Source organism: Mytilus trossulus, chromosome 2, assembly GCF_036588685.1.
Source record: "Mytilus trossulus isolate FHL-02 chromosome 2, PNRI_Mtr1.1.1.hap1, whole genome shotgun sequence".
Classification (NCBI taxonomy): domain Eukaryota; kingdom Metazoa; phylum Mollusca; class Bivalvia; order Mytilida; family Mytilidae; genus Mytilus; species Mytilus trossulus.
In genome coordinates, this window is record NC_086374.1 from 36,299,371 (window position 1) to 36,371,459 (window position 72,089).

The 72,089-nt window shown below is 32.6% G+C and overlaps 5 protein-coding genes across 5 annotated transcripts; 1 reads left to right on the forward strand and 4 right to left on the reverse strand.

The window, feature by feature from the left end:
* Nucleotides 1-498: 498 nt before the first annotated feature.
* On the reverse strand, nucleotides 499-10,525 carry LOC134705085 (tripartite motif-containing protein 42-like). Its single transcript, XM_063563852.1, has 2 exons — nucleotides 10,377-10,525; nucleotides 499-2,752 (listed from the first exon to the last, which is right to left on the reverse strand). Exon 2 carries the CDS (start codon nucleotides 2,733-2,735, stop codon nucleotides 720-722), a length of 2,016 nt encoding a protein of 671 aa, XP_063419922.1. The 5' UTR covers nucleotides 2,736-2,752; nucleotides 10,377-10,525; the 3' UTR covers nucleotides 499-719.
* A 4,872-nt stretch (nucleotides 10,526-15,397) lies between these two features.
* On the forward strand, nucleotides 15,398-27,784 carry LOC134707108 (sporozoite surface protein 2-like). Its single transcript, XM_063566628.1, has 5 exons — nucleotides 15,398-16,008; nucleotides 20,869-21,097; nucleotides 23,337-23,407; nucleotides 25,542-26,702; nucleotides 27,683-27,784. Exons 1-5 carry the CDS (start codon nucleotides 15,762-15,764, stop codon nucleotides 27,760-27,762), a joined length of 1,788 nt encoding a protein of 595 aa, XP_063422698.1. The 5' UTR covers nucleotides 15,398-15,761; the 3' UTR covers nucleotides 27,763-27,784.
* A 1,104-nt stretch (nucleotides 27,785-28,888) lies between these two features.
* On the reverse strand, nucleotides 28,889-38,948 carry LOC134705086 (uncharacterized). The gene is made up of 5 exons (XM_063563854.1): nucleotides 38,837-38,948; nucleotides 34,959-35,462; nucleotides 31,592-31,771; nucleotides 30,352-30,638; nucleotides 28,889-29,413 (listed from the first exon to the last, which is right to left on the reverse strand). Exons 1-5 carry the CDS (start codon nucleotides 38,882-38,884, stop codon nucleotides 28,897-28,899), a joined length of 1,536 nt encoding a protein of 511 aa, XP_063419924.1. The 5' UTR covers nucleotides 38,885-38,948; the 3' UTR covers nucleotides 28,889-28,896.
* A 7,653-nt stretch (nucleotides 38,949-46,601) lies between these two features.
* LOC134705087 (uncharacterized) lies at nucleotides 46,602-48,172 on the reverse strand. The gene is made up of 2 exons (XM_063563855.1): nucleotides 47,909-48,172; nucleotides 46,602-47,252 (listed from the first exon to the last, which is right to left on the reverse strand). The coding sequence occupies exons 1-2, from the start codon at nucleotides 48,094-48,096 to the stop codon at nucleotides 46,673-46,675; spliced, it is 768 nt and encodes a 255-aa protein (XP_063419925.1). The 5' UTR covers nucleotides 48,097-48,172; the 3' UTR covers nucleotides 46,602-46,672.
* Nucleotides 48,173-60,752: 12,580 nt separating this feature from the next.
* LOC134705746 (uncharacterized) lies at nucleotides 60,753-66,345 on the reverse strand. The gene is made up of 4 exons (XM_063564465.1): nucleotides 65,887-66,345; nucleotides 63,202-63,381; nucleotides 62,197-62,474; nucleotides 60,753-61,479 (listed from the first exon to the last, which is right to left on the reverse strand). Exons 1-4 carry the CDS (start codon nucleotides 66,343-66,345, stop codon nucleotides 60,753-60,755), a joined length of 1,644 nt encoding a protein of 547 aa, XP_063420535.1.
* Between the last annotated feature and the right edge of the window lie 5,744 nt (nucleotides 66,346-72,089).

A 72,089-nucleotide genomic window follows, 5' to 3' on the forward strand; every position in this document is an offset into this window, starting at 1 on the left:
ACATACTTGATTTGGCATCATGTGTCGACTTAAATCTTTAAAATGAATTGATAAAAAATGTGTCATGATAGCTTAATAAAGGCAACACTGTTACAGTGGTATATCGTTGTTCAATAGTCATAAATAGAAAGCAAATCAGTGTTACAAACTATACCAGAAGGGATGCATGGCATTAATTTCACTCTTCCCAGGGAAACGCATTTGAATTCTGAATTCATATGCACTTTTAAATGCATTTCTTGAACTTAAATCAGATAAAGCTCGCCCATTGACTGCATTCATTGGCGTTTGTTTACTCTATAATAACATACTGGTACGCGTTAATATAGTTTCCCACATATTTTCCATATTTCCATATGAATTGATTAAAGCCTGTTTTCTTTCAATGAAAATAATAGTTGTTTTTTTTAAACTGCAATACTGTTCAATAATTTATTTTGATATCTATGAAACATATGATGAAATGCATTCCCATTTATAATATCTCTTCCATTTACCAACTTTACTGTTTAATCCCGATTGATTATGCTAAATGAAAAGGACGATGCGCTTTATGTATCGATTTTCGTAATACATTTTCTTCACTTGCTTCTGGATTTAAATAAATATTTATATATATTAATGTAGAAGATAATGCTGTCCTCTAAGTTTATTCTAGTCAATTTTTTCTTACATACAGGGTATTTGTTTATCCATATCCATGGTTTTTCTTCTTCTGTTTAAAACCCTTCCTCAGGAAGTTCGAAGACCAAAAGTGTATTACTGTTACAGCTAGTTGGGTCTAAAGACACTATCAAACTATCTTCATTTGAGGTCAAACATACGGTTTGGGGACTAAACGAGCCATTCCATCGATTTACAACCTCCCTTATAAAACGTCCGTTGTGGTCTATGAAATGAATGTTGTCCGATCCCCAGCCAACTACAAAAAAATCGTCATTTCTTCTCATAACTAAACCTCTTGGTGCGTTCAACCGATCGTGAGAATAGACAAATCGGCGAAGTGTAGTGCCGACACAACAGTAAATCTGGGCACGATGACAGTCCGACACATACAAATGTGATCCACTATTATCAAACTTTACATACCACGGTCTCAAAAACAGTGATTGGAAGTTTACCTCTGGACATATTGTCATTATTGCTTCACCACTGTCAGTTATCATTTTTACACATGTGTCCTTCGCAAACGGACATGTGTACGCGAATCGTTTGTTTGAATAGGCTATACCATAACAGCTATCTTTAGTGGTAATTGTGTCCTTTAGTTGTATTGAAGAACCTATCTTGAATATTGAAATTACGGACTGTGATGGTATTGTAGCAGCTACTTTGTTTTTACCTACAATAGTAACATCAAAGGGAGAAAACTCTAGTTCATGTTCATTTTGCATTTGGAATTCTGCATCAAATGCTTTCAGTTTTGAGTTATTTTTGTCTGCACAAACCAGAATATTGTTCGGTAGCATTACCATTCCAGTAATAAAGCTTGCATGTTCATCAGTTTTGGTTTCCACCGAAAATTGTTGTAATGGCAGTTGATATGACAACATCGACACATTATCTTGATGTTCATTCTTGTTTTCTGGTATCAACTCTTGATCTTTTCCTAATCCTGATATTAGATTTACATTTTCTTTTTTTATACTCAAGTCGCCCAAATTTCGGAGAGACTTTGTTATTTTTGCAAGATCATCATTTACAGTAAAAGTTACCCGTGAACTGGTCAGCGGTTCATGAATATCAAAAATCATGTCGTTTAACATTTGTGCTTCTTTCTCAATCTTGTTTTGCCATTGTATGAAATGGACATCATTTGCATGTTTAGAAGCTGCTTTCAAAACACTGTGCATGTTGTGTGACGTGTTATAAATTCCCTGGACACCCTGTTCATCAGTATCAAGAACTTGTTTCTCCTTTGAACATATATCATCCAGTTCTTTTAAAGATTGGTTTTCATATTTTGTTAGAATATCATTAATTTGACGCCTAACAGACATTATCTGTTCTTTTAATTTTGATTTTGAAACTTCAAGCATTTCTTTTTCGCTTTCCCGATTTTCTAAGAGTATTTTGGCGTTTCTTTCGTGTTGTCCCAGCGAGTGTGATAACGTTTTACTGTCATTACGGATTCGTTCTGCATGAACTGATGCCGGGAAAACTGACTTGCAAGAACGATGAGTGGAAGCTTTACAAGAATTGCAAACAAATTCCTTGTGATCATAACAATAATGATCTAAGTCTTCTTGGTGTTCCTCGCAAGGAGGAGGAATAAGGAGTTCTTTTAACGGTTGATTTTTCAATTTTGATAGATCGGTTATCTCGTGACCCATGGTTGTTTTGAAAGAACTGTGTGATTCAACGCACGTATCGCAAAGTGGTTCTTTACATTTGATACACCACTGAGTTGCGGGTGCTGACTTCTGCTTCCGGTTACAAGGTTTACAGTTGACCTTTCCCGTCTTAAGCTTGTAGCCATCAATTACATTTAATGCTAGTTTATTTTTAGGTAAATGTTCACCCCAATGTTTCATCGTTACGTCATTTGGGAACTTTGTCACCCTGGAACATATTGGACAATAGTACGTACGACTTGTTTCAGATTTGTTTCGCTTCTTTATATCATCATCAATACATGAGCGACAAAAAGTATGCAGACACGGAAGATTTCTTGGATCTTTTAAAGTTGTTTTGCATAATCCACAGTGGATTAAAGGCTTCAGTTCAGTATCCATTTTATTCAGTTTCAGATCTAAAAAAATATAATGAAGATTATTATTGAATGTGGTTACAAGGCTTAATGTACCAACAGGAATTTGTACTTAGAGGACGACCATTTGATATTCGAAGGGGGAGGGGGGCAGGAGGATTTGTTTTTGATCGGTTATTTATATTCGTAAACTAAGAGGACAGATTATTAATTTTCTGCACTATTGAAGCAAAATTTTTCATTTTCATTAATGCAAGGGACTGATTATTCATTTTCACTACTACTAGAACACACCCGCGAAATCGCGGGCATTCAGAGCGTAGTTTAAAGTATGTAAAGTGTTGTTAGAAGAATTTTGTAAAATATTGAATGACCGGAGAATTTCAGCAAAAGTATCATAAGTCATAGGTTATTGGGGACAGGAAAATGCTTTTTTTTTTTATCCCTCCTCCTTTATTTCCAATATTCCCATTTTTTGGTTTTCTATCAACTTAATATGAACATTCAAGTAAGGAGCCTGTAATTCAGTGGTTGTTATTTGTTTATGTGTTACATATTTGTTTTTCGTTCATTTTTTTGTACATAAATAAGGCCAGTGGCGGATCCAGAAATTTTCATAAGTGGGGGCCCGTTGGCTGCCTAAGAGGGGGCACGCTCCGGTCATGCTTCAGTGATTTCCTATGTAAGCAACCAAATATTTCCCTGAAAAATGGGGGCCCTGGGCCTCCACCTAAATCCGCCTCTGAAGGCCGCTAGTTTTCTAATTTGAATTGTTTTTCATTGTCAGTACGGGGCCTTTTAAAGCTGAGTATGCGGTGTGGGCTTTGCTCGTTGTTGAAGGTCGTACAGTAACCTATAATTGTTAATATCTCTCTTGTGGAGAGTTGTGTTTCAACGTAGCAATCATACCACATCTTCTTTTTTTTTTTGTAATCAATGAATTTTGTAAAGTTTAATGACTGGAGAATTTCAGAAAAGTTATCAAAAGTTCACATGAATATTTTTAGCGCTTATCTGTATATTATGAACATTCATGAGGGGGGATAGTAGGGGTCCTGATCCCGAAATCCCCGGCTTAAAAACACGAAATCCCGAGGTCCCGAATTTAAATAAAGTAAATCCCGACGTCCCGAAATTCGAAAAAAAGAATTCCCGGATCCCGAAAGGGTAAATCCCGAAATCCCGAGCTTAAAAACACCCGATCCCGGAGTCCCGATAAAGGTCCTATCCCCCCTCATTCATTACTATATAAATATGGTGTATTTACTTTCAATTCTAAGTTTACTAATCGATCCTTAGTGGTCATTGATATAGTATACAGACCCTCTCTTTTTAATAAACTATGTGACTGCCGTGGATAGTAAACTTGAAAATAATAGCAGATAGGAATTCTGAAAATACACTTTATTCTTTGCATATGATGTTCAAGGTATACAGAAAAACGCAAACCGGAAGTATAATCTGACTTAGAATTTCGTCCAATGACGGGACAATATCCGGATGACTTTTTTCTCGTTTTTCTCCAAAAATAAGTCAATCTGAATAATCATATGCACTGTACCTATAGGACACAGAGGCGTGCTGATCAATTAATTGTGGAAAGAAGAGAAGCGACACCCAAAATGAGGTCTTCTCGTTTAATAGTATAGATGACACATGAACAATTTTAGCGCTTATCTGTATATTATAAACATTCATTAAAAGGGGGGTCGGGGCAGAGGCGGATTTAGCCCCCCCCCCTTTTTCTCGAAAATAATTGGTTGCTTATATGGGGAATCACTGAAGTATGACCGGAGCGGGCCCCTCTTAGACTATGCAGTATCGGCTTTTGCTTATTGTTGAAGGCCGTAAGGTGACCTTTAAATGTTAATTTCGGTGTCATTTTGGTCTCTTGTGGAGAGCTGTCTTATTGGCATTCATACCACATCTTCTTTTTTTTGTAAAAATTTCAGAAAAGGTATACATGAAATCCCGAGGTTCTAAATTTATTATACAAATTAAGTATCTCGACATCCCGAAATTCGAAAAAAGAAACCCTGCATGGATCCCGAAATGGTCAATCCTGAAATTTCGATCTTAAAAACACTCGTTCCAGACGTCCCGAAAGTGCATTTTCTTTTTATAGTCAATTCTCAGTTTAAGAATTGATCCATAGCAGTCATTGATATATTATTCAGACCCTCTCTATTAACATGATTAAATAAACCCTGTGACTGCCGTGGATAGTAAACTTGAAATGATATCAGACAGAAAATACACTTTATTCGTAGTATTATATATGTATTTGTTTCAAAGTAAAAAGAAAAACGCAAACCGGAGGTCTAATCTGACTTAAATTTCGTACAATGACGGATATAAGACAGAAAATACACTGTATTCGTAGTATTAATGTATGTTCAAAGTATACAGAAAAACGCAAACCGGAAGTCTAATCTGACTTAAAATTTCGCCCAATGACGGAAACATATCCGGACGTCTTTTTTCCCGTTTTTCACCCAAAATAACTCAATCTGAATAATCATATGAATGGATGACAAATGCGATTATGCACTGTATCCATAGGACACATCTAGGCATGATGATTAATTTATTGTGGAAAGAAGAGAAGCGACACCCAAAATGAGGTCTTCTCGTTTTATAGTATAGATATTTATGATATTCGAAAACATACAATTTTTAAATGATTTGTTTATTTGAATAATACATGTATAGTCAGATCATTACGTACTATTTAATCAGAATTGATCATCATCCTCTGCAGAAATGAATCTTTTATATTCCCAACTGCATATACATAGTATTCAAGTTTGATTGTAAGTGGACTCTTTCAAAAGTATAGGCAAACATATTTCGCCGAGCGGAGCGAGGCATAATTTTTTTTGAAGGGTTTTAGAGCCACTGAAGGCAAAAAAACAAATGATGCAAAATCATGCTTTCTGGGTGTTCCGAAGACCCTTTTATAATCTGAAATTGCATTTTTTTTTAATTTTTACAATATTTTGGTCTCAAAGCAAAATGTATAAATTCAGTGTAAGACTTTTAAGTTTCTAGGGACAACATCAAAAGAGTTAGACCAATGTGCATAAAGCAAAAATGGAATTCACATAGTTACATGTAAGTTTGATCAAGTTAATAACAAAATTACTAGATTACAAAAGGAATGCAACACTAACAGAAGGGCAATCAATGAACAAATAAAGACAAATAAATAAGAAACATTGATCCCGAAAAATAAGGGCTACGTCTGAACAAAAAACGAACTTGCTTCTTACAAGGCACTCGCCGTGAACACAATTTGATATGGAGACAAGTGTTTTGTTTTGAAATTTCTTACATGAGGCATTTGCCTCAATGTAGTTACGGACCTGTAATAAAATAAAAGTGAGGAAAGGTTTCCTGAGACAATATACCTCAAGTTAATGAAACCAATTTTCAAACATTTCAAGTATAATATATAAATAATATATATACTTTTATTATTAAAAAAAATGAGGAAGAGTTTCCCGATTTTTTTTGTTGAAAGAAAGATGAATTTATGAAGAATCTCGTGCTCAATACTTTCTCAATACTTTCGATTATACCTGCTGAGTTATTCATTTTCAATACATTGCAAGTCAGGTAATTTATTTTCAAACGACCACAGCACAAACCATTTATTTTTGTGTATATCAAGGCCAAGTTATTTATTTTCAAAATCCTCCCCCCCCCCCCCAAGAATATCAAATAGTACGGTCCCCTTACTTGTTGGGATCCACCCCCACATTTCGTACGCGTATACAAATTATCGTTGATAGTTCAATACATACAATTTTGATTGTTAGTTTACTTTACATTATTAAGGAATTTGACCTTCGAATGCAAGAGAGTTTTAAAATATTTCAAAAAATTTACAAAATATTCATGATCACCTGCATGTAAATTCATTAAGATACGAGGTTGACAAATCATTTGCCAATGATAGTTATATTTTCGTGCTTTAATTTCTTGTTCAATCAGTTAAACTTTTCACAGTTTAAAAGAAATATACTAAAGTTTTATAATATTTTCTTCTATATGATATTCTAAAGCATATTCTTTCAGTGTATATAAAGTGCGAATCCAGCTAGTTCATTTTTACTGTTATATGCGGGTATGTCTATTGTAGAATAAAGAATCATGGGAAAACTGTATTTGTTTACGTTTTGAAAATATCAAGTTAAAGGATTTTAAGTTAAGTTTTAACATATTTTCATTGTGATATGTCTTTATAATATACAAACATAGCATTAAAGTTCAAATAAGTGTTATAAAGGCATCATAATATAGCATATCGATTATTGAAAGCGATCCATTTTAACTATAGATGCGATGAATTATCACTGTTAGTGCAGTCATTATTAATGTAGAATTTTCAAAGATGCGAGGAATTTTTATTGTAGAATTATGTGATAAATGCACTTGCAACAAATGAAAAAAACTTAGTTGATGACTTTAGGATTTATGATACATGTATTTTCAAATTGAAATACAAACTCCTCATTCATTCCTCATCAAATATATAGCTTTTCAAACTTGTAACAAAAGCGATTCTCAAAATGTCATATTGTATTCTTCAGATTACGTTTCTCCTTGATTTTAACTTATAAAATTAAGGGAATCACTGGAGCGTGACAGCAGCGGGCCCTCTTAGGCAGTCAGTGGGCCCCTACTTATGAAAAATTCTAGATCCGAGAATGGATACTACCGCAGATCAAGGATCACTATACAAATCCTTGCGCAGATGTAAAACCATGCACATTTGGGTTATTGTACACGAAATGCATGCTACAATTCATTTTTGTTGATTTTATACCCTTTGGAACTCTATGTGGGTTATTTCAGCAACTAGGCAAAAACTCCCCAAACTAGATACACGGTAAGATTCAGCATGTCAACGAATTCCAAATATCTATATTAAAGGACTTTTGTCTATAAATTTGGACCCCACAAAATTGAAAAAGGGACCAAAAATATAAAAAAATGCATGCATCGGATACATTTGTTATTGAAGGCATGACTGTAACAATAGGATGAATATACAAAAATATCTTATTCTGGGGTCTCATTGGGGGGTTCTGATCCCGGATCCCGCTTACTGCTTTGGCAGATTCCCGTATTCCGCTTATTGTTTTGTCAGATTCCCGTATCCCGCTTATTGTATGCAGTTCTAATACTTTGTAATTATCCGTGTCCCGCTAGACTTCATTTCCCGTTTTTCACTACACAATCATTTGACTTTCACCTGTCACGCTTGCAAAAAATCGGCAATCCGGCCTGACGCTTATACCCAAATGCGATCTAATATTTTACTCTATTTTGACTCATATTAAGCCCATTATAAATATATTAAAAAAGTAGCGTAGATTTTTTTCCCCTTTTTATCCCGTCTCGTTTCGTTTTTGAGCCATATATAGATGTCGTATGTGACAATGAGACAACTCTCCATCCGAGTCACAATTTATAAAAGTAGACCATTATACGTCAAAATACGGTCTTCAACATGGAGTCTAGGCTCACACCGAACAGCAAGTTATAAAGGGCTCCAGTGTAAAACCTTTTAAACGGAAAACAAAGGTGCAATCTAAATCAAGATGTACGTAATTAGTGGTGAAGTGTCATGGAAATGGATAAAAACAATAAGGATAAAGATCCCTATACGCTTTATAAGAAACTAAATGGAATACATTTGAAATAAATGTTATTTCTATTGAATTTATTAGAGTGTTTTAAAACCAAACTTTCCTCCGTAAGTTAAATTTTATCAAATCTTTCTCTTACTTTATCTATTGTTTGAGCAAATCGGCTAAATTAAGGCTTTACAGCTAATTTCCTGATGCATGTAAAGCAAAACTTTGGTTGGCTTGCTTGCTTTGTTTGTATAATTGTTTATACAAACTTTGTAAATAAGATTGACATTTTTAAACAATATGAATAGGCATAGTTTAATCTGTATTTTTAATATTTGAATTAAATTGGGTGTGTTATCATAATGATTATCCAATAAAAAAAGCAAGCAAATCAACTAAAGTCTTGCTCTACATGCTTAAAGAAATGAGCTGTAATAGATAAAAAAAAAAAAAATTATACAGTGATAATGCACCGCATATACAATAATAATGATTCGCTCCACAGTGAAAATGAAAGAATAGTATCATTATTCGACAGTAAACATGACTAGCATTACGAAATCATCATAGTGGAATTTAGTTAAATATGAAGAAACTGAATGAAAAAACATATTCTACGTTATACAACTTTAATAATTGTATTAAATTGAATATTTTTTACTGCAACAACATCTCACCTGTTAGTTATAAAGCACCTGTACGATCTGTTCGTGAAATGTCCTAAATATTCACCTATTTTGGTATATATTTCACAGCTGGATGGCTTTAGGCGCGATAAAACCCCGCTCGCATCTCTAACATTGTTTTATTAGTATTATGTATTTCTGAACATATACATTTAAACTAATTTTCTTCATTTTCTTCAGAAATTAAAAAAAGTTCGTCTGTTTATTTATCATTCTACATTAGACATTTATTGCATATATACAGTAAAAATGATATTTTAGGATCCGCACTTTACATACACTGTTCTTTTATTAATATAAAATCTCTACTTTTACCTAACATTTTATCTTTACATTCACGATGAATTAAATCAAAGTTGTGAATAGAATTGATGTCAACGATTAATGAAAAAATCATTTAAAAAATGTACAATGAAACCAAAAAATAATTAAAAAGATTAAAGAATATTTTTTAGATTACAACGATCGATGAACATTTCAAATATAAAGCCTACCAAATTATATTTGTTATTATTATAGTAAGAAATTCTGATTGTTTACTCATTCAAATTAAACATCCTTTGCCAAAGAAACATTTTGTTAAAACTCGATATTTAGAGCTGGTTTTGAGAGTAATTATTATCTTGGATTTTTGTTTTCACTGGAGAGCAAAACAATGAAATATAATAGATCTAAATGGAGCATGAAATTGATCTATTTTTTTTTTAACACAGATTAGAGTATTTTTCATTTCTCCTGTAAAAAACAATTTTAACTCTTGATTTCTTATTTTAACATTTATTTTTTTATATATAATATTTTACCAAAGTTTATCAACACTTTTGACTCCAGTGCATGATTCCAATCTGTTTTAATAGCGTTTGAAGGAAATGTGCCATTTTTATATATTTTTTTTGGTTACTCAATTCGAAATCCGATTTTACTTAAGAAATGGTTGCTTTATAAACCTCATTTTTTAAACGTTTTTTGGCAAGATCAAATTTTGTGTGAGAATTTATTTCAAAAATAATACTAAGCAACCGACTGATAATAATCTCCTGTTTCAGCCTACTTTAATAAAAATAAATGCTGCATATACGACAGTTATTACAAAAACCTACAAACACAATACTTATATTTGAAGAAAACATGCTGTTTTCAACTAAAGACAGCAAGGTAGAAGTGACTTCGATTGTTAAAATAATTGTATTTTTTTTTTAAATTGGGCGAGTAACATAAACTGATAGAAGGGTTTTCTAGAAAGCTGAACTAGTGAAGTAAACTGGTTACACTGTGCAATATATCGTTGAATAAAAAGAGAAAAAAGGAGGCTTTCTGTTTGTTAATGACACATACCTGAATATTATTCTCCCTGCGTTACCTGACATCCATAGTTTTAATTGGAGATAGTCATTGGACTTCACGTTGATCGTCTTACATCAGTTATATTGAATACACGTTTGTGGTTTAACGTTCTGTATACCACTCAATACTAGGTGCGATACTATTAAAGTCTATATCCAAAATAAAGTCATTCAAACCTTATAGCGTAATATAAGAAAGTCTTTAGAAAGGTTTACGTCAATGAATTTATACATTTTTGATTTCAATAGATATATAGAATATAGTATTTGTGATGGTTTATTTGATTTGTTCAAACATTTAAACAATTTTGAACTTGGCTTTGTTAATCTATTTGCCAATCATCTGTATTTTGTAGTCTACTAGACGTATATGAAACAGATACGGCTGAATATTCCATGGTATTTTCATCAGTTCATATATTTACGTTTGTATCTGTATATATGGCAACAACAAATGGCATTAACTTCAGAAAATCCAGAAATAAATATATCAAGGTTTCTGTCACCAAGACCTGTTGAGAATTATTTCCTTCATGCTCATTTTATTGAAACTTAATTTGCATATGCTTGCCTCTAGAGCGGACGGTCGTATCTATCCCATGGCGGGAGTAGCTATATTTGGTCTAATCCTACTTATCAGATAAAACATTTCTCCTCACTTTTGTATTTCATTGACATGATAAGATATTTGGTCTAATCCTACTTATCAGATAAAACATTTCTCCTCACTTTTGTATTTCAAGTTTCACAAAACTATATCAGGAGTAAGTATTAAAAAGGAATATATGGTATGATTGCCTATGAGACATGTATAAAGGCTCCAAGCACGATGTGCCAAAGAACAAGAGAAAAAACTGATGTCTCTAGGTCATGAATATTTACCCGGGTAGGACTGTATGTTTTATTAGACCTGTTATCTAGTGAGCAAACACGATTAAACCTTACTAATATGAGGCAGGCATAACCTGTGAATGGGGACGAAGTCTGTATGTATTATTTTTTTTTAATTCAATCATGTTGATAAAAAAAAACGAAATACCGTACGTAACGTTCCCGATTTTGGTTCTGTTGTTAGAGAATTAGCTGTGACGTTCTCTAAGTTATGACGTCATATTCGATGTAAACAAAAGAAACGCTTTCATCAGGTAACGTTTTTTTCATATCAAACAATTATCAAAATTGAATTTGTATTGAGATCCAATCTTATATTTTACTAGACTGATAACTATAAAAAAAAATTAAAAGTCTCATGCAAACAAGACAGATATCTGCGCAAATGCGGGGAAAACCGGAACAGGAAGTAGATCTGAAAAAAAAAGTTAACGATTTCGAGTTCATTAGTAGAATAAAAAATTCGGGAAATTTTCCCGATTTTTTTTTTTTTGATTTTTCTACCGTAATTGGGGACTTCGTCCCCATATGAACTAGCTGTCAGTAACTATGAGTACTCTCAGATCTGTATTTAGTGTCTTTTTGTTGTTGGGAGGCACGTTCACTTGTATTTGTAGTATTTGTATTTTTATCCATCTGATGAGTTTATTTAAGCCTTTTTCAACTGATTTTTATAGTTCGTTCTTATGTTGTACTGTTACACCACTGTCCCAGGTTAGGGATCCGCTAACATGTCTAACCCCGCCACATTCTCTATGTATATGCCTGTCCCAAGTCTGAAATTCAGTGGTTGTCATTAACTTTGTTTTTCATTCATGTTTTGTACATAACTTGGGCCGTTAATTTTTTCGTTTGATTTTTTTTACATTGTCATTTCGGGGCTTTTTATAGCTGACCATGAGGTATGGGCTTTGCTTATTGTTGATGGCCGTACGGTGACCTATAGTTGTTAGTATCTGTGTCATTTTGGTCTCTTGTGCAGAGTTGCCTCATTGGCAAACATACAGCATCTTCTTTTTTATATCATGTGTAAGTGTCAGTATTTACAGGCAGGGTTTTCATTTATATATTTATCGCATCAAAATGTTATCTCTCTTATAAAAATGATAGCCTAAACTCGTGTATTATTTCTGTATTGCAGTGAGAATGTCAGACAATATTATGAGAATATTAAACAGTTTTCGTTGCCATATAAAATTTACAACTTGTTGATACAAACCTCGCAGTTTTTTTTATCCAATACATATATTCTGACCAAACCGGAGCTATTGCAGCCGTCTTGAACTTGCAATTTTGTGAGGTGTTACTCTAAGTTAATGCCACAATGTGACTCTGCGAGATATAACAGCAATGGCAGCATGTTTATTTATTTGTTATTTCTGTCTACACGTTGTGTTTTTTTGGGTGAATTGTGCGGCATATATAGAATGTTGGAGGTTAAACTTGTGTGTAATTGCTTACCCCCTTCCCAACCCCCGATCTGGGACAGTGGTGTGTACGTGCATGTAACATAAAAAAAAAATAGACTGTAGAAATCCATTTGAAATGGTTTGACTCCTTTTACCTCTGGTGGCGTAAAAGAAATAGAATTATGGATTTACGGATTTATTGAAGGCAAGTATGACAACTTAACTTTTCGCTCGGATTAATTTTATGCTTTTTGATAGTCAAGATAATATACCAATTGTTACATGTATATCACGCATATTGTATACCTTTCTTCTGTTAAAGAAATCATAATATATTATTATAATTTGTTTGTCGCTCGGTTGCTGCCTCTTTATTTTTAACATTTCCTTTTAATCACGAAATATGTTTTTGAAACCGAACGTGGAAAAAAACCCAATATAAAACACAGAAAAATAATCATTGAAAACATTAAACAAACCAACAAACAAACAATGAAAAAAAGATAAAAGCAAAATAACGGCGCTTATCTTACTACAGAGAATGAAAGCACCAATCTAACGGCAAGTTCACGGCGGTGCATTGCACCAGTTTGAAATATGATTTATTTGCTAGTCCACTTTAATATGTTAGATTCAATTACAGTCTCATGTTATACAATGTTGATATGCTAAATATCTCACAAGCACGAAAATAAACTACAAATACCTATAGCCATGTACTGTAGTTGTAGTAAAGTTCACCAATTCGAATACATACATGGCAAAATTCATGTTTAACGTGCCGTCCCAAGTCAGGAGCCTGTAATTCAGTGGTTGTCGTTTGTTTATGTGTTACATATTTGTTTTTCGTTCATTTTTTTACATAAATAAGGCCGTTAGTTTTCTCGCTTGAATTGTTTTACATTGTCTTATCGGGGCCTTTTATAGCTGACTATATGCGATATGGGCTTTGTTGAAGGCCGTACGGTGACCTATAATTGTTAATGATTGTGTCATTTTTGTCTTTTGTGGATAGTTGTCTCATTGGCAATCATACCACATCTTCTTTTTTATATTGGCTATGAAAACTCAAAAATCATTAGAATTAAAACCAGGAATTGTATATTTGAATATTGAAATGATGTCTCTCATATGTGGTACGTTATTCATTTATATTCCGCTTCCATAAGAGTGTATGATAACGATGTTAGACATCAACGAATTTACAAGGCTTTAGCACGAAACTACTAAATTATCCTGACAATCACTAAAAACTCGATTCCAAGGATAGACGGGTATATGAATACGACTATCAGGATTTCGGGCAGTAAACCCAATCTCAATTGATGAGATTATTTGGTTATGTGGGGATTTATAAATACGCAGCCACGCAAACATCAATACAATGTTAAGTTTGAGAGTATCAGAACCTCGTTCATGTGCCTGTTGTAATTAAAAAAGACCAGTCCTATCCAATATGCCTGCTTTGTTCAGTGACAGTCTATGTTTCCCGCCTTCATCCCAGATGGCATTTGGTTCTTTGTAGAACTTACCCTTTAGATTTATATATATATATATACATGTAGTAGTTTGTACAGAATATGAATGAGATATAGTCACTGAGAGTTAAACAAACAACAAACAATCAATCAATTTCTCGTAAATAACATATTTTTGAACTAAAACGATGATTAACGTATTAACATCATCCAATACTGTGATGGTGACATACTATTAAAAGGTGAATGTACATAAGGAAACTATGTAGTAAATACTACAAGTTCACTATAATTAAGGTCAATCCAACGAACTGTAAAATGGGCGATGTCACACATTCTTCTGCACATAACATGGATGCCATGAACTTTAACCGGAAACCAATGGTACTGCAAGCAGAGCTAAAAAATTGATATCTCGACCATAACAATGTTCATGATTTAGTTAGAAAAAAAACACTGTAGTATACTGATAAAATAAAACACACTAGCATTTAAATAAACTGTTTTATGTGCAGGCATGATATTAAATCAAATTGATATAGTAAACGACACAAATCATTCAAAGGAAGAAATGAAATAAGAAGTGCAACTACACCATATATATATATAAAAGTTGCATTCTGCGAAATTCTGTTTCATACATCTGCCAAACGGTTCAGGATGGTTTTTTTTCATCAAATTGGGTATAAAAAATGATAACCCCCTTTTTAAAGTTAGACTGGTGTTCCCTTATCATATTTCATATTTTACTCAAACTTTGGGTATTTGAATAGGATATATATGTCAAATTATATATTCATATAACTAAAGGTAGAATGTACAGAATTGACATTTTCAGGTAAAATCATTTTTTAAGGCAATTTGGCTAAAAATAGTCAGTTACGTATAATGTTTTGGTCAAAATGCGTGTAACATGAGGGTACTAACTCGATCATCACATTCCCCTATTAAGGTGAACCTAAAATAAAGATTGATTCAAATACGCTATAGCTAACCTTCCTCTCGTTTTTCAAATTCCTTTCCAATTGCAATTAAAATTGCATTGACTTGGATATTTTAACTATTATATTTCAAAGTAACGTTTCTTTGTTTTGGATTTATAACTGATATCAAAAAAAGAATTCAAGTTGTAATTTTTAAATGTTTATATAATTCCAAATGACGATGTAAAGACATGTTAATGTGAAGACCGCGATTACAACACATATATACCTTCCTTTACTACACGTTTTATACCCGGAAGTCGGGATAACATATGTTAATCATACAGACATAGCACATTTGATAGAAACTTCAAAACATGTGCGAAAACAAAATTTATTAATGAAATCAATTTCATTAAAAACTAAAAGTCAATTACATTATTTTTGGACATAATTTTTCAAAGGACATGCTCAGGATTTGTAAACCAGTATCTGAGTTTTAATATGGATTTTTACATAATTATGAAACTAGTACACATATATTTGACAGGACATACCTACCTACCTGTCGAAATTTGATTGATTGCAAATGACCAATTAATAAAAAATTTGGTTCGATATTTATGTTGATTTTAACTAAAAGGATATTTTTTGGAAAGTTCAAATCTGTGGCAAAATGAATTTTCGTGTATTGCAATTGTGTTTTGTAAATTTGATTTTCGTTAATCTGATAATAGGATATCCGAATGGAGCACCAAGAACCGAAGATTCATGTCTTAACTTACAACCTATACATTCAGACCCCACAACAAATCAGCAGTTTCCAAACCAACAAGGGCCAGCACCCTTCAGAATAGAATTATCTACAGGAGTTTACCAGCCATGTGTGATGCCAATAGATTGTCGACGAGCTCCTATTACAGGTATAGTAAGATATTATGAAACAGTCTCATTAAACAAAAAAACCGATTAGCCAGCATTCTGACAGTACTAGAATTTAATTTGTCAAAAATCATCAGAAACTTAATTTATTTTATGACATGCTATCTGTTTTTTTTTTAAATGTATTGATATATAATAATCAACTGCATGGAATAAGCAAAAATCAAGTATCAAGCGGGACTTCTCTAACCACTATATCATGAACAGTTCCTTCTAAAAAAACCAGAGACATTAAAAATTAAGAACATAGTGGTTCTGATTTTATTCATCATTGAAATTATATTTACTAAATACGAATTAATCCATCACACATGGTAGACCCAAATACATAATTAATATGCGGTAACTGCGGAAACGGTAGTCTTTAATGTCGTTTTGTTGTGATAAAAGGATTTTAAGATAGACATTTTACATTTGTGATTCAAAGTATAATAAATTGTTGCATTCTTCCTTGTATTATACTTTTCAATTTTCTCATGAAAATTTGTATTATAAAAGTATTGCCTAGCATGGTACATGTAATATGCTAGTGGAAATCAGCGATAATGACAAAACGTCATGACATAAATTGCCTCTGGCATCGAACTTTGGACATGTTTTGATAAAGTTAGTATGATGTCGGTATTTATTTTCTCATATGTTCCTCAACCAAACATAAAGTATTTAATCTTAAAAACAAAACACTTAGGCTAATAGATAAACCAATAAACTACTATATATTGTATTATTAAACAGGAAAGAATATTCCCGTTACATTTGACATCTGTACTAGCCGCTGCAATGATGAAATATCTACAAAAAAACAAAACAATAGTATACAAATGACGCCTCCGGGTGCGGAAGTTTCTCGCTGCATTGAAGACCTTTTAGCGACCTTCTGCTGTTGCCTGTTCTATGATCTGGTTGTTGTCTCTTTGACACATTCTCCATTTCCATTCTCAATTTAATTATGCAATAAAAGTAATCATAAACCAAAATATTTTTGGTAACCAAAAATCTTTTTGACAATTTTCTTTTTCATAACTTTATCTGTCGTTTGCTTAATCGTTTTTCCGATTTTTTAAAAATAGGATCTTTCATACCAACGCTTGTCGCACCCGTAGCACCACACGACCCCAGAGAGTGAAAGCCAAATTAAAATTTGTTAATGCGGGGTTCACACATTGCCGATTATTGCTCCCGTTTGAGATCAGACAGCAATACGATCTGAAAAGTGAAAAAGTCGGATTGGTATCCTCAATTATCTGGAATGTCCTATCATTGTCTGAACGCATTCGTTTTAGTTCGTAACAGATTCCTACGGATCGGGAAGGGTCCGAATAGTTCGGCAAAGCATCCCGACAGTTAGGTGCGTCCCGTAACATTCGGGGCAACTCAGCCGATTTTGTCTAATCGGATTACAATCGTGGCTATGTCGTGACAGATTCTGCTGTATCGGATCGAATTCCGAACAATGTCTTGTGTATTCTGGACGGTGTCCTGTGGAACGGGAATGATCCGGAGTAATTTTTCATAGCTGTTTTTCTGCCGATTGAGTCCAGATTGCATCCAGATCTTGTCGATTGCGAACCGTTTTTTGCCGAAACCGTTCCGAAACAGTCCCGTTATTAATACGAAATTCGTCAACGATACCCCCGTCAAAGTCCCGACAACTACAGAATACAATACGACTGAGACCAGACAAAGCCGTTTGCAATGCGATAGAGCGGAACGTGATAGGATTACGTTCCGACAGTACCTGATCATCCCGAATATGCCGACAGTTTTCGAACAAATAACTTCCGTCAGCATCGGTTCACAGTCTGGTTACTGTCTGATCTCTGTCGGATTACATTCGGTATAGTCGGGACGCAGTCGTGACAGACTCGGTCGAATTTTACCTGGCGAAAAATACAAATCGGATTAGAAGCGGATTCAGAACGGGATTATCGGGACTTATTCGCTTAGAAACGGTTGAATATCGGTGCTTCCTGAACACTATCTGATTGTTTCCATCCACGATTCACAGGATCTTGATCAGACTTTTAATAAATTTTAATCGGGAATGGTCCTGTCAAGAACGGTAGTAAAAATCGTGAATGTGTGACCCCAGCTTAACGCTGAGCTTCATATAGTAGAAAGTAAAATTTCTCTAGCTCTTGCATCAGAGAGATATTTATCAATAGTAAGAATTAATGTTTTTTTTATACAAAAACTAACAGATAAAACAATAAATCACTTGTTTCTAGAGTAGCAGCTAATGTTAAATATCATAATAGCATGTAACATTACACGTATAATTATTTGTAGTAGAAATAACTACATCTTCTCTGTACACATCAGTTAAATATTTTATATAGACGTAAAACATCATAATTCGAATGAAAAATAATATTGTGGCGCTTAAGGTAAGCTTATTCCGAGAAACGTAAAAATCTGTAAAATACACAAATTGCAAGTCACATATACAGGCTGTATCTTTCAGATAAGAACTACTGTTACCAGACTTTCAAATACATACAGCCCGTAACAGAGAAGTGATCGAATTGATGTTTCTTTGCCGTCAAAATTAGCTACGTTGTCGCCACTTATTTCAGAAGTGATATAATTTAATTTTCTTCATCGACAAAATATTTCATGTCCAACATGCAAGTTTTCATTGTTTAAGTCAAAGTTTTTAACACAGTAAAACATATTTTATAAACAACCTCTGTCATTGGCATTTTCATTTTAACGGTAAAGTTAATGTAGCTCAATGTAGATATTATATACTGCTTGCACTGTGAATATTTATGGGATTCAACACTGTAATAGTTTTTCTTTCGTCTGATTCAGAATACCCCATATCTTTTCTTTTTCATACCTATGTTATGTCCCCGGGATTATGTCAATCATACATTGTTGCAATACCGACATGCTTGTACTTTGTCACAAAAAAACTGAAATAAATTTCCTTCAAATCGAAGTAAAAAATACAAATGTACCCTTTAACATTTGAAATGATGAAGACAAAAGTATTTTTTGTCTAACTGATGAGTTAAGCCTTTTTCAACTGATTTTTATAGTTCGTTTTTATGTTTTACTGTTATACCACTGTCCAAGGTTAGGGGGCGGGTTGGGATCCCGCTAACATGTTTAACCCCGCTACATTATTTATGTATGTGCCTGTCCCAAGTCAGGAGCCTGTAATTCAATGGTTGTCGTTTGTTCATGTGTTACATATTTGTTTTTTGTTCATTTTTTTACATTAATAAGGCCGTTAGTTTTCTCGTTTGAATTGTTTTACATTGTCTTATGGGGGCCTTTTGTAGCTGACTATGCGGTATGGGCTTTGCTCATTGTTGACGGCCGTACGGTGACCTATAGTTGTTAATATTTATGTCATTTTGGTCTTTTGTGGATAGTTGTCTCATTGGCAATCATACAACATCTATACTATATCTTAAAAGTTATTTACGAATATTTGAAATTTAACCCTCTATAAGATGTGACGTACGGCATTTCATTTTGTCATTGGTAATGATCCATATCTGACAAAGAAGACATATTCATAATTCTCAGAAAGTTTTCGTAAATATTGTTAGATACCACTAATCGTTCCAACAATCAAGACAACAGAGACAAACAGGGATAACAATATGAAAATGAAAAGATATGACTTAAGTGTTAGCATGTTCAGGGAGACGGCACTCAATTTACAAAAAAATAATTGATGTTTTAAGGAACTGTAGATGTCTCCACAGGTTTTCAACAGGGGTAGAAATCATAACCTTGAATATGAAAGCCTCGAATTCCATGATACTTTTTTCTGTGCGGTAGTTATATCTACAAAATCCAATCATGTACACGACATATAATACATGTATATTCATACATATTGGGAATTTATTTTTGCTTCCTAACAGAACTATAAGGTTATGTATAAGTTCCTCCGTTCACTGCACAATTGTAAATTGTCTTCCTAAAGACCAGCAAAAATAAATGTCACAAGTACACGTAGTCATAAAAAAAAGTCGTATAATTAACGTTATCGAACAAAAAATCAGAAATACGGAATATTATATGTGAATGGTTAGGAAATCCGTTTACCCTACATGTTTTAAAAGTTAAAGAAAAATGTTTTCCCTGATACAAACGTTTTAAGAACCAGCTTTGTGTAACTTATAGACAAATTCGACTGTATATAAGGAAGTAAATATGTTTACTCTGATTGAAATTATCTTTTAGAACTTTTTTTTAGTAATTGAGCACCTATGTTGTTTATGGGTAATAGGTGAAATGTTGCAAGATCCCTCAAAATGACAACAAGCGGAGTTTTCCAACCGATTTTTATTAATACACTTCTAAAAACTGTCAGGTCCTGGCCGTGGAATATTTTAGAGAATTTTTTTTTAACGATTTTTACTAAAAAAAAATATTCTCTGTGTGTGCCATTGCAAGAAATAATTTTGCTCGTTATTTTGTCATATTTGAAAAATTCTCAACAAAGTTTTCCCGTTTAAACTGTTCTCAAGACGTCCTTCCATAAATATTTTTTTTCTGTTCTGACTTTGAAGAAATGACTACTTTTCGCGCAATCGAAATGGTGCATGGACTTATTTGTTTCATATTATTAGAATTATTTTCAATATTATCGGTATTAAACTTGATTATCGACACATGAAAGTTTGTTTAAGTTTGTCGATAACGTAGCTTATTTTGACGGTAAAGAAACATCAATTCGATCACTTCTCTGTTACGGGCTGTATGGCAAAAAAGCGTCGAATCACATTTTGGTACAATCAAAGTGCCTTCATCCTTACCGTAAAACAATTGTTTAATTTTTGTCTTTCATGATCATTTATGTGTTTTGTTTTTTTCAGTTACGATTCGTGGACTTTCTCGTTATTTCCGAGGATTTATAATACAAGCTAGGACAGAGTTCGGAGGTGTTAAATCTTATGGTAAATTTATCCCATTGGGAAACATGGTGTCCAAAACTGTTGCATGTCAAAATGGACAATCTCTGACTCATTCTAATAACAACGACAGAACGGTTGTACAATTCCAATGGCTTCCTGAACCCAACATGAGAGAAACCTTTCGGTTCATGTAAGTACTATATAAACTCCTATATACCAGGATTAGATTTTTATACACAAGCCGCACCTTTCGTTTACAAGGTATGACGCTCTATTATGGAACGCCGTAGCTGCCTTATGTGTACTTGTTTTTAGATACGCTTATACTTTTCAATATATGCACATAGTTTTTCTATATATGCACATACTTTTTCTCTATATGCACATAGAGAACAAGTATGTGCGTATAGAGAAAAAGTATGTGCATATATAGTAAAACTATGTGCATATATAGAAAAACTATGTGCATATATAGAAAAACTATGTGCATATAAAGTAAACTATGTGCATATAAAGTAAACTATGTGCATATAGAGAAAAAGTATGTGCATATATAGAAAAACTATGTGCATATATTGAAAAGTATAAGCGTATCTAAAAACAAGTACACATAAGGCAGCTACGGCGTTCCATACTCTATTAACATTTTGTATTTTAATATTGTACTGTGTATTTTTGTATATATGTTATGTTTGTCACAGATCATGTTTTTGATTTATATGGCACTAAAATTATTTGAAAAATTATTTAATTTGATTAAAAAAATAAAAATTAAAAATAACGTACAAAGTTGAAAAGCATTAAAGACTAGTGATACCTTCCCCCTAAATATTGATGATTTCTACACTTTAAAACAACTTTAATATCATGATATATCGTACTTGTCCTTCTCGAAACAAATATGGTCTCCCGTAAATGTTTTGTAAAGATGATAGAGCCACTCCGAAATTTTGTAGAGTAGAAAATCTTAAAACATTAGAATCCGACAAAAGTAAGGTGCTATTCTGTTCTATAAAGTGATAACATGACACATCTATAATACTAAAATTATGAGGTCCAATTTGTCAGCCGTCATCAGGTAAAAACGACAAATCCAAGAATTCAACTTTATATATAGCTAATATAGGACAATAGTGTTGATTAAAAATTACCCCACTCCAGACCCTTTTGTGTTCCACATAATTAATATTGCCAATAATTAACAAGTTCCGGGTCGACTCCGATACCGATACCGATATTAAAATATATATTCGATATTCACCTGAACATTACATTTGTACCTATTACCTAATCTGTACGTTCCGCATCTGACAGGCGCACCACCAAAAGTTGAATTTAGGATGCTACATGTATAAGACGGGTCATAATCACAGGGTTGACACTACTGAATTCAAGCATTGTCAATTTGTTCCCTTTTGTAGTATTTTAATCAGTAAGACTTTCTAAGATGACCATACGAATACTGAAAAATCTGCACTTGAAAATAAGGCGTATAGGTAGTTTTCAATTTGTTAGCGGGCATGACGTAAAACAGTGAATCAAAGAGTTCAACTTTATTTATAACTTATATAGGACAATGCTGTTGATTAAAACATACTCCATTCAAGGACCTTTTGATTTCCAAATAATTAGTGGTACCAATAACTGATAAGTTCCAGCTCCACGGGTTCAAGCAGAAAGATTTTGAAAGCAGAAAAAACTGTGCATCTTATAATCGGCATGACTTTATCTGATGACAATACCAATACTACAATAAGACTTACGCATAGTTATATACTTTAATTCAGTCACGGACCCGCGATTTCACGGGTGTGTTCTAGTATATACTATAAATGCTCATCTATAGAAGTCGTTTCATATTTAAATAATTTATTATCGAATGTGATATAGAAATAACACAGTAGAATTATGGTGAATGAACGAATATGTACTTTGCATTTTGAACAAAATATATATTTGTATAAAGCACTTATCATAAATTAAATATTCATTGAGGTGGTACCTAACACTACATGGAGATAACTCTGTAAAATCAGATGAACGTTTTAATTACGTTGCGTTGTTAAGGAAATATTAAGATTCTCAGTGATCAAAATTAGTGTTTGTGAAACTGCTATACAACCAGTGTAATTTTTCTGATAAAATGGTTGGTTCAATTTTTTGGATTTTTTTATATTTTTGTCAAAGTACATACTTTTTTATGAAAATTAAACGAGCCAAATTAATTTTAGTGAAGGTGTTTGGTACAATTTTAATGACGTTGACGATGATTTAAATTATTATATTATCATAAGGGCACTGTACAAGTAATACGCATCCCTGTAAAAATAATCCTAATCAAACGACTTTTGCAGAGAAATTTGCTAGCTATCAATAATAGAAGAGTCTAATACATGTCATTATAATTGAATACTCCTTTTTTGTTTCAGATCTACAGTTGTTCAGGATCTTAGAACGATCTACACCGATGTGATGTCAACAGAAATATCCCCTACCGGCAGTAAGTTGAACTAAAATTATCAATTGAAAACGTTTTGGTTTAATTTGAATATCAATTCGCTCTAGCTGCGCAATTAATTTCTAAGAGTAGCGCAAATGACTCACAACAATATCAATACGTTGTTAACTACATGTATCAGTGTTGTGACGCTCCTCAAAATTTGAATAATTTTCGTAAAAAGCCATGTTTTAACTTTGTTACAAACATGAAACAGTAACTACGTGGTATATCTTTTTAGGCAATATGAATCACATCATAAATTTAAAATGTTTGATTGATGGTGATTTAAAATATACACCATACATCTGTAAATGATTATTCTTACATGTTCCCATCTAAAATAAGTATCAGGTCTTCGTACATGTATGTGCCTCGGGTAACAGTATATACATAGAATAGAGTATATTAAGTGCAAATAATTGATGATTAACTAACGAATGACAGATTCTTCTTATCATCCCATGTGCATAATTTAGAAAGTCAATTCGTTCATTTAATTCGGTGGCGGGTCCATCAGATGGGTTCTGGGGGTCGGAACCCCCGCCCTTTTTGGACGATTAATGCATTCGCATGGAGGCATATGGTTGGTAAACCCACTCCAATAATGTCTGGAATCGCCCCTTCAATTTTGACGGCACTTATTTTAAACAACTAATAATTGTACATATTTTGACAAATTTTAGTTTCGACAACACGGGATAAAAAAGGTAAATTGGTGTGAATCATCATGTATGCAATATTAAAATACTAATTTACCTACTGTAACTATTAAACTTTAATAATTCTGCTTTTGGAAAGGAGTAACAGAAAACTAAAACACAAATGCGGCGGTATATAATCCATTAAGCCTTAACCGCCATTACATAATTTGTTCTGTTTATGTTCTCATTTGATTTTTTGTCCCATGAGTAGGAAAGAGTAGTTAATTTTGATTGTTTTCGAGGTAGCTATTACAACTACCTGCTGTGTTTATTTTCATTCGTCAATAGCTATTATAACATCTCAATATTAGCCAATCATCCGAATGTATATACATTTTATAGGTGAAAGCAATTGTCAAAGATAAAAACAATTGGCTTGCCAAAATGTCACAACTAAATATTGATATGAGAAGTGAATGTCCTATATTACTGCATGTGTTTAAAATAAAAGTATTTTGGGGTATACACTGAACTGGTGAAACAAATCGACAAATTCACCAGGTCAAATAGTTATCAAAGGTACCAGGATTATAATTTAGTACGCAAGACGCGCGTTTTGTCTACATAAGACTCATCAGTGACGCTCAAATCCAAATATTTATAAAGCCAAACAAGTACAAAGTTGAAGAGCATTGAGGATCCAAAATTCCAAAAAGTTTTGGCAAATACAGCCTAGGGAGAAACAACGCCTCTGAAGCTATGTAGTTTCTGTATTTGTAGTAAAAGAACATTTATTTGTGATACTAATGTCAAATAATAGGTTACAGTATATTCTTGTTTTCTGTAATATGCAGTTAAGAAAGAGTGTTTGAGGCTTTGTAGTACTCCGTTTTATCTTCAAATAAAAGAAAATAAAAAAAAACAACAAGACAAATAATTAAAGCACTGGTGTTTTTATTCAAATCCTGGCTGGTCCATAAAGGCACTCATGGATGTACTGTATATTATTATTGGTTCAAAGAAAAAAAAATGGAAACCGTATTGTAAATATTGTTCGAGATCAGTAGTCAATAGTAAAAATTAATTATTTCCCTATATAATAATTTCATATAAGCATTGTGCAAAATGTACCTGGGGAATTAATTGGTCAATTCTGCAAACATTTCAGGAACATGTAAAAAGAAAACAGATTCACAAAATTGTACAGCAATCAAAATTTTAGAAAGTTTAAAATGAAAATAAAATCATAATTCCTTTGGCGTTTGTTGGAATTATTGAATTATTAGGAGGTTAGGGATTAACAACTTTATAGAAAATCTATTATATATGATATTAACAGAGTTGCATGTGTATGAATGTATTTTAAAGAACCTATTTCAACACACGATTCATTAAGTAACAGATGGCCTAGCCCAGAACTGTATTATAGAGAATACGTTATATACAATAAGTAGACAAGTAACTTTATTTATTTGGTACATTACGTATTTCAGTTGTACGCCAAGGTAATGAACGACAAACATCAAATGTTATTCAGCAACCGCCCTCTGGGCCTCGTAAAATGTTTATTCTAAAGGAGTCTCCTCAAGAACCCTTTGATTACACATGGAGCGGTAATCCGAAAAACGTTGCAGCATCTTCCGTGCGGCAGAATATTCCAAATCAACAAGTTAATCCTCAGTCGTTTAATCAACCAGGAAATCCTAATAACGCACCGTCATCTTCCGTGCGGCAGATTATTCCAAATCAACAAATTAATACTCAGTCGTTTAATCAACCAGGAAATCCTAATAACGCACCGCCATCTTCCGTGCGGCAGATTATTCCAAATCAACAAATTAATACTCAGTCGTTTAATCAACCAGGAAATCCTAATGTACTTTCCTCCACTTTGCGGAGTCCGTCAAATCAGCAACCAAATAATAGAGTTATTGGAAACGTCAGAAGTAATGTACAACAAATTTCTCCCCAAACGAATAACGGGGTGCAATTTCCACCAACGAACAATATTGTACAACCGTCGAACAATATTGTACAACCTTCGAACAATATTGTACAACCGTCGTTGAATAGTTTAACTAATATGCAACGTTCACGACCGGCTTTTAACACAGGCCCATCTAATATAAGACCGGCACGTAATCAATTGACAGGAGCTCAAACTGCCTTAATTTCTAGTAACCAACAAATAACAAACTCCAGAACTTCAATGGTGAAAAATTTATCTTTACAAAGAAATCAGCAAATAATGTTACCTGTGTCTACAAATATAAGTAATCAAAATGTGCCAATGCGTTCACAATCGACAAATATGCAACAACCTAACAATGTACTAATATTAACAGGTGGGGCACAAAAAAGTGATCCGAATATGAAATCAGTATCGACTGATCTATTGAATCCAGGAATGTTACCCGATATTCAACCAGAAATTGTAGCTCAGAAAATCGAAGTAAGAACGACAATTTGGACACCAGTGCCATTGCGAATTTCAAAAACAATATCAACGGGAGTAACCACTAATCCAGTTACTAAGCTTAACCGTATTAATAAAACTAATAATGTAGCCATATCTATTAACAATATTGAAGAAAGGCAATCTAATAATTTAGCGGCGCCTATGAAAAAGGATAATGAATTCCGTCAACTAAATGGTAAGTATGTTGTTTAACTGTCCATGAAAAGTACACGCCGAAAAATTATCAGATTCTCCGCAATAAGCTTTAATATCTGTCGCCCTGTCGTTTTAACAGGATAGACAAACATACATATTGTGTAACGGAACATACCGGGTTTGATCAGAACCGTTGTGAATTAACTTTTTTGTGTTTTTTTTTTATTATATAAGTTAGTTATCAACCATTGGAATTTCATTTATCATAACACATTACTTACACTAAGCTTTGCTTTTTATTTAAAAAAATGTTATCAGGATATGACGTAAAGATTGTTATTCTACAAAACACAGCATTAATAGTTTATTTTGTGTATAAGTCATGTATTCACTTTTTTATTGTATGCCAAATGGCCTCGAAACGCCTCTAAGATGTATAAAATAGATATACTGTTCCTATTAATGTACTGGACACCTATTTAAATATTTATTTGGTAAATGTTAAATGATAAGAGATAGAATGCAACATTCAAATAAGATTAACGCTCGTTTAATATAAGAAAATGCAATGTAAGCAAATATCAGTAACAACTGAACATGCCAGGACAGTTAGAGTTTAACCACGATTGTAAGCTACCAAACATATAGATGCCTTTATAAGAAGGCTTATAGAGAATCATATCAACCAATAGTACATGTATGACCGTATTAAATAGATCTAGGGAGAAATGTTTGAACCTTTTATTTGTTATTATAAGTTTAGGTGATTCATTTGATCAAAATGGTACTCAATTTCTACTATTTATACAAATAGGATTACTTTTTTTTCAGTGTAAGCAACCGATAGATTACATATCATTCAATATTTGATACAATTTCTATTCTTTTCCGCCTCTGAGAAATATCAAAAATATATTTTGTTTCTTAAACGTCTATAATTGTTAGTCAATGTATCAAGTCGTAAGACATTATATGAGTTATAATCAGCACAGCTAATGTTTTATGGTTTTTTTTTTACAGATGACAAGAAGAATTCTGGTTGCAAAGCTGTGATATCTACGTTGATTATGTTAATACCTCTTGGTTTTATAATTCTGTAATAAATACGAATAGTCTGTTTGAGTTTATAATCATCTATTCGTCATAATATATACGACAAACAGCTCCTGGATTGTTAGGAGTTTGAAACAATTTGTTGTTAATATTAAATACCATTGTGTGCAATTCGCAGTTTTCCAAATTGTATGTGTCGTTTCCAGTTGTTATGGATATGTATCGTTTGCATATACGTTTTGTTTGTAACTTTGTTCTCCTTTAAGTGCGGTTCGTTTGGTATCTTCTTTTTTGTCACAGTGTCTACATTCAAATATAAGTATATCAAAACTAGTATGATGATTCGACCAGTTGCTACTATGTACTCATGGAAATCATAAAATTGCCTTTAAGATGTGGTGTGGGTGCCAAATGAGACATGTATTTGTATTGCAGTGATACAATTATGCAATAAACGTAATTACAAACATAGAAGACGCTAAAGAAATGACGTTCTCTTCCTCGAATTTCATTTTAAGTACTATAACTTGTATATAAAACCAAGAGATGTAAGAGGATTGACAGTGAGACTAATTGTTTACCAGAAATTAAATGATGTATATGTTAGCAACATTACTGAGTAATTTTATATCTACTCTGCTCTTCAAATTTAACGAATGACGATCAATAACCCGATGACTTCCAAATGATCCACATTCACGTAAGTATGTAGGTCACACTAATAACCAAAAAAAAAAAGGAATTTCAAGAAAATGTTGTCAAATGCTGACAAACAGACGGACATATATACCCTATAGCTGTTAATATAAAAAAAGAAGACGTGGTATGATTGCCAATGAGACAACTATCCACAAAAGACCAAAATGACACAGACATTAATAACTATAGGTCACCGTACAGCCTTCAACAATAAGCAAAGCCCATACCGCATAGTAGCTGTTGTCCATTCGTTCCATATGTTTAAGTTTTTGATTTTGCCATTGATAAGGGACTTTCCGTATTTTTGTGATTTTGCTTTTTACTTTCTATATATAATCAGGTATGTACAGAGAATTCAATACGAAATTGCTGTTAGTAATTTGTGAGAACTAATAACAGAAGACTACATAGAATCACTCTTTTTTATGTTTGAATATATCCTTCTCATAAAATAATGTAATTATATATTAACCCCATTCTCTTTATTTTTTATTTGGTTCTAAGTATTTTGAGAGTAGAAGATTACTAATATCGAAATCTGCTCTTGTAATATTTCCTCGCCTATGATTATCAGCAGAAAATTCTAAAACGGCATTCATTGCAATTCCTAGCCTTCCAACAAACTCAACTGAAAAAGATGTAAAATTATCCCTTGCAGTATACATGAAATACAGAAAGGGATGACGTCCGTCACCCTTTTTCAGTTTTAAAGATCCCTCTGGACGAATTCGAATCCGTTGATGTGAAGGTAAAAAAAGATCTCCCGATCTGTATGCCAAGCTGTTTTTCTGTTCTTGATGCTCTAAAAGTACAGAATCTACACGTTGTTTCAAACAACATTCTGCAATGAAATAAATTGTTTTGTCCGTTTTCTTTAGAAAAAATACTAAGACGGTACACAGCATGCGGGTACCATAAAAAGCTTCTAATTCGTCTGTCAATATTGTTGTAAGTTTCTTGTGGTCAAGCTGGTTCGGTTTAATTCTTGCAAAAAGCACACTAAATAATAAAAATAATTATTGATAGTTTTACAACCCACATAATCAAAACACACGGTTCCAAAGATATATATATATATCTTTAGGAAAGGAGCGTGCCGAAACTATAACAGAAACGAAAGTATTTCAATATTGCTTGATATTCTTTGAGACGAGTTTCAAGCTATCGCAATAATGACTACTTAGTTAGCTTCAAACATCGTTCGTTATCTTTCTCTTTGAAGGTGTTTTGTCTTTATTATAAGAATGGTATTTATTACTATTGATGATTTGTTTTCTCATGTAAATTTTGTGAGTACTAGATATGTTGAAGGTGATTATTTTTCTATTTTCTTTGTCATTTCGGGATATTGGCAAACCTTGATTCAGTACTTTGCAAATGTCTGATTGACATTAAGCCAAATAGTTACCAACACACTACAGGAATATTAATCATGTGTAACACATCATCATGTTCCAATTACTGGTTATCCACACTGGACATATACTAGTTAAGTAAACCATAAGGATACAAGTAACGAAGTGATTTCATTTATATCATAGGAACTGACCGAAAGCGCATCAAAATGTTTTCGAAAAACGAACAGTATACCGTTCGTTTGTTTCTTTTGACAAGTGTTAACTTGTGGTTGCTTTATAGTGATATTTTTCGTTGTTTGGTTGTGTTTTTATAACTTTTTATGCCCCACCTAGGTATCCAGTAAACAGATTGGATATTTTCATCGTAAAACAAAAAAAAACAACAAATTTATGATTTATACAGATTTGTTAGCTATATTACGACCACGGGCTGGAAAAATGAGAAAATATTTCGGTTTTTATTTATGATATCACTTGCTAAGTAATACCATGACGTTGCATAATCGAAGCGTTGTGCAAATAACCATCATAAAAATAGAATAAACTTCTCGTTATTCTCCTGTGTCTTATTATATTTACCCATCAGAGTCTCGTATTTGACCAGTATACTCCTTCGTGTCAGTCTTTTTACCTGTTGGCAGAACTACGATTTCACTCTTATTGAAAACAATCATTTTCACGTGTGGATTATCTGAACCAACTAGTTCTTGGTTACTTTTCGGGTCACTGGTTAGTCTTGCAGAAACACTGATGGGTCCCTTTAGTTGTGTCTTGTTAAAATCCAATGTTATCTTGTGGCTCACGGCTTCAACCAATGTCTTAGAATAAACGTCCTTGTTCTCAAGTTTTCCAATAGGTCTTTGTATCTAATAAATATGTAGTAGCAATATTGTTATAAATAATGTTACCAAAAGGAGGTGAAATATTTTTAATCACACTTTTTTTTCGTGTTCCCAAAATTTCGATTTTGAAAAGGATCTAAGATATTCTGTGGCGTTTGTCGTTGATTGAATAAATTCGTTGTTGTTCTGCGATTTGCATGTTGTGTCGACTATTGTATTATTTGTTTATCCGTTTCTCTTTGATCACTGTTCTTGCCTGTATTTGTGCTATATTTCTGTCACGTAGTGTTGTCATTTTAACGATATAATTTAACATTGTCATGAAGCGGGAGGTTTGACTAGCTATTCAACCAATTTCAACCCACCATGTTTTCTAAAATAGCCCTGTACCTAGTCAGTAATATGGCAGTTGTTATCAAATAGTTCATTTCTATGTATGTCAACGTTGGTTCCGCTTCCTTTGTTTTCCTCTTATTGTTGATGTGTTTTTCTCAGTTTAAGTTTATAACCCGGACTTTGTTTCTCTCAATTGATTTATGACTTTTGAACTTTAGCATACTACTGTTGCCTTTATTTAAGATATAGTGTACATGATACTAATCCAGGTGAAACATATTTGTTTTTATGATATTGTTCTCAAAACACTGACAACAACGACGAACGTAGCGAACATATATTATGTAACGTTAAACTCAAAACAAACGACCGTCAATTGATTTGACAATAATGGAATTTATGTACTATACTAGTACATGAATTCGGTTATTTTGGTGAAACGTGTGTATTTCGTCCGCTTCAGTGCTTACTTTGTCATATTTAACTTTTTAACTTTTAGCAGCGAGAGATAAAGCGTAAAAAAAATTAGATAGATAATAATTTCGAAAATAAACATGCATCCTCCGTCTACTATATATAGAAATAAAATAAAAAGAAGTGATCAGCTTATCAGTTTTAGAATGTAATTCAAAAATACATACCATATACTCTATTTTAAGTTCTACCTCTGTACAGCCTTTCGTAAAGTTAACTGTCATGCATTCATCTCCTCCCGTTTTTATAACAGACCCCTCAGACTTCACGTCATGTTTAAATTTCTTCGGACGGGCCACAAGCAAAAAGCTATTCATTCGACAGCATGGAAATTCAATATAGTCAAACTGTTATTAAAATAAACAATAATCTTTAAACATCAAATCATCAAAACATTATTATTTTTCAAAAATTTTGTAACAAAATATATATTCGTAAAATAAATTTTTCGTAATAACTCGTAACTACACATACATTTTTCGTAATAACTCGTAACTACACATAAACTGTTCGAAATATCCCGTTCCAACCAGCGTAGTACTATCGTTACTTGACTCCGTGGACAATTAAAAAAGATGTTTGTCGTTCATTCAGGAATGCTTGCGATTGTTTTCGATATAACAATCCGTGTATGTAAAGGCCCAATTTTTAACATTCAGGCAACAAAACAGGTGAACATGTTTGGCTTGTTCTAGAATTAAATACTATACAAACTTAGGGTAAAGTCGTCTAAGTACAGTTACTGCGTCATTATTTTGGTCTTGTGTGTCATGGTTTGGTTAAGTGTTTTTGAATATCAAAATGAATTTACATTTAAATATTTCCGTAAAGATGATATGAAGATAAGGTAAGTGGTTTATTTTAGAGTTTTTGACTATTATGTGCTATTATGTGAGTAGATGCATTTGTTTTGGTATTACATAGATACTTAGGTACTGGTTATATTAAAGGAAAATATATAACGCTTGTCTACACAATTTTATAGAAGGGTAATACGGAATTCTGTGTCTTTTCCTTGCGTGTTTCAACATATTAATTGTTATAATTCACAGTTGCTTTTAAATATTATGAAAAATAGAAACTTATGTAGATATAGGAAGATGTGGTGTGAGTGCCAATGAGACAACTCTCCATCCAAATAACAATTTAAAAAGTAAACCAGTAAAGGTTAAAGTACGGCCTTCAACACGGAGCCTTGGCTCACACCGAACAACAAGCTATAAAGGGCCCCAAAATTACTAGTGTAAAACCATTCAAACGGGAAAACCAACGGTCTAATCTATATGAACAAAACGAGAAACGAGAAACACGTATATATTACATAAACAAACGACAACTACTGTACATCAGATTCCTGACTAAGGACAGGTGCAAACATTTGCAGCGGGAGTAAACGTTTTAATGGATCCAAACCTGCTCCCTTTTTCTGAAACAATAGCATAACATCACAACATAGAAAAACATACGATAAAATATCAATTGGCAGACTTAACTCAATCAAAAAACGTATGATTACACAATGAACGAATAAATTTGATCTGCGATATCTGAATACAAATGCAGTTAATAAAATATTAGAGACAAACATTCATGATCAAAAAGCTAACAAACAAAATTCAAACACACTGAGAAATATTTAACCAATCAATGTTCACTTTAGAAAAAAACCGTTTTTTTATAATCTTGAAGTTTATACAAATGTTGTAAGAATAAGTGAAAAAATTGAAGATATTACAAATAATCAAAGCTGGTGTACAGACAAGATCCATATAAATAAAAAAATAACAAAAAAGCATTATAAACAGTATCAACAGGTCGAATTAACAAGAAAATACGATTTGAGAGTACTCGCAGTTACTGACAGCTAGTTAAAAGCCAAAACCAATTAATAGTAAAAAATCATGCACCAGAGACTAAAATCGACTAAAACACATCACAGGGATTTAGTATTTTTAACGTCATTAATAGTCAAAGAGGACATGACTTGTGCAATGCCAAAAATAAATGTATCGACAGGTAGTAGTATAGTGAAGAGCGACTTCTATAGAAATAAAAGTTAACGTGTCTGTGTCTCTATACATCTCGCCTCAAAAGATAATGAAATTTAGTTATGTTTTAATTTGCTAATGACAAAATCAATATTAATGCCAATGTGAACTATATTCAGAGATCTAATTACAATATTGGTACGATAACCCTTACTTATAAGTTTGTTTAAAGGTTCGATGAGTTTACCAGGATCACATAGTGATTTCCTCGCTTTAAGTATAATATTACCATAAAATTTAGGATGTGAAATACCATTTTTAATAAGCTTTCTACAGGTATAGCCAAATTTACTTATCAAATCTTTGTATCTATGAAAGAATTTAGTTAAAGTTTTAAGTAATTTATGGTATCGAAATCCCTGACACAACAATTTACCAGTGATGCATTGATTACGTTCGTTAAAATCTATAACATCAGAACACACACGGGCAAACCGAACGAGTTGCGATATATAAACACCGTATGATGGAGCCAAAGGCACGTCGCCGTCTAAAAAAGGAAAATTAACAATAGGAAATGAAAAATCGTCTCTTTTGTCGTAAATTTTAGTGTGAAGTTTCCCGTTTGAAATTGAAATGTCTAAATCTAGAAAAGGACAACTGCTGCTGTTTATGTTAGATTTAGTTAAAGTAAGTTCGTGTGGGTAAATTTCTGAAGTATATTTAGAGAACTCTGGATTATTCAACGAAAAGATATAATCCAGATAACGGTAGGTATTTTTGAATGTATCAACTAAATGTAACAATTATGGGTCTTTACTGAGTTTGGTCATAAACTGAGATTCAAAGCAATATAGAAATAAATCTGCTATTAAAGGGGCACAGTTGGTGCCCATAGGAATACCTACTACCTGACGATACACTTTATCGCTGAAACGTACATAAATGTTATCAAGCAGAAAGTTTAAAGCTTCAATCATATCCTCACATTTCCAGTAAGTGTATCTAGCATACTTTCTTTTTTCGTTACAGAAAAAGGCCTTAAACGAGTTACAGCAAATAAAATTACAATGAGATTTTTCGAAAGACCATTTTATCAAATACAAAAACTTTTTCTTTATAAGATTGTGTGGAAGTGTAGTGTACAGAGTAGAAAAATCATAACTGTCAACAGAATTGTAAGTACCATTGAAAGCATGTATTTTATCTAAAACCTCTAAAGAATTTTTAACACTCCAAAAATAATTAATATCATTATTTTCATAAGCTTTATTACAAAAGTTAATTACCAGTTCTTTGATAGTAGTAAGGGAGGTGGTTAGAAGCACTGATAACAATTTCAATATGAAAATTTATTGTCATGGTTTTTGTAAGTTATGTCAAGATGAGGTCTATGTTACGTTTTTAAAACATTTATGAATCATTCATAAAATAAAAAAGACAATGAGAGGCTAAAATAAAACACTTATCGGAAATATTGTATTCTACTTATTTTACCGACTTGCATTATGCAAAACCTTATGCGAAGGGGTTACCATTTAATTACCTTTACATATGCTGGCACCTCCTTCCATCTGTTCTCTGCATCTTCAATTAGCGCCCAGTAATCGTTAATGTCGCTGTCCTTGACGAAGGAATGGTATACCGGAACTTGAAGGTACACTTTCTTTTTATATTTATCGCGGACAGAAAATACACAGTGTTTATCTTTAAAACGTTTACTTTCTGACGGATCGGTCAATTCTTCAAATCCAGGTGTATCAGGTTGGCATAATAGTCTATAGATGTCCGACACCAGCGTGATATGATTTGGAAGACTTACATCATTGAGATAGTCGTCTCTTTCCTTAGATGTCCAATTTTCTACTTTAAAACACTTAAATGGTGTCGAAAGTTCTGGGTCTGTTCGTAATCTGATCCCCTGCCCTAAAACTACAATACCATGTCCTTCAACGTAATACAAAAAATCATTTAAAACGTTTGGATTGGGTGAATGGTCGACAATCCTGGGGATGGGTGGTGTTGATGGTCGTTCTGGACTTTCTTCTCTCTAAAAACAAAAAAAGGACACAATTTAACTTTTCAAATCAAAATTTATAAAAATTATCAAATGTCCACCTGAAGTGTACCCCAAGAGAAATAGAAATCCTTACATACCCTTTTTGATCACCCGAGTCCCTATCGTGAAATGTTTAAATTGTTTGTATATTATACATTGAACGATGAGACGTATAACATTTCCTGACGTCAGACACGCGAAATTGTTTGTAGATTTCTTTTGTGTTCTGTTAAGTGTTCCTTTTGAAATTGTTACACGCTTATGACTGCTACCAATATTTTGACTATTTTATTTATTATGTCTGTTTTATTCAAGCATTATTGTAAATTTTGATGAGACTGTCATCAAAGTGAGAGGTTTAACGCTTTAAATCAGTTTCCTGACGTCAGACACGCGAATTTGTTTGTAGATTTCTTTTGTGTTCTGTTAAGTGTTCCTTTTGAAATTGTTACACGCTTATGACTGCTACCAATATTTTGACTATTTTATTTATTATGTCTGTTTTATTCAAGCATTATTGTAAATTTTGATGAGACTGTCATCAAAGTGAGAGGTTTAACGCTTTAAATCAGTTTTAATCCACCATTTTCTACAATTGAAAATGCCTGTACCAAGTCAGGAATATGACAGTTCTTGTCCATTCGTTTTTTTATGTGTTTTGTCATTTGATTTTGCCATGTGATAATGGACTTTCCGATTGGATTTCCTCTGAGTTCAGTATTTTTGTGTTTTGTTTGTTTTCGCTTGTAATGAATGTTGCATTCCTCAATTTTAGTTTTTTTTCTGTGAAAGGTGTGTTATATTTTGTCATGGTGTTGGTTGTTTTTATACCAGGATTTTTTTTCTGCATTGACAAACAGCTATTTCTTACAGATACAACGACAACAGTCATCCTGTTTTTTTATTTTTTCAAGTCTCAGTTCTAGTCGTACAAACAAACTATAATAAATGAATTCCCCTGCATGTCGTAATAGGAGTAAAACCCATCGCAAATATCAATGACATGTCTTGTTTGTGGTTAGCATCTTTTCAAATTCAGGGCTTCTTCGACCCATTCATCACATTTGAACCCCAAATTGGTTTTTATATCGTTATCCCAAATAAAGTTACTATTTCCGTAGAGGGAAAAATCATTTCTTTTATTTGTAAAACTTCATACAGACTGGTTTGTTTAGATAATCATGCATATTGCCTATCAAAGATTAATAAAACTCTATGCTACTTCTTCCAAACATGATAAAAAGTTTATTTTTCGAACAATAGAAACGTTAATAGGCGGTTTAAACGAAATTTTTTGTTTTCTTTTATCCAGACCAAGCATATTGCGTCCATGTATTACTTATAACAAGGCATTAAGAAACCTCTACCTCTTGAGACCATCGTTTAATAACCAATATGTGATCATATGTCAGTGAGTAATATCCCTGTAATTGAAATTTTGGTTAAAATTTACCTCTGTTTCAAATCATGATCTTTTTTTTAATACTGACACAGGACTAGACGTATTGTCTGTGAATTTTCTGACAGAGCTATTGTACCTATTGTTAAATATCACAGAATGAGGATTCGTATGAGAGGTGATGCATACACGGACGATTGCCAACTCCTAGGAAAATTCAAAACGGAAAGTCCATACCCAAATTGCAAAATCAATATCTCGAACACATCAAACGAATGGATAACAACTGCCATATACCTGATTTGGTATAGGCATTTTCTTATGTATACAATTGTGTTGATTTAACCGGGTAGTATAGCTAGTTAAACCTCTCACTTGTATGACAGTTTCATAAAAGTCCATCATATTGACAACGATGTGTGAAAATACAAATAGTTATCAAAGGTACCAGGATTATAATTTAGTCATCATAATGCCGGCGTCACACATTGGCATATAGAGCAGCGTGCACCAAACGTACAGAGAAAATTTAAAAAGTCGGTTATCCGTAAGTTGCACGCCAGGGGAGCAATCGTTAAACGCACGTTGCATAAGTTTGAAGTGGGTCGAAATACAAAGGTATACGCATGGTGAACGCTACAACTCGAGGACATTTTTAAACAGCATACAAATTTTCATCCAGCTCAAGCGTGTGTCTAGCGTATACTTGTACGCTACACGCACGTTATACATACGCTTTAAGCGCATTGAACACGCTACAGATAAGTTTGAGACACATTAAGGGCACGTTGTATACCCTTCAATGTCGTACGATTTTAACTAAAACGTATGCGGTTGTGATTGTAGCAAACACCTCATAATAGAACGTTCGTGATACGACCGGGACGCGTCTCAAATACAATCAAGAAACTGTTTTCCTTCGTAGCGTGCTTTCCGTCTACGTTAGACAAACGCTAGGCATACGCCGCATACGTTACTTGAACGCCTGATAAACGCTTAAGTACACTTCTCGTACGCCCAATGCACGCCTTAAGCTCGTTGTGCATGCATTACAGATACGATTGACAAGTTGAATCCATCCAAGATTATAAGCGTGTTGGCAGCGTTCAAGATTTTTAACACGGCCGACGTATGTCGGAGCTAATCGCTGATGTGTGACGCCGGTATAAGACTCATCAGTGACTCTCATATCAAAATATTTATACGTTATTCAGATGATAATTTACCATATCACTATCACACAATGACGGGATGCATGATTACAGAGACATGTCAATTGAATATTAGAAACATTAATAAAGAAAACTGAAGGAATACAAGATGATAATAGACTTGATATGAAAATCAAGAGTTTTGAGCATCGGTATATGCTCAATGTTTATTTCGTATTTGAAATGATATTTGTTGTCCGATATATCTTTTGCATTAACATTTTTACTTGATATTAGTTTCGTAAACTTTTTTAACTTATATGTTTACTTTTTTATTGCACTAATTAAATTCTCGAAATTAAAAAAAAGCGGTAGTTCTTCACTAAGAGCTGTTTTAATAAGTTGGTGCAATTCCTAAATGTCATAACTGGATGTCATACAGTTTTAAACTATATCATATTCATATATTTAAAAGGCTGTATTTTTGTTTTACAATACCATTGTTTCCACTGTAAGAATAATTTATATTTGTACTTAAGGTGGTACCTAACACTACAGGGAGATAACTCTGTAAAATCAGTTAAACGTTTTAATTACGTTTTGTTGTTAAGAGAATATTAAGCTTCTCAATGATCTAAATAAGTGCCTCTCAAACTGCTATATAACGGTTTGTTCAAATTTTTTGAAATTTTTATATTTTTGTTAAAGGGTCAAAGTAAATACTTTGTCCAAATTTTATGAAAATGAAACGAGCCAAATTAATTTTAATATAGGCGTTGGGTACAAACTTAAGATTAAAAATGATAATTCATTACCTTTTCTGGTCGCGGTTTTGAAGGTCCAAATATACGCGACAACATCATACAGTACTTAGGAGTTTATCATTTAACATTACACGTCCAAAACCATATTCTTCCTGATTGTAAGCGTAAATCGATGATTTAAAATTAAGACATTGCTGAATAGCATTTTTAATTGATTAAATTAAAACTGAGATAATGACTATTTAAATGACTATTTTAATCTATACTTTGTGTAAAACATCATAATAGTATGACGTCCATGCTCATAAGGTTCGAGTTTAAATTAACGATAGACAAAATGTGTTGATAAAATTCCGATACGTGCAATTATTTTTACAGTAAAATCGACATCTTATCACAACGTGCTAGTGTTTATGCTTACAATATTCGTTTTATTTCTTATATTACAGCTCTATGACCAGTTACTCGGACAATATCGACAAATCAATTTCAGATACCAAAAATTTCAACAAAGTTAAATTATGACATACAATGTAAACACTCTAATTTGTACCTTATTTGACACATATCAAAGCGATGAGATAATGGGTTTTTTTCTACTTTTTTTTTCAATTTGGACTAAAAAAGGAAAATCATGCACCCGAAGAGTTTTTTTTATTTACCTTCATCAGGAACGCTCAAAGCTCAAAAGTGATTTTATTGATTTTAAGATTTTTAGTTCAGAGTTGTCATTCTGTCTCTTGTTACTCAATAAAATTCGCGTTCTGACTCAACATGTTCACAGACATTTTCAAACGGTAGGGAAATAAATGAGTAACTCATCGAATTGGTCTTTTAACAACACTGAACGGAGCGTAGAAATTGTTATTTGGATGGAGAGTTGTCTCATTGGCACTCACACCACATCTTCCTATATCTATTATCAGTTCGAAATAAATCAATGGAAAAGGGGTGATACTCAATTTTGAAAAAAGATTAAAGGTAGAATCAATTGTATTTGTCAAGAACCGGACTGACGAAAGATAGAAAAACAGGTACATGTATCAAATCTATTGACAGGATTTGTTTGACCACTAAAGAAAATAAGATAAAACATGATGAACAAAATATTTTTGGAACAGATGAATCAAGTGGTACCTGCTCTTGGATAACAGATTCCTATATCATCAGAAAATAATTATAACAGTTAATCAACATCAAACGATTTCACCTACCACAGATTGTTGGACTGTAAGAGTTTTGCTTGATCGATCTTTTTGTATGTTCATTTTACAAGATTCAATAGTATATTAAAGTATCACCACTTGAATAACATTATAAATTTCAATATACATATAAAACATTGCGTATAACATGAAATATTGGATAACATATATAAAACATATTGTATATTAAAACGGGCGATATCTTTTTGCGCCAAAAAATAACTCATTTGCGCCACAACTTAATTGCGCCAATACCTCTTTTGCGCCACCTAATTTTCAAAACTATAGGTATCATTTGCGCCAATAAAATAATCATCTAATTGCACCAATTTTATATATTTTTATTCATATATAACAACTAAATGATTAACTAGGTACCAACAGCAAAACAATTCTCTGGCATTGTACACTGAAATTTCAAATTATCCTTGCATTCTTATAAAATTATACCGCTTTCTGGATCGTTACACAATACAAAGCGGCGTTTTACGTTTCCGCAAATTGGCATTACTTTTCCGCGAAAAAAAGATGACGTTTCTAATATTAAAGGATTAATTATATACAATATTTTACACGATTTTTAAATATATATATATATCTAAGATTTAAAATACATCATCAGCTATATACAAATAAAAAATTTGTTCTTCTACATAAAATATCAAAGCAGGTTTTAGCAACTACCTGACATAGTTCTTCCTTACTGAATAAAAATATAAATTTTTCGTCAAAAGACAAGTTATTAAATTGGTCGTTATGTTTCACAGCTTCATTATACAATATATTTCGAAGGTCTGCATATAAAGGACATAACGTAATTACATGTTTCTCATCTTCAATTTCGTTATTACACAAAAAACAACATCTTTCATTTATTGGCTTTTTCTCATATCGTCCTGTTTCTATTTTAAGTGGCGCAACGCCACATCTAAATTTTGCATAAGCACTTCTAAATTTAATAGACATTTTTTGTTTTAAATATAACTCTGTGCAATATTGTGACTTATATAGCTTATAAGAACGAAGCTTTTTACCGGTACTCTGTGACAAAATTTTCGTTTGCCATTCTACAATATATTTATTAAATAAAACATTTTCAATTTGTAGAACAATATTCTTATGCAGTACATTATCAATTGTAGTATACAAATCAAAGTTACAATCTTTAATTTTTTTCGTGACTCTTTTACACCAGTTTTTCTTATTATTTACACCATATGGTCTTAATGTAAGAAAAGGGTAGATTAGCCACAACTCCTTGAATGTAATAAATATTATAAATGATATCTAATTGAAAGTTAGAAGGTATGTTTCTGCACCCATGCATGCAATGTAAGAAACATATTGTCAACCCATTTCAAATTTTGTGGAAATTTTATTGAAAGACCAATTTTGTTTTTTTTTATTTAACTCTGATTCAATTTGTAGAACATATTACAGCTTGAGTTCGAGTATCCAACCCTTTTGTCAAAATATACTCGTTTGTTTCCACAGAAAGCATATTGATGCAGGAAATGAAGTTATATCTAATTATTAAGGTTACATATTTTAATTAATATATTGCTTATAGTATGTGCATACATTGCATAATTGATTAAAGTTCATATAAAAATCCATACGTTATTGTTCTTATCGCTCTAGTGTATTGTTTGATAATATAACCCCTCCGACATTTGGATGTTTACTCTCCGTCCCGCAGGGGTCGTATTAAAGCTTTTTTGTGTACTGGTCATTTGGACCAGTGGACTGAAACTCTAATGGTCCGGCTCCAAATCGACCGGTCCTGCAAAAATGACATCCATTTTACAAACACTAGTCTAATATAATTGATAGATGTTTAGTTTGATTTTGATGCTTTCGTTTAGACAGGATCAAAGGGATAGTCTTGATTCTGATTTTGATAAAGGCTTTTATAATCTCAATGATTTTCTTTATCAAAATCAGGATCAAGGACAGAAAAATATCAACATTGTCTTTCACGTCATCGCAATCCTCACGACGATCATAGGGTGCCTGACTGGGTCGTCTGAAGCGCTGACCAGAAATATTGCTCATTTCAATAGCCCGGACCGGATCAAAGGATGCTATATCTTCAGTGTGAAACATAATGAATAAAAGATCTGATAGAACAGTTGGACTCAATCATTCTTTCACATGTTGTACAGTTCATTAAATTCCGATCTACTATATAATTTAACCATTCGCGATCGTTTTCCCATGATTTTTGGTATTTGCGTTTCCTTTTGTCAACTTCATATACTTAATTCCGATCTTCCTTTGATTTTCACTCATTTGATTTTTTTTGTCCGGCGGTTTAACTCCTTCCAAAAATTTCCGCATTTTATTTGTTATGAAGGACGCTCACCCCATATATTAATTAACTTGATTAATTGTAATACCCCCAGTACCGTGTATTTAATTTCACAGGTAAATTGTTATGTAAACAAACGTAGATTTCGGTCTCTGTAACGGCAGTACTACAATCAGTTGGACAATGTATCGAGGAAGCGACCTGATCCTACACCAAGGTACAAACAAGGAGTTTCGGCACGTACCGACATGTTCAGTGATGAATTTGTCAATACTTTTACCTTTATCAAAGATTAGCTATGTTTTAACATTTTAACACTTTCATCTGTATATTTCTAGGATTTAGTGCTTTTGCATAATAACATGGACTTATCTTGCTCGAAATCCCACTTCTATCGTTGGTGAGCAGGGGACTAAAACTAACGGAATGAGTACTCATACTTGTAAATAATTGAACTAATTAAAAATAAATCAGTATTATTTTATTACCTGTAGTTTACCTGTCAAAAAATGCGCACAATTGTAATCAAAAGCTGCGCGCAAACGTAATGATTATTGCGCGCAAATGTAATGGTAATGCGCGCAAATGTAATGGTAATACGCGCAAACGTAATGCACCGCTTCACCTGCTCCTATTGATTTCAAATCACTGCTTTTGGGTAATTTCAACAGTTTTTATTTTAGTGTCCAATCGATTTTGAAGAAGAGGCAAAATATCTAGATTGAATTCAACTTTATTTATTTCTGTGTAGGTTTTGAAATTTGTAACCGTTGAAAGGCATGCTTTTGCATTTGCTGATCCTCAAATTTTGAAAAAGGAGCATTGTATATATAAGTGTGTTTGATAAGGATAATTATATCACATTGAAAATGAAAGTTATCACGATTTGACTGACTGCATAATTACAATGTTTTCTTGCGCTTCGTATTGTCGGTGCATATCGTCTCCTGTAATGTCGATATTTCTAAATTCTTAAATGTATAAGCTGGCTTATTTATATTGTACGCTTTGACTGCATGATGTTTTACCCAACTTTTGAAATTCTATTAATAGCTTGGATAATCTATATTATCATAATATACTTGTATAAAATATTACTAAAATTTTACAGTTTAATAACATTTTAAAATATCAAAGGCTATAAAAGAATAACTAGGTTTATTAAACAGATTCCTAAGAATTTCCATAGCGGGCTGATAAAGGTGCCTTTATTAACTGCTTCCGGAATGTTATCACATGCCTTTCCGTTAATTTCCGTGACGTTTATCACATGCAACGTCGTGCATTTCCGGAAATTTGTTTGAAAACGGCAAGTGATAAGAATTTTCACAAAATGGTTGAGGAGCAAAATTGAATTAAGTTAAACATGTAATAAAAGACATAGATAAGGTGACAATATTATTGAAGAACATGATAATTGTTGTGACAAGATAAATAAAATGCTTGTAATATCAATAAAAATAATTAAAAGTTAAGATTTATTTTTGGTTGTCTGTAAATGTTATAAATCTGAAAGTGCAATGACAAACAAAATTAAATTTTAAAAGTTCTTGTCTGTATTTCTTCTGCTGAAGTATATGATAAAAAGATAATTGCATGTCATTTTTCATATCAGACCCTTTATCGGCCCTCGTTCATGATATTAGCACTCGAGCCTGCGGCTCTTGGGCTGATATCATAACCTTGGGCCGATAAAGGGTCTGATATGAAAAATACCATCATGTAATAATCTATACATATATCTATTTATCATATGTTTAGTAGTAAATACAGTAGTTTTGCATATGTGATAAATAGCCTGCTGTTTAATCCATATCGCGCAACTTTGATGCGCACCCTTTATCGCATACCCTTTATCGCACCCTACCCTTTATCACACCCCTACTTTTTTTTCTTTCTTTTTTTTTTACATATTAAGTCAGTTTTAATTTTTTTTGGCACAAGAAAAATTTTCCTCAAATATTTTTTTAATGACGTCATTGTTTGGTATGTGACGTCCCGAACGTCGTTTTCATTTTGTATGTGACATCACGAACGTCAAGTTTTCATAGTTTTTGGCACACTAAATGCAACTATAAAAAATACAAAAAAAAACAAAATATTTTGACAACAACAGCACGCAAATTGTAAGGTAACCAAGGTGCTTCGGATTAGTAATTGAGCAGTTCTTTAGGCCTTTGAAACAAGACAAAAGTAGAACTGAAGGTAACCCAGTGCTATGGATCAGAAAACAGTTCATATAATACTCTTCTGTTGAAACATATGATAAAGCGTATAATACATGGCAAAATCCGTATCACATGCCGTATCACCCTCGACCTATATCATCCCTCGGGCCTAAAGGCCCTTGGGCTGATATTGATGTCTCGGGATGATACGACATATGATACGGATTTTGCCATGTATTATTCTCTATGTATCAATCCCAAGTATGGGATATCATTAAATGTAATTGTCAGATCACTATTATATTTATTTAATCAACTTACTGATAAGACTCATGGGGTAAAGCTTTTGTCATATGGTTAGAGTCTTATTCATTTTTGGTATCTTTATAATGTATATTTCTGGAGAATTTGCATTTGCATGTTTTATTTCTGTTAACATTATATAACAAATTAATTTACTTTTATTTACATTAATAATTTGAACATGACCTTTATTACCTGTTGAGACAGTAAAATACAAGTCAATATCTGTTAACATGCAATACATGTTTAAGCATGAATAAAAACTAAAATACGCAAACCTAGCATAATCATCTAATTAAAAAGCAGTCGTAAACAATTTTATACAACATAATCTGTGAAGAGGCATAGCAAACATGACTTCCAATTCATACATGTTATAGAAACAAATATGAATAATAAAAAAAAACCTTGTCAATACTTGTCAGTTTTTCTTCAATTTATGGATGATGAATGCACTTTACTTTATTTCATCTTTTTAGCAACTCTTATTCAGATGTCCATGCGTAGTTTGGAAATAACATCACAACAATTATCAGTAGTGTGTCATTCTACTTTTAAAAGAAGGCCGAACATGTCATCATCATTAAAAAAGAAAGAATTACTGGTTTTCATCATAAAATTTTCAGATAATTTATATTATCTAGCTACAAATGAGGTGTTACCTCTAAAATATTCGCTTGTAGGACATTTCGCTGTTTCAACTTTTATCTTGTTAACTTAAATAGGCAAAGATAAACGAAAAACAGCAAATAATGATAAATAAAACTAAATCTGCAAATAAACTGGCACAAATGTATTCAACAGTTGACGCTTTTATAACTTCTTGTTGTTCAACGACTATTTTTCATGTGTTTTTTGCATTGTTTTGCAAAAACTATGCTTGACTGATTGTCGTTTGTTTTGTGTCATAAAAATGGAGAAGAAATACAGAAATTGGAAAAAGCAAATGATACCAAAAAAATGAGTCAATACGTATTCTGAATCATCATCACTTATCATAGGGTTTTGTCCGTAATTGAACAAATAATATATTTTGTTTGCAAAAATGTATGATGTCATTATAACAGGGGAAAAAAGATAAAGAATTACGAACAACTATATCAAAAACAAAACCACCAAGATCTACAAATGCGTTTATTGGCATATCATCTTTTTACTTCATATAGATCAAAACACAAAAAGATTAAACTGTTTACGCCAGACGAGCATTTAGTCTACAAACGCCTCATTAGTGACGCTTAAAACAAAACATTTATAGGAGTTTGCTCCCGTTTTTATACATATAAAATGAAAGCCTATTTAATGTGCAAATGCATGAAATTTTAAACTAGCATTGTACACTTTTAACACAAAATATAATTATTTCTTTTTTTATTTTACCTGAGACTATTAAACTAACTAGTTTTAGTATAATAGTCCCAGCTTTTACGAAGCCTATGTTTGTAGCATACGTTGTTTATGTAGAATATATAATAGTCTATATAGTAAGAACAGAAAGAAGTTTTAAATTGAAAATCAAATGGAATCTGCTAAAAAAAAGTACACATATAATTTTGACGGAGTTTTCCCGTTTTGAAAGGATACTGTTTCGTGTTTTGTGTTGTTACAGTGCAGACTTCGTGTAAGCGATTACCACGTCGTGATGTTTCATTTCGGACAGAAATATCATATAATGTTCATTTCAGAATAAAGTGCAGACCCCATCAATAGAGTCATCATTCTTTCATTTGAATCAGGGTTTTATACTCCGGTGTTATTATCATTGTTACTGATCTTAATGATACTATAATCATCCAATCAAATAGATTTGAGACTATATCTGTAAACACAAAAGGTAACACAATACTACATTAAGGCAACCCTTTTCATTGATGAACGTTTTTTGTGTCCGAAATTAGAATCAAACGGTGAAGTTTGTCCCACGGGAACAAGCCGAACCACTTCGAAAATCATCACTTAGTGTCGAGTTTGTTCGTATTAAAGTTTCTGTTAGACTCCCACTTGTAAGAAAATCTAAACTGAATTCTGTCTTTGCAATTTCTCCTCTTCTTTGGTTATCCGCTGAAAATTCGATAGTACCATTCGTTGATCTGCCCATTCCTTTTTCTAATTCTACAGAAAATACCGTATTATTCTCTATTGGAACATGCATGAAGAATAGAAATGGATGGAATTGTATCCCAGGTTTTAGTCTTATGCTACCACTTGGACGAATTCTAATTCTTTGGTGCGGAGGTAGTAAAATATTGCCTGATTCGAAAATTAACCTGCGGTGATTATTGTTAGCAATTATGACACTTGCATTTTTAAGTAAGCAACATTCAGCTTTGAAAACTAAAGTATTTTTGTTTTTACTTTGATGAAATAATAACAACTTGCACAGCATTCGATTTCCATAAAACAAATCTAGTTCGTTTAGTAATGTTTCTGTAAAATGTTCGTTTTCTTCCATACCACGTTTTATTGCAACCAAAGCAGCCCTGTAATTAAAAAAAAACGTATGAAATATGTAGAATATGCTTTTTCGATTTTATGCATGCTAACAAGTGTTTAATGTGTGTTGTGTGTGTGTATGACAGACAGACAGACAGACAGAAAGACATACAGACATTTTTCAGAACATTAAATGACGATTGTATTTTACCTTTTTTTATGTTATGGGCAAATTTTTAGAAGATAGAGAGAAACTGAAACAGTAAAATGATCAGCAGTAGGTACAAGGTCAACAAAAGCAGAGATTTTATGTTATAAACCATATTTCAGTCTAGAATGACGAGACAGCTCAGTGTTCAAGATAAACATAGACATGGGTGAGCGAAACAGGGTAGAACCACTAGTTCATCTAATAATTAGTGGTTTTTATATTAAGCGATATCTTTATTGTCAACTTATGAATGCTGAAACTCAAAGACCAAAAATATTTTTGATGCAAATATAAAAAAAATGTGGAATGATTGCCATTGAGACAATTCGCGACAAGAGACCAAATGACATAGAAATTAATGAAACGTCGGAATATCAGTCAAAAAATCATTAGAAATACATCCTGTCTAATAAAATTTTCTTTTTTACATATTCGTGTACAAGCGGATTTATACCGTTTTCAAAACCGGAGGAACATAATTTTTATAATTACCCATCACAACCTTCCATTTTCCCAGTATATCGTCCATCTGTAACCCTTTCAGTTATTGTATTCAAGATAACGGGTCTTTTATCTTGAAAACCGATAACCTTAACGTCACACTCTTCAAAATCAGATCCTTTATTTTCATCACAACTCAGTGTTCCACTCAAACTTATTGGCTTTGTGAATTTTGACATTTCGTAATCTAAGCTTATCTTGTCGCCGACAGATGCTACCAAGCTATGATAATTGCATGATTGTTTTAAATAATCCTGATCTGGTCTTTGTATCTGTAAAGAAGATTGAATAAAAAAAATGTGTAAGTTACTTTACCTGCTTTTGTTAATATATAAAATACTTTCTAAATACTACACCCATTCATGGAAAAATCATGTACAGAATTTCATTTCCAACAGTTTCTAAGCGAAGAGTTTATTGCGGAACTATCTGACGTGATCTATGTAGACAAAGTGTTTAATGATGTTTTGATTTGACCTGTTACAATTTGTTATATTGTTGTTTTTTTTAACATGTTTACTTTATTAGGGTTATATCTCGCCTCTCTATTTTCAATATAAACATAAGCTTTGGTAAGTGTTGGGTTTGACAAAAAATGTTCACCTTTGTTCTATGAACTATACTGAACGACTTTAGAAACGCAACACTAGATTATTTTTGTGTTATTTTGGAATGAATGTGTCTACGTCAAAAGCGATGACTGCCTGTTACTAACGCCAAAATGATTGTCAGAAAGGTCATCAAATTCTGTTTGACATTTTTGGGGTTCTGTTTTACACCTTCTGATTTTGCATTTGTTCAACCCATTAATTGGTTTTGGCAATTATGCGGTTGGAACTTGAGGGCTTTACAGGTTTTCCTTCAGATAATTCATTGGCAATGCAGTTCATGGGAATCATTTATGGCATGAATCTACTCAATGACACCTGGCAATCTGATTAGCAGTTGACGTGGTTGCCGTAAACATGATTGGCAAATGACGTTGCATAATCAAATTCTGTTGATGTGTCATTGTCACTACACGTTGATCTGTTCATTGATGGTCAGCAACAAATCTTGTCTACTTGTATCGTTGTCGGAAGGACAGTAGAACGAGTTTCTGAAGTCATACGGTATGGTTGCAGCACATTTATGTTTTCATGTTTGCGGTATTCTTAAGGGTTAATTCAGTTCTTCGTTGTTTTTTTTATTTCTCAGACTTGGCAAATAGAGATGCAACATTTAAAAAAAAAAATAAGTAAGTCAAAGGATTGAAAGAACTGTTTCACAAAGCAAAAAAACTGAAACAATCTTTCATGGGACCAAAATTTCGTGCAACTTAAAAAAAACCCTGTATGTTCAATAACCACAGGTAAGTCAGATTTTGATTTTTTGTAAGGAGAAAGAAGCATTATAAGCATGAAAAGTAGTTGTAAGAGAATCAAAAACGATTTGGTAAAAAAATCAACAAAATATGTGTTGCGTTTCTAAAGTCGTTCAGTATATGAACAACAATATTATTTAGTTTGTGAAAACTATTTCCGTTCTCTTTTTCCTTAGTTCTTCATTCATCATTATAAAGTGATACTAATTGCTCGATAATCCCCCCCCCCTTTTTGTGGTTTAAATCGACATTTATAAATAAAGGAGAACAACGCGAGGAAGGTTTTATCAATGATTACTTTTTTTTCAATAAATGAGTGGCTTAAATATGCCATTTGAATGTTCATTGTATCTGCCATATTACCTTCAAAAGTAAATAAATGCATTTTTCCTATATGTTCCATTTTAGCCATAGTATCTACAGCTATAATTCTTGACGTTCAAGGAAATAAAATACAAAACTTATACTAAATTTATTTGAGAAGATTTTTAAAGTTAAAAAACATAAACAACTGGTGTAAAATTGTCCTGAAATTGCAAAAACTCCTTAAGGGGTCAATTGACAATTTTGGTCATATAAAAACTTTTTTGTAGATATTACTTTGCTAAATTTTTTTTGGCTGTTTCAACAATAGGTTTTTGGGATTGTCTAAAAATTTCACGGCTGATAGATCTCGTCCTTTTGGACATTTTTAACTCATGTCAGATTTGCTCTAAATGCTTTTTGTTTTTTTTTAATTTTGTGTTAATCAAAGCACATTATACATTCCGTTCTAATAATAAATCTCTTAGCTATTCAAGCATGAGAGAACTCTTCGTAGAATTTTTCTCTGTTGGTAAGGGATATTTATTCGTACTGCTTGCATAGTTTGAGAGATGTTTTTGCATTAAAACTTAGGAAATAGAATTTTTAAACGCCACGGCCGATTTAATTCCGATTTCTCAAAAGATTGTTACGTTAAGGGCATGTTAAATTTCGTTTTCTTGTTTGAAAAATGTAGGTGTTTGACATTAATCATTTCCAAAATATAAATGTTTAATTATGATATATTGTTTTATATTTATCTCTCGTCTTTTGGCTTCAATAGCGGCGGTGTCGTTGGGTTATCCTTAATATATACGTTTTTAATATTTCATTTTATTCATTTTATGCATATTATACAAACTTTTCCTTTGCTTGGAATGCACTGTCCTTTTTACTCAAATGTATTTAGTCATACAAGGAACGTTGTCACCTGGAGAAATGTAAAACCACATGCACTGAGGACTTTCTTACAATATATGTATGCATGCATTGGTTCAATTATTGCATTAACATTACAATTATCTGCACCTTGTTACATATGCCTTTAGTGCTTTTCAATGTCTTAGAATATAGCTGAGAATTCAAGCGAGATTTGTATATTTCAGTTATAGATCAGCCTTATATTATTATCATTTAGATTCGCAAAACTGATTACTCTAAACATAACTACTTCGACCATTTTGACACCGAAGGCCCCGAAATATTTGGAATTAAATATATTCATTATTGCAAACCTAGTGTAATATACATATATCAATATGTATAGGGGGAGGGGTGATATCTCAAAAAAACATGTTTTACCCCGCCGCAATATTGGGCCTGTCCCAAGTAAGGAGCCTCTGGCCTTTGTTAGTCGGTTAGATTTTTATTTTTAGTTTCTTGTGTATAATTCGGAGTTTAGTATGACGTCCATTGTTACTGAACTAGTATGCATATTTGTTTATGGGCAAGCTGAAGGAAGCCTCCGGGTGCGGAAGTTTCTCGCTACATTGAATACCTGTTGTCTGCTCTATGGTCGGGTTGTTGTCGCATCAACACATTCCCCATTTCCATTCTCAATTTTATTTTAGTTTGTCATACCGAATATTTGAGACTTTGTTCTTTATCCACACTTCCCTTATCAAAATGTAATACTAGTCTGTCCTCTTTGCTAGTAGATATAGTTGTTCCATGAGGGTGAATAACATTTTTCACCGTCTTTGGTCCGACAATTATTCCAAAACTGTTCAGGCGATCGCAGGAAAATTCAACATATCCATTCTGAAGAAAAAGATAATTGAAGACATACAATACATACAATACATAAAAAAATGTCTTGTGCAGTTTTCTACTTGTATAAGTTAGACACTAAAAAACGCACCGACTTCTTCGGTATGTAAATTATATTCCTGAAATCTCAATAAAGTAAAAAAAAAATGATTACAATGACAAAAAACTTTTTTTAAATGCATGTATCAGCATTTATTTAATGTCACTAAATAGCTTTCAATGACCATTGGTGGTCGTTATTTCAAAATAGATAGGAAAGACCAGTGTTTCTTTAATTTATTTACACCAAATGCATCGTTCACAAAATTCACGTTATGGAAGATTGATAGGGATCCTTATGTGTATGCCATTTTTCGAATTATATCAGAGTCAACCAGTTTAGTATGCTTCTTCATTTTATTCCAAAATAATCATCTTGCCTGTTAAAAAAATCAAAACTTTAACTTGAATTAATGTAAAACTGAAAGCACTGGGCTCTGAAATGTCACAGTAGTCAATTATTTACGTAGATTGTCATATTGATATGATTTCATAAATGTTTCGAAAATGACGATTGTTAATGTTTGAATATATGCACTTTCATATCAAAATATTGTTAAAAAATTGTTAGTTTTGATAGAAGAATTTGGTGCGTTTTGTCCACACGCAATTTTGTCAAATGGGGTTAACTATCTAGGATTATCCACCACTTTGCCATAGTTAAGCATTATTAAATCAGTCGCGGACAGTTCGAGCGTAATGTCTATAGTATATTTTTCATTTTGAAATACCATTTTGTTGCATCAATATTTCGAATTTGGCTTCATAAATACAGAAAATGCATAGTGATGCCTTATCAGCATCTTTAATTTTTTCTTAAATCTATCGACATTAATAACAAACTAATGAAAGAATGAAATCACCTTTAATGATGCTTTTATAGCCTTCCAAGTGTCTCCACACTCTATCCATGCCCAAAACGAATTTATATCTTGGTCGTTAAGTTGAACTCTTGTGTCTCCAACCGGGACTTGGAAATGAACTTTCCCACTATATTCATCAACTAAGGAAAATATACACCTTTTCCTCTGAGTAAGTTTCTTTTCTTTTGAATTGAAAGAATTTTCTGGTGTATACAATTTAAATATATTTGTCACAAATTTGACATTGGTTACGTTTCTGGGTGGTTTTAAGCTTTTATTTCGCTCTTCGGTTGTCCAAATAGATGTTTTATAATGTTCTAAAGCTCTAAAGAAATCTGTTGGTGCTTTTAATTTGACACCATTGCCAACGTCAACATATTGAAATTGTTCTTCCTCTTCAGAACTAGTATAATAGTCCTGTAAACAGTCTTCTGAATCTGTATCAAAGTTTTCATCAGAGTATGTTTCAATACTGGATGTTTCACTAGAAGCAGCGTCAGGACTGTCGACGACTTCAACTTCATCCTTAACATCTTCCCCATCTTCTTCTTCAGGTATTGATCTGAAAAATATTCCAACTTCATTCATCTCTGGTTAAACCATTGCAAATCTATTGTGCTTTTTTCAACAAGTGAATAAGGTACAATGTACACAAAATGTAATATTGATCAATATTAAGTGTAGAGGAAATTGTACTTCAGTGCTCGTAATGAGGTTTAAATATACGATTGCTAGTGTGATTCCAATTTTGGGAAATCTCCGAAAGAGTTTAAGACTCGCATTAGAAAATATATACGTAGCACCTACTTTTTTGGAATACTATTTAATACATTAACGTTAAACGCCAATACATAGATGGTGTATCTGAAATAAATTAATCAAAATTCGATCACTACGATGAGCTTTTCTTGCCCATCGAAACTGGATACATGTACCATAGAGAAATATATGTCTTTCATATGATACGACATTGGAAAACTAACGTTTTCATTTACGATTTCTTGTTAGAGAGTTGCTGCTCTCGATGTTCTCTAGGAACCATTGAACCATAGATTTCTAGACAGTTCATTTTAAATACTCCCCTCGGATATTAAATAGGCGCATTCATGAGTTGCCTGACTGTTATGTAATATCCGTGCCACAGATGATCACTAATATGCTCCAATTGTCTTTGCTATTTTCCAGTCTAATTTTCCCGATTGTGACATGATCGAATTGGAGTTTACATTGACTACATACTTAAAATGCGACACACTATGAGTGCCATTCGTTAAACAGGATATGACTATCCTTCCAGAGCACCTGACATTGCCGAGGGTTTATATGGGTTATTCATGGTGCTCTGTATCTTTCTCAGATCAGTCTCTAGTTGTCCTACAATGTTTTGTAGACTGTGTTTGTTTGTCGGTCGCTTTTCGTTTCTGGTCACATTTTTGTTGGTCTCCCTTCGATTTATTAGTTCTTTGGTACTTTTTCCCACTTTTCAATAAACTAATGATTTTATGCATGGGATTGAATGAAGTAATTTCCCTGAAAATTTCAGGCCTGCAATGATTTGGAGAGGCATTGAGCAATCCTTTAACATTGTGGACAAGACTAAAATTAATGATGATAAAAGTATTTATTTATTGATCTTGTATTGCTGATTGAATTAATTGTTTACAGTTTCTCTCTATCTTGTTTGTCCCAAAACACAAAAAAGACGGAAAATAATCGTCATTTAAGGGCAATAACGTCAAACCTTTAACGAATCCACAAATGAAAACGGCAAAACCAGGTTTAATCTAACTTTTTTACCATAAGGAAGTGCCTATACTAAGTTAGGAATATGATATTTGTTTTCTTTTCGTTTGCAGTGTTTGATGTTTTTGAGCTTTTGATTTTACCATTTGATATGGACCTTTTTAATTTGAAATGTCATTAAAGACCCGTACAAATTTTTGGTTACTACCGTTACATTTACAGCATTTTGAAAGTTTTTCTATTTGAAATCTCTTAAAATTATGATTTTCAAACATGGAAGATTTTATCATTTCTGTACCAAACTATTTAATACAAATCAAGTCCTGTAAAATACAGGTACCTAAATATTACAATAATAAGTAACAAAATAGTATTGAATATTTAAGGGTAAATTTCCAGTACTACATATTTTTAGTACAGAAATAGTACCTATGCAAAAGTAGCTGTGTAGTAGTATCATTTCATTAGCATTCTTGACGGCAAACTGAATATAATTCACATTATGCAATTCGAAACACTAGTACCGAGAAAGCAGGAGTTTTATAACACACACATATATAATATAAAACTTACGGTGCCACCATATACGGTAAACCTGGTTCTATCGGGTCAAGATTTCCTGGGACAATATTTCTTGGTGATCTTACAATTTTTCCGGGATTTTTAGGGAAACCCTCTGCCATTTTCCTGCAGTAAAACCATAAACAAATATAGACTGTCGCATTTCTATCTAAAACAAATGAGATTTTATTACGTAGATACGTAGTAGATATTATGAAAGTTTTTATGTTAATTGATCCGCATTAATGAAACCTTTTCTCTATATCAAATTGATTTTTTTAAAGTTTGTTTACCTTGAGCGACTTTTTATATTTAAAGAAGATTCGCCATATTGCACATTTTATTGTGCTGAGAAATTTTTGGGATATATCAAATGTCTTCATGTAAATTTGCATAATAATACAAAATGCATTCAACTTGTTAGATACTTAGCTTTACACTTAATTAAGTCAGTACAGTGTGTAGATACATGTGTCATAATATATCCAATAATAAGAAATATGGTATTTTAAACGAATATTAACACATATAGTTTATACACAGTAAAAGGTTATCTTCGTTTATAATTATTTCCTATGGAAAATCAAACACTCAAATTAAAAATGTGTTCGGTTGGTATTGGTTCCATTTGAACCTTTCGTTATAAAGGTAGTCACTAGTGAAGCTTATCCTTCCACAGCATCCGCGGTTACCCTAAACTTTGTAGTGGGGTTTTCGTTAGTCATCTTTGGCTTTCTGTGTGTGTTTTGGATATTTGATTGACTATTCTCTAATTTTTTAAATATTTTTCTTGGTTTCTTCTGAATCTCCTGTTGTGATGTTTAAAAAAAAGAGGTCATGCCAGTTGACGTCAAATAAAACAGCAGCTTGATTTTGATTATTCCCAAAGCTCGGCAAGCAATATGAAAAATTGACTGTCTCGAGTGCAGAAATACATGTATAATAACAAATTTATTGTAGTGGAATCAATATTCGATACCTTCCGCCATTTTTTTTCTTCAATTGTAACTGTTCAAGTTATTTTATCTTGACATACTAGTCTGGTTATTACGAGCTGAAAATGCAGGACTAGTCTATTAAAGCCATTTATGAAATAAAGAATTAAGAAATGACAGTGCCCGCTTTTAAAGTAAATTATGTCCCTTTATTAAGGCCAACCTTATAGATTGATCCTAACATTGCGGATTGATTATGTCATGTGTAAATCATCAGATATAGCATGCGATCTAGGGTTACTAATTTTGTTTTATCAGTCTGATCTATACCGTATACAATGTTTCTAGCGGCTGCTTAGCTTCTGTTCATAATTAAAATTTCATTTTTTTAGTAAGAACGAGAGGCTCCAAAGAGCCTATATCGCTCACATCTAATTTTGTTTTCGAAATCATGTACAATAAGTTTTAAATCATAATTACATGTATTAGATACCCTAATAATGATTGACACAAAAGTTGGTTTTATTCAGGTCAGTAGTTAAATTGAAAGCAGGGCATCTATTTGTACTCTTACAATAGTTACCGAAGACCCCTTTTTATAATTCAAATTAGTTTTCAGGTTTCAGAGATATGAGCTAAAAACTGCATTTTACCCCTATGTTTTATTAGATGTCTTGTCAGCCATGTTGGTTGACTGGCGGGGTTAAATTTGTCTCAGTAGTTTCAAAAGAGAAGATTTTAGTAAAAGATAACAAAACTTTATTAAAAATGGTTAAAAGTTGCCTACTAACATAAAGACCAACAACTCTTTATTGGGTTAATTTAACATTTTAGTTTCGTTGACTAATTTGTAGTTCTTACCTTTACTGAACAATTATGCTGTTTAAAATTTATCTCTTTCTAAATTAATAGTATCCAAGATAGTAATCAGAAACTGCACATATTCATTAAAATTACTAATTCAGGGGCAATTAAGAAATTAACTTGATAAACATTTTTACTCATCATGTCAGATTTGCTCTGCCTCCTTTAGTTTCAGAGATATAAGCCAACAAGAGGCTGTTATGCACTTGACCTCCATTTTGTCATCAGTAACAACATTTTAAAATTTGAAAAGCTTTGGTTGAACAGTTCATGCGTAAATGCACAGACACGACTGGAAATGCCATTTTTCAATCTTTCAAGAACCATAACTCCTGAACGGTAAAAGTCATAATCGTCATTATTGCACTTGAACTCCATTTCGTCATCAGTAACAACATAATAAAATTTGAAAAGCTTTGGTTGAACAGTTCATGAGTAAATGCACGGACACGACTGGAAAAGCATTTTTTCAATCTTTCAAGAACCATAACTCCTGAAAGGTAAAAGTCAAAATCGTCATTATTGAACTTGACCTTAATTTTGTTGTCTGTAACAACATATTAAAATTTGAAAAGCTTTAGTTGAATGGTTCATGAGTAAATGAATGGACAATATTTGATTGCCGCCCGACCGCCCGGCCGCCTGCCGTACATCCCCAAATCAATAACCGACATTTTTGTCACAAAAATCCGGTTAAAAACTATAATTCACCCCTGTGTTCTCTTTTACATTTGTAAGCTGTGACGGCCATGTTGGTTGGCAGGTTAGGCTATTTGGGCAACAAGATCCCATAACGATCATCGTGGCAAAGTGGTTTAATTTGTCCCAGCAGTTTCACAGGAGAAGATTTGTTAAAGTTAATGGACGACGGATGACGACAACGAACCAGGTGATTGAAACAGTTCACAAGGCCCAATGGACTAGGGGAGTTGAATAGGAGAAAATATTTAAAGGGCAATTAAAAATCCCTTGTTGAAAATAAAATAGAAAAAAAATAGAAAAACATCACTATAAAATATGTAAAGATTATGCACTCCAAAATATGTTTATGCCCAAAAGAAGTTTATAAATACAAGGGGTATTTGTTTCTACCTTGGCATTACTGTAAAATTAATGTAAGAAAAAAGGGTTTGTTAACTCTAACATGAATGCAGATAAATTTCATAAGAACTTAACATGATTCTAGCGTAAATCCCATATCCCTATCCAGATTGTGGTGGAAGTTATCATCCTAGAATGTTTATTTGAAATTATTATCAGTGAACTGTGATCGGCCCTTATTTTTTTACTTTTGTGTAATTTTGATTGGGATTACAGTTAATTACATCAGCTTATAGGTGATTTTTAGCATTCTCAACGTGTAAGTAATGAAATAGAGTTATTTAAACATATTATGTTGATAAATAACAAGATGAAAAATAATGTTGAATAAACAATTAATACATGGAAAGGATCCTTCTGCGATCTAAATCAAATGGCAATTTGTACATGTATATTAGACAAAAATGAGATATGGAATGATTGTCAATTAGACAACAAACGAACAAAGTTAAAACGAAGAAATTTAAGCAACTTGTATTGTACGACCCTCAACAATGAAAAAACATACAACATAGCACCAAATAATCTGATTACCCTTTTGGGCAGATGAGTCCGCCCTTGGTTTTTTGATGGGGTTCTACTCGTATTACTCATTCTTGGGTTTCTTGTATGTTTTTCTGCTATACAACCATCAAATTGCCAGTTATAAAAGTAATATTTTTGTCATTAAAATCCGGTTAAAAACTATAAGTGATAGTGATATATGGGAAATACAATTTGATAATGAAATGCTTTGCGATTAATTTCATTCAATCAAAAGTATGGTCTTTTTTTTTTTAAACCCAACATTTGACTCTTCACTTATCATTACGAACTTAACATGATCTGAAAAGTCTGAAATATACAAGTATATTGTAAAGTTATAGTTAGTATTTTTGTCAATTTTTAGAGCTTTCCACTGGGGTAAATTCGAATTCAATACCGTACAAAAAACCCGCTAATATTTAATTCAGTATTGTTCAATAGTTTTCAAACAATTTATATTAATGTAGTTGGTTTGAACTGCCAAATAACATCAAAAATTGAACTCAGACTGAACAGATATTCATCAACTGCAAGCGACTTTCTAAACAGTATCTAACCGCAGTGAAGAGTGACCGAAAGACTGAATTAACCTAAATTATGTGTTCAGTCTCATATTAGATCTGATTAGATCAAAATAAACGTTCCCGATCAAAGTTAGTTTACAGTTGATGTAATGTATTTTTTCTGGCTTTATCTATACCAGCAACAACAAACATTAAATAATAATCGATAACTCTAGTACCCAGACGCTTAGTTCCCGCGTCGTTATCTATCCTATGTAAAAATTATAAAAAAAACATAATATTGCATCAGCCAGTAATAAACGAAACAAGTCATAATATGTCTGTCAGTTAATGATATGCTGTCACAGTATAAAGGCATCTAACCCGGATACAATTTACCGAACTGTAAGGAGCACTTAAAGTGCCTGATATGAACGTAATTTTTCTCTTTATTTTTATTTTTTTTAAACTTGTTATTTAAAACCGATAGAAAAAAAAACCGATAAAAGATATTAAGAAATAAGCATGTTATATCACATTAAACATTCACATCGCACCTGTCTGTGACATGTCCCGAGTGCCAGTCTGAATAACCTTCGGTTTTCCAAGAAAGGAATGTGTGACGTCACATTTTGAGCAAAGAATATAAACAACATGGCATATGCATCAACTTCGAAAGATCAAGACGATAACCATGACAGTTCTGAAAGTGATTCTTATAAACTGTGCCTGTCTTGTGGTTCATCGTAATTTGAAATGGTAGAAAACGGGAGCTCAGGTTCTGACTATGAGCTAGTAGAAGCTACTGGTGCCATTGCGGGTGCTCAGCGGGGGGCTCAGAGTAACTCATACCAGTTTGAACCGTGCAACTCAAATTCTGACGAGTCTGAACCAGAAAACGACGAAGATGAAGACACATTGGCAGACAATTATTGGTAACTAATAAATGATAATTTATATATTCACGCATACCCGTAATAAGTAAAAGGGATAAATATTATAACTAAAATATTGAAAAAGAAAGGAAGTGAGATACCTACCAGTTCTGCACCAATGCCGGTCGCCTTGCATTAATAATAACTCAAAAACTATAAAACTGAACGTATTTCATTACTATAACCGATTCTCATAATTTTATAGTGGGGGCGGGGGGAGACTGTTCATTGGTTTTTTTTACCCATTTTTTTTCTCTCTCAGAAACTACTAGGGCTACCAGAAAATTAAAATCACGCTTCATATGTGCATGTTTTACTATTTGAATCTTTTCCTGATACATTATTCTTCATTCAACAAGTTTCTGTTTACAAAAATTCAATCTAACTACTTCCATTCAACCTCTTCTCAGTATATGTACATTTTTAATGCCGGGTGCAAATTATCGATCAGGGACAAACATACATCATTATAACATGGAGAGAAGCAATAGCTTATATACAATATATTTTTGCGGTTTCTTCTTTCAAAGATATGAATAGAACTCATTGCATTATTATGGCGGACCCAAATGCATCTACAATATAAAAAAGAATGTGGTATGATTGCCAATAAGACAACTCTCCACAAGAGACAAAAAAAAATAATCAAAAAGGTTACAATTATAGAGTACCGTACGGCCTTCAACAATGGGCCAATACCACATAGTTAGCTATAAAAGGCCCCGAAATGATAATGTAAAACAATTCAAACGAGAAAACTGCAACTTTGTTTATAAAAAATGAATCTTTCTCTGAATGTTCAAATCAATTATACTGAAAATATATAGGTTATGCTTTAGTTTCTTAGATATTTTTGTTTTGCTCTAAAATAAATCGGTTGCTTTCTTCAAGGTGTAATTGAGGACATTGTGCAGTTCTACCGTCAGCGAGAGAGTGTGTCTGCTGTTGTGAAGTTTCGAAAATTGATGATGCGAAAATGAGCACCCTGACACAGCTTGTATAACAGGACATCCGGGATTTCATCCATTGTGCCTTGATACACATGCATTTAAAGTTGCCTATTACCAGTATAGGCAGCAATATGGAGAGCATCCTTATCATGGAAATGAGAAAAAAATTCAGTCGTGAATTTCAACATCAATACTTATATCGGTTTATTTTAAAATCTATTTTATAAAAAAAATATATGTTTTTTTAAATCTTGAGTCAATGCTCTGTGTTGAAGGCTGTGAAGCAAATACAATCTATAAATGCTTAATTTACGTTACACTTTATAATTAAAACATTGGTTGTGTTACGCGTTTAATATTACAACCCAAGATAACATTCATTATTGCTCGTATCTTTCTAGTGTGGAATTTGATAACAAAAGACCTCCGACAATTGAGTGTTTACTGTCTGTCTTGGAATGGGCTGACTTACAATTAGATAAACAGTGTGCTACTGGATCGACCTGATCTACACAAGCTTCAATACATTTCAAATCACTGCTATTGGTAATTTTAACAGTATCTATTTTGAGGTCTGGTTTAGATGAGTTTTCTTCAGTGTCCGATCGATTTTTAAGAAGGGGCAAACTATCTAGATTGAATTCAACTTTTGTTATTTCTGTGTAGGTTTTGGTATATGTGTCTGTTGAAAAGCTTAATATTGCATTTGGTGATCCTCCCATTATTCTATTTATTTGAACCTGGAAAGTTAAAGCATTGTCGCTAGAGACTGACAAGAAAAGCATCCACAAATGAGCACCATTTCCTGGTTTTAATCCAATGCATCCTGCCGGACGTATCTTGAATCGTTGGTATTGTGTTAAACATAAATTCCCTGATTTATGAACAAGAAAGTGTCCTTCTTGCTGTTCCTTAAATATCAGCGCTTTGGTATGTTCTACGCGACAACAATAAACCCGTATACGTAATGTTGACGAAGTTCTCTTCAGACAATGAACTAAAATGTTACATAATATTCTACTGCCATAAAACAAATTCAATTCATTTGTCAACTCTATCTTAGTGATTCTGTCTTCTTTAATCATAAGTACTGCTGCAAAAGATACTCTGTAAAATATGTCATATAGAAGATCAGTTGTAATGGTCAAAACACAAAACATAGAATAAAAGATGAAAATCAAGCATACACTTTTGTAATCGCATTCACCCTGTTTAATGCGAAGTCTACTGACTTTCATTTTAAATTGGTGTGAATTAATGTTTTCTGTCGGAATTTGGATCACACCCTTCTTTATTTGTATGCATTAATAACGTAAGTACATTTTCTAAATAGGTTTATTGAATCAATTATGTTTATTTTGTTTAATGAATCTATTGCAAATCGTTAAAAAAACAACAACTTCCAAACCAATAAAATTGAAAATGGAATGTGGAAGGTGCCAAAAGGACAACAACCCGACCAAAGCAGACGCAAACCGAAGTAGACACCCAGAAATATTACTTTTTTTTTTTTTTTTTTTTTTTATCAAATATGATATATGGTATTTGTTTACATTTTCATACTATGGTTAATAAAAACGGTTGTCTCATTGGAAATCATACCATGTGTTTGAAACAGAAACAGAAAAATCTTACTTTACTGAAACTATAAGCTTGAACAGTTACTGTTTGTTGTGATAAAATAGAAAAAAAAACAAAGGATATAGGGTATCTATTTATATATGACACAGAAACAGTACATGCACAAAAAGAAACACACAAATGCGAAGGAAAAACGCTATTATCAATTTTGATGAAGGTATTAGGAATTTCGTAAATAAATACCCGTCAAATCCATGTAGAGAACCACTGTAAATAGCATCTGTACTTTTCTTCATTGACTCAACAATAGAAGCTGATCCATTCTTGTAACCAACTAATAGAATTTTGATATGTGACTTATTCTGAGTCGTTAGAGAATCGTTTGTAAGGGATATCACTACTTTTATTGGTTTTAAGAATTTTGCCTTATCATACTCAAAGTCAACTTTGTTGCTCACATGTTTGACATATCTTGTAGATGTGTGAACATTTCTGGAAAACTCAACGTCTGGGGTGTGTACCTAAAACAATTTTAAATACAAAATGCAATGCTATATGCCAAATTTCTGTATAAAATAAATGTGTGTAAAATATGAACATTAATCTGTTGGTGACCTTCTGCTGTTGTTTTTTTATTTGTTCGGGTTGTTGTCTCTTTGACACATTCCCCATTTCCATTCTCAATTTTATTAAGAAAAAAAATATTATATAAAGAAAGACAACAGTAGTATACCGCTGTTCAAAAGTCATAAATCGATTGAAGAGAGAAAAAAAACTGGGTTTCAAACTGAAACCGAGGGAATAACATCTAATATTGAGAGGAAAATTTTTAAACAGTGACACATCAGAACACTGAGTGCAACTTAAAAGCAACAACAATGCAACATACATAGTCACGAACTATTAGATGAAATTGCCATATTCCTGACTTGGTACAGGACATTTTCAGAAAAAAATGTCGTCATTCTTATATTGTGATTTTCTTTGTGTTTTTTTTTTATCATTCAAATATTCTTCAATTGTTCCTTGTAATTCTTCCAAAATCAAAATTCAGATGATTTTTAGTCATTACGTCGGGATTACATGTGTCATTTTCTACATTATGTTATATATTCCATGCAATGATCATATGTGTATCGGTTAAAATTTAATTAATTTCGAAAACAACGCATCTGATGGTAAGGTTTTAACTTAAAACTTTTAAGGCAAAAAGTAAACCACTAATGTCGTTATACATTCTATACTAACCTTATACTTGAAGTTTGCATTTGATTTGACGCAATCTTTTTCAAATTTTAGCATACATGCGCAGCTATCACCAATGTCTATCTCAGTTCCCATTGGATTAATAATTACATTCATTCGCTTTGACTGAATTACGATGCCAAAACTATGAAGTTGACAGCAGTAAAATACAGCGAAACTATCCTAAATATAAATATATGTTATATGAGTAAGGGAGAGAGCATCATAGGTATAATACCAGCCAATGGTTGTCTTGAACAGCAAGTTACATGTTCATTTTAAAATTATATTTTTGAAATGGAAATAATCCTTAGATGAAAATAAGATGTTATATGATAGTCATGAGACAGCTCACCATCCTAGTCACAATGAGTAAAAAGTAAACAATTATAGGTCAATGTACGGCCTTCAACATGAAGTCTTATTGGTTCACACCGAACAGCAAACTTTAAAAAGCTGCAAAATGACTGGTATAAAATAATTCAAAAAGGAAAACTAACGGTTTAATCTACATGTATTAAAAAAAACACTTTGATACTCGATTTTATTTTATAACTTGGATACTGGAAGAACTACATGTATATTATTTTCTATTTGATTAAAATCAAATTTAAAAATCAAAAACTATCACAGCAACATAACACAAACAAAAGCATACACACAATATTTCAAAAGTCGAAATATAGCAGAGATAAAGATAAAAAGCAAAACTGTAGATTAATTTAAAAATACTTCATGAAAAAAAAATCACAATTTTCTTGGCACTCAAAACTTAATCTAAACTATCTAAGCCATTTAAACTTTGTTGCTTTACAAAATTGTTTAAGGCAAATAACCAAAAAAATATTGAATTGATTACTGAAGACATTTAAAAAAAATGATGAGAATGTTGCGATCATTGCATTTTCTTCTTTTTTTGAACTTCAATCAAATTAATTTGTTTTGATTCATGACAATGCTTTATCATTCAATATCACTTTCTTCAATTACCCTCTTAGTTAGTATCATACTTGTATAGATGTCAATGCTACATGTTCACTAGTCCAAATAATTATGACGTCTTGAAAGGCTATTATAATAGACCACTTTCGAGTTCATCCGTCACCGGCAAAAACTCGTCAATTATACACGCCTTTATGACGTCATTTACCAGATAGAGGGGCTCGCCTGTATCCCTGCACTATTTACGTTCATCAAGCGTCTTAGTGATCGTCTTTGTGCAGGATAAACTAGAAATAATGGTTGCTCTGTAGGTACTTACTGACATTTCCCTAATGACAGCAGTGTTGATTGTCAATTTTGAGAATTCAATTTGCCGAATAATTCGTACAATATAGAATTATAGTTTTCCAACCACTCGCTCAACATTGGAAGGAAGTGACGACGCCCCTAAACGCACAAATGACGATGATCAAGGCGCGTATAATTGACGAGTTTTTTCCGGTGACGGATGAACTCGAAAGTGGTCTATTGTTTTCTTTGACGCCTTACTTCGACGTCATAACGCCAAACTCATATGTTCAGTTGGACTTTCAGAGGGAATTTACTGCTTTATTAAAACGTTTAGCTGATTTCTCCTGAAGATGCTTCATTTTAGGTGTATAAAATATATTTGAACCAAACTCGGTCCATTTTGACGAACCTGATTTTCCGGATAATGTAAAACAATGGTTCCGGAAATTCGGGTTTTACCGAGTTTGGTGTAAAAATTATTTTATAATCTCCTAAAAAGAAATCAGACAAACGTTTTAAAAAATGCAGTCGACATGTTCCCGCCTCGGATGGAATTATTAATTATATTATTATTTCTGTAGTGATTAATTGGAAATATTTTGCAAAAACAAACACATAAAAGGTAAGAATTTTATATATGCATTTTGTTTTAGCCTTCAATGAAAATTTCATAGCTAAATTGGGTCTCAAAGTTTAGAGCAAAATATGCTCTCAAAGTCCAACCGAAAATGGCGGCTTCGGCATTATGACGTCGAAGTAAGGCGTCAAAGAAAAAAATTATAATAGCCTTTCAAGACGTCATAATTATTTGGACTACACGTTCACATTTTCATAGCTTAATTTTCAAGTGATAAATAGTAGAAATAATAGGAATCGTACCGCTCTGGCTGGCCTTCGTTAAACATGAAACCTTCTGGCATTCATTAATTCATTCAGGAACCTTCTGACAGGCCTTAGTTTAACCAGAACCAATTTGGCACGCATTATTGAAACCATAACCCTTCTGGCATGCATTAGTTCCGCCCATAATTTTTCTGACTCGTCTTACTTCTGCACCGAGTTTTAATATGATACATATTATTTGCCTTACTGTATTTTTTGTTGTAAAACTGAATGCTTGATTACTGTTTAAATACGTCAAGTGTTGTGGTTTGAGACTGTTTTTATGTATTCTGTTCGTCTTACACATATGACCATGTTATAATTAATGGATTAGGAATACTACCTTATGTATGTACCCTGTAAATCTTGTCACACAATCATGCATGTTTCGTTTTAAGTTATTCATCTGACATAATCTCCATTTCAATTGAATCGACAGCTTCAAGAACAACTAATTACGATAAATATCAAAATATAAACAGGAGGGCTTGTGGGTATAACTCAATAAGACATGAACCCATAAATTCAAAACCAAAATATACTATTTTAAGTAAAGATTGTATCAAAATTTACCGTAACAGTGGCTTGAAGCATTTTCCACACAAATCCGTCATTTATCCAAGCAAAAACCTCGTTAAATTGACTCCTAGTCTTTTCAACGAAAGAATCTATAATTTTGACACTAAAACACACTTTGTCATTAAACTGCGAGGATAAATTGAATTTATCTAATTGTTCCTTCTGAATTTTATCACACGGGTTTCCTGTTTCTCCATCCTGTCGTAGAACAACTTTGAATATATCAGACACAAATGTTGACTCTAAAGGGAGGTTTAAGAATTTGAGTGAATTATTTTTCTCATCCGCTGTCCATTTGGTGATTATAAATTCATTTAAAATACTATGTAAACTGCTTGGACCTGTAACACTGACATAATTTTCTATGTTGATAGTACATGTTGTAGTTCCAGGTTCTATATCATCTTCAAAGTCAGACGAATAGCAGTCATCACTTGAGTTTCTATCATCCATTCCAATTTTTCTTATCTTTTATCAAATAAAAAAGATGTAGTAAGATTGACAATGATAAACTTTTTATACTTGTAAGATCAAAATACACATATATGAACATATATTCTAGATCACCGTATGGTCTTCGCTAATTAGAAAACTCGTACCGTAATATAAGCTATTATTATGGAAAAAAAGCCCCTGCCAGAATGATAGAATAAGGTAAAAAAATCAATTGTTTAAAAAACAATTGAAGGTCTTTTCATACCCAAATGCACATATTTTGAAACGAAATTATCAAAAGTTTGTTGAAAAAGTCATGTTTGGTGTCAGACGGTAGCTTACATACAGCTTATTCCAAAAATATATGATTTATATACACTTTTGCTTTAAAAAAAAAGTCATGGGTATTCCTAAATATAAAAGATTCTTCGTCACATGCACTTCTGATAATGTGAAAATACCACCTTATGATATACAGATGTTTTATCAGAGACAAGTACCTCTGGTTTTAGAAACATTATGCAATTATTTTTGTAAATGTTAAATTAATCGTTGTGGTGTGTTGAATATTACTTCATTCAAAGGGCAATTATACAGTCATGAGTTGACGGTAGATGTGTTTGCCCCACCATATTTCCCCCTAGTTTTGTATTGAGCAATGGCCATGTCTGTTTTCCTATTTTGCTTGCCTGCATAACATCTGATCCCTCTTTCAATTACTTTACCAATAGCAAGTGTTTTAACACAACATTGCAACCAGACTATGTTTGGTTTTCTTTCCATTACTTTCCTATACGTTAAAATAAAAAATACTCTTCAGAGATACCAAGTTTATAATTGTGTTTGCTAGATAAAAATAAAAAGTTTGCAGCCACTATTACTCGTAATGCAATTCACAGAGACTGATGGTTATGTTCGTATTATTGTACAACAATCAAAATTAATCCTCTGTTATTCGGAGGTGATAATATTAGATTTATCGCCGAGTTTGTATTTACATGACCATTACGACGTTACCACCTAAACTTTTTTGTAAATAACTCATCCCTCAGAACAACGATTAGGGTACTGATTTTGTTTATTGGATACTTGCAGTGTTGTCTTTCTCATTTTGCATCAATGTTGATATATACCTGATATACGTTTACATATATCTATTGATTTGATAAAATGCAATAATGTTTATATTATTGTACCTAGTTGTAAAACAAAATATAAAACTTACCGACGTGATTTAAAAAGTGTAAGGTTTGAATATTTTTTTACTTTACAAATCAAAGACTTTCACTATTCTATTTAAATGTAATTTGATAATCCACTAACAATATAAAACGTATTGTTGTTTGAAACAATACAAAAATATACAATATCATAACTGTTTACCAATAATATCATGTTTCGTAAACATGAAGGGTATTGTCTTAATCCTTATGAACCATAACTATGTGCCTCCCTCGAGATTTGAAGTTAAAGTGTACCTATCCACATGCATTTATTCATGCTGAAGTTTGCAAGCCAAACTTTCCCTGTTATTCATCAAAACACATTCAAACTTATTATTATGTATTTGTTTGATGAAAAAAATACTACACATCTTAATGATAATTATTAACACAGTGATATGTGCCGTTTATGTAATCTACTTATAAACTGTTGAAACAATTGTTGATTTTGAAGACAACGTCGACGCTGGAAACAACCTGCTAAAGTATTGTCAGAAGATAGGAAAAAACAAAAAGTACCAAATAAGAATATAAATTTTAATAAAGGAAGTTGCCTAGTCAGTTTTAGTACACTGAATATTTTACATACTTAATACGATTGGAACATTTCCGTCGTCGTCGTCATATTCATATATTCACAAAAATAATGATTATCATAAGAAAGACAATCCATGAAATATCGTTGCAATTAAAAGATTTATGTTTCGTAGTCAGGCGTTGCTGGAATTTTTACTACCAAACCATACGGTTTTGTAAATGTTGTCATACTTTTTTCAATGAACTAAGGATGATTTTTTATTCCAGGTTTGAGTCCTAAACAACCAGTTGGTCAAATTCGAATTCGTTGATACGGAGGTCGTAAAATATCCAAAGATTTAAAAACTAGTTTGTGATCCTTATGTTTAGCAATTATTTCTTATAAATTTCGCTGCAAACAACATTCAGCTCTAAAATATGGAGTTATAATGACTTTCGAGGTAAAGAATAATAACGATTTCCGTAAAATAAATCCAGTATATTTTTAACTATTTTGCAAGATTTTCATTTTCCTTCTTCACACGCTTAATTGCGACTAAAGCTGCCCTGGAAAAGACCAATAATGATTTATTATATACCTTCACATGTTTTTAGATAAAAATTTCAATATAAGCAAAGTTAAACGAGTTGTAGGGTATAAGTCTATGACCCTGCAGTAGAGTATACATCAATAAGACAACTGTAGAGGATATGTCAATAAGACAGCAGTATAATGTACATTAAAGAGACAGCTGCAGTATACATTTAGGACAACAGTCGTGTATACATCTTTAAGCTAACATTAACGTATATACGAGTGAGACAGCAAAGGAGTATACGTAAATAAGACAGCAAAAGAGTATACGTAAATAAGACAGCAGTATGGTATACGCCAATAAAAAAGCAATACAGTAGACACCAATGTGCCAGCAGTAGGATATAATCAAACGTCAATGAGACAGCAGTAAAGTATACGTCAATAAGACAGCAATATAGTATACGTCAATGAGACAACAGTATATTATACGTCAATGAGACATCAGTAGATGATACGTCAATGAGACAACAGTAGAGAATACGTCAATGAGACAACAGTAAAGGATACGTCAATGAGACAACAGTAGAGAATACGTAAATGAGACAGCAGTAGAGTATACGCCAATGAAACATCAGTAGTATACGCATCCAGCACTTTATAATAATACAAAGAAACAGCAAAAAGGGGGAATACTCAAGCCTCTCGCACAATGTCTAGTTGTAATTGCCTTATAAAAAATAAGCGTAAGTTATTATTTTTTCTATACATCAGGAAAAAGTATTTCAACACCAAATATAAAATGAAATTAAAAACTGAAATTTCAATTTTTTTATTTTCATTTTTATTTATCTGATAGAGTACATCTTTCCTACTTTGACCTTAAACTAATGTCTTTTTGCCCATGCATTTCCCCATGAGCTGTCCATGCGTAGCCGTCACGTTAAACATTTAAAAGTCAAGTGTAAGGTACGGGTCAAAATGTATGATGTATGTTAGCTTGTTTGAAGAAATGGGTCCTCCTCAACTTTCTACTGATGCTATATGGCTAATTATTGACATGCGAGAAGCTGGAATGTCATTAAGGCAGATTGCCCAACGCATGGGGCACCACTATTCAACCATCAGCAGAACTGTAAGTAATCAAAACACCAATTCTGTGAAGTACCTTCCAAGATCTGGAAGACCTTCAGTAACTTACGATCGTAAAACAGAGCTCTTAGCCGAGTTATTCGAAGGAACCCCTTCATGAACAGTACAGTATTGAAAAGACAGTGGTTTTCATATCATGTACTATGCTGAAGAACTTTAGGAAATCGACTCAAAAGGGCAGAATATCGTTCCCAAAGGCCCGAGAAAATGCCATTGTTAATGCCTAGACACAGAGATGAACGATTACGCTAAAATTTGGTATCTTTGAGCAGATTTTTGTCGCATGTCAAAGATGGCCGAGTTTGTGTTTGGCGGAAGCCAAACACCGCATATACCAAATGGATCAGTGTTGAGACAGTCGTTGTCGGTGGTGTCTCCGTTATGTTGTGGGATTGCGTGCCTTTTGACTCCAAGTTGGACCTTAAAACTGGTCGTGGTAACCTTAATGGGGAAAGATACCAGTAGGAAATCCTTGAGGCAAGGCCTTTTTGCGTGGATGATAATGCACGACCGAATAGATCGCGAGCTGTAACAGCTTATCTTCACGACGAGTCAGTGGAGCATTGCACTGGCCAGCATGTAGCCCTTATTTACACCCGATAGAGCATATTTGGGACATCATCGGTCGTAAAGTACAAAAATGACACCTCCTGTGCAAAATCTTGCAGATTTCGACAATGCACTGCACCATGAATGGCAACATTTAACACAGCAACAAATACGACGGTTATGTGGTAAGAAAAGGCGGTTGAAAGCAGTGCACCGTATGAACGGAAGTTAAACAAAATATAAAAAATTCCCGGTTAAATTGTCAAAATGGACCAAAATTGTGGTGTTTGACATCAACTCGAAGTTGTCCGATGGAGTTGGAATCGCGTAACCCAACAGTTGTAAACAGTGCATTTGTGCTAAAAATTATGTCTTTTAATGAATAAATTTGTATAATTAAATTTGAATTTTTAGTAATTAACATGTCTATCAGCTTCCAAAGACCCAATTCATCCCCAAAACTATGAACATTTAACCATATTTAAGAAAAAAAATGGTACACGTAAGGTTTGAAATTTATCTAATTGAAAAAATAAGGTGTTACATTTTTTTTATTACCCCCCGCATGTTATTTGGATATTGGATAATAATAAAGTCCTTATAATACAATTCAGTAATTGTATAAACAATTGTGAGCTTTCTACATGATACAATGAAACTACAAATAATATTTTAATAACACAATTTATATATACCTCTGTATAAAAATTGTGGAATAATTTTCGTAAGCAATTTAAAAAATCTTTAAGATTCAAAAAAGTTATATACACTTAATAATTTTAAAGACCGTTGTTCTTTAATGTCGAAATATGTTTGTACTACGCCTAGGCAGAAAACTTTAATATATGAATAAAATATATATATATAATTTGATGGATTGATAATATATCTTTAAATTTAACCTACTGAAATTACAAGGTCGGAAAATGGAAAATTAAACAAAAGTCAACTTAATATTAAGCTAATATAGGAAAGTAGTGGCTTTTTTTTTTAAAGATTACACCAATCCATGTTCATGCACTTGTTGAAAAAAGATTCAAATAAAAGTTTCTTAAATGAGCATGAGGTTAGCTTTTGTATTGCCGGTGATATCTTCGTTTAGAACATTTTTTTAATTGTGTGTATTTTTAGGTAACATCTCGGTTTTTATTATCAGCAGGTTAATTGATATCAAAGAGGGAACATCAAAGTTGATATTTTGGCACATTATGTCTGAGTCTTTTTCCTTTAATGTGTAATGGAATGTGTGTTTCCTTGGTTTATATGTCATTGTGAGCTTCTTTGTTACATATTTGTTTTTTTTTGTAATTAAGATTATTATAACACAATGTTGAATTGTGTAATTTTGACATTTTACCTATAATGTCTGTTTTGTTCACGCATCGTTGTCGATATATTGACATTTAATGCGATTGTCATACAAAGGAGAGGTTTAGCTAGCTATAACACCAGGTTCAATCCAGATTTTCTTAATAAGAAAATAGATGTACCTAGTTAGAAATATGGCAGTTGTCATCCATTCATTTGATGTATTTGAGCTATTGATTTTGCCATTTGATTAGGGACTTTACGTTTTGAACTTTCATCCGAGTTCATTACTTTTGTGATTTTACTTTGTTCCTATAAAAAGGAATAGGAAATTAAACATTAGGGCTATGCTAGCTATTAACGAAGTACTTAGTCTGTCTATGCATCACAAAGGCACGTAAATGCAGATGTGTAAATGCAACCCCATATTTTTTTTAAAAGCTGCCAACCAACGCAGAAAAGGTAAAATAACAAGAAAA

Coding starts and splice junctions, on each gene's coding strand:
- LOC134705086 (XM_063563854.1), bottom strand. CDS start 38,884: ATGATGTTGTCGCGTATATTTGGACCTTCAAAACCGCGACCAGAAAAG. Junction 31,772..34,958: donor AGGTGCCAGCATATGTAAAG/GTAATTAAATGG, acceptor TTTTAATAACAG/TTTGACTATATTGAATTTCC. Junction 30,639..31,591: donor AACTTAAAATAGAGTATATG/GTATGTATTTTT, acceptor CATATTTATTAG/ATACAAAGACCTATTGGAAA.
- LOC134707108 (XM_063566628.1), top strand. CDS start 15,762: ATGAATTTTCGTGTATTGCAATTGTGTTTTGTAAATTTGATTTTCGTT. Junction 16,009..20,868: donor TCGACGAGCTCCTATTACAG/GTATAGTAAGAT, acceptor TGTTTTTTTCAG/TTACGATTCGTGGACTTTCT. Junction 23,408..25,541: donor AGAAATATCCCCTACCGGCA/GTAAGTTGAACT, acceptor TACGTATTTCAG/TTGTACGCCAAGGTAATGAA.
- LOC134705087 (XM_063563855.1), bottom strand. CDS start 48,096: ATGTCAAAATTCACAAAGCCAATAAGTTTGAGTGGAACACTGAGTTGT. Junction 47,253..47,908: donor AAAATGGAAGGTTGTGATGG/GTAATTATAAAA, acceptor TTTTAATTACAG/GGCTGCTTTGGTTGCAATAA.
- LOC134705085 (XM_063563852.1), bottom strand. CDS start 2,735: ATGGATACTGAACTGAAGCCTTTAATCCACTGTGGATTATGCAAAACA.
- LOC134705746 (XM_063564465.1), bottom strand. CDS start 66,345: ATGGATGATAGAAACTCAAGTGATGACTGCTATTCGTCTGACTTTGAA. Junction 63,382..65,886: donor TGCTTCAAGCCACTGTTACG/GTAAATTTTGAT, acceptor ATTTATATTTAG/GATAGTTTCGCTGTATTTTA. Junction 62,475..63,201: donor ATGCAAACTTCAAGTATAAG/GTTAGTATAGAA, acceptor AAATTGTTTTAG/GTACACACCCCAGACGTTGA.